Source organism: Arachis hypogaea, chromosome 10 (genome assembly GCF_003086295.3).
Source record: "Arachis hypogaea cultivar Tifrunner chromosome 10, arahy.Tifrunner.gnm2.J5K5, whole genome shotgun sequence".
Lineage (NCBI taxonomy): Eukaryota > Viridiplantae > Streptophyta > Magnoliopsida > Fabales > Fabaceae > Arachis > Arachis hypogaea.
Genome location: NC_092045.1, coordinates 94,067,098 through 94,139,186, shown reverse-complemented (window position 1 = coordinate 94,139,186; position 72,089 = coordinate 94,067,098). Strand labels below are relative to the sequence as shown.

General features: G+C 38.3%; 2 protein-coding genes, 2 long non-coding RNA genes and 2 pseudogenes across 4 annotated transcripts; 2 read left to right on the top strand and 4 right to left on the bottom strand.

Annotated features, from left to right (window-relative positions):
* Window positions 1–34,348: 34,348 nt before the first annotated feature.
* Window positions 34,349–35,669, top strand: LOC112715970 (3-ketoacyl-CoA synthase 4). The gene has a single exon (XM_072205123.1). The coding sequence runs from the start codon at window positions 34,431–34,433 to the stop codon at window positions 35,343–35,345; it is 915 nt and encodes a 304-aa protein (XP_072061224.1). The 5' UTR covers window positions 34,349–34,430; the 3' UTR covers window positions 35,346–35,669.
* Window positions 35,670–42,468: 6,799 nt separating this feature from the next.
* Window positions 42,469–43,861, bottom strand: LOC112717750 (3-ketoacyl-CoA synthase 4-like; annotated as a pseudogene).
* A 10,873-nt stretch (window positions 43,862–54,734) lies between these two features.
* On the bottom strand, window positions 54,735–55,363 carry LOC112717749 (uncharacterized). Its single transcript, XR_011866780.1, has 3 exons — window positions 55,248–55,363; window positions 55,074–55,129; window positions 54,735–55,000 (listed from the first exon to the last, which is right to left on the bottom strand). It is a non-coding gene; the product is annotated as an uncharacterized lncRNA (long non-coding RNA).
* Window positions 55,364–56,337: 974 nt separating this feature from the next.
* On the bottom strand, window positions 56,338–57,351 carry LOC140172951 (uncharacterized; annotated as a pseudogene).
* Window positions 57,352–57,917: 566 nt separating this feature from the next.
* Window positions 57,918–58,749, top strand: LOC140175870 (uncharacterized). Its single transcript, XR_011866779.1, has 3 exons — window positions 57,918–58,075; window positions 58,222–58,349; window positions 58,564–58,749. It is a non-coding gene; the product is annotated as an uncharacterized lncRNA (long non-coding RNA).
* Window positions 58,750–60,074: 1,325 nt separating this feature from the next.
* Window positions 60,075–63,459, bottom strand: LOC112718304 (probable ribosome biogenesis protein RLP24). The gene is made up of 5 exons (XM_072204028.1): window positions 63,345–63,459; window positions 62,750–62,861; window positions 62,514–62,650; window positions 62,338–62,420; window positions 60,075–60,139 (listed from the first exon to the last, which is right to left on the bottom strand). The coding sequence occupies exons 1-5, from the start codon at window positions 63,425–63,427 to the stop codon at window positions 60,075–60,077; spliced, it is 480 nt and encodes a 159-aa protein (XP_072060129.1). The 5' UTR covers window positions 63,428–63,459.
* Window positions 63,460–72,089: the final 8,630 nt, after the last annotated feature.

The window sequence follows — 72,089 nt, the reverse complement described above, 5'->3', positions numbered from 1 at the left end:
ACCCAATCCTGGCGTTCAGATGCCTGGGGAGAATCAGACACCTGAGAATGCTGACAGTAATCCCTCTAACAAGGCTTCTTCAACCACTTCTGTAAGGAATAAACCTGCAGCATCTAAGGTTGAAGAATATAAAGCCAAGATGCCTTATCCTCAAAAACTCCGCCAAGCGGAACAGGATAAGCAATTTGCCCGCTTTGCAGACTATCTAAGGACTCTTGAAATAAAGATTCCGTTTGCAGAGGCACTTGAGCAAATACCTTCTTATGCTAAGTTCATGAAAGAAATCTTAAGTCATAAGAAGGATTGGAGAGAAACTGAAAAAGTATTTCTCACTGAAGAATGCAGTGCAGTCATTTTAAAGAGCTTACCAGAAAAGCTTCAAGATCCAGGAAGCTTTATGATACCATGCACATTAGAAGGTGCCTGCACCAAGACAGCCCTATGTGATCTTGGAGCAAGCATCAATTTAATACCTGCATCCACTATCAGAAAGCTTGGGTTGACTGGAGAAGTCAAACCAACCCGGATATGCCTCCAACTTGCTGATGGCTCCATTAAATACCCATCAGGCATAATTGAGGACATGATTGTCAAGGTTGGGCCATTTGCCTTTCCAACTGACTTTGTGGTGCTGGAAATGGAGGAGCACAAGAGTGCAACTCTCATTCTAGGAAGACCCTTCCTAGCAACTGGACGAACTCTCATTGATGTACAAAAAGGGGAAGTCACCTTAAGAGTCAATGAGGATGAGTTCAAGTTGAATGCTGTAAAAGCTATGCAGCATCCAGATACACCAGATGACTGCATGGGCGCTGACATTATTGACTCCTTGGTAGAAGAGATCAATATGGCTGAAAGCCTAGAATCAGAGCTTGAGGACATCTTCAAAGATGCTCAGCCTGATCAGGAAGAACTAGAGGAGGCAAAGGAATTTTCGAAAATTCCTCAGGAGGAGGATAAGCCTCCCAAGCCTGAACTCAAACCGCTACCACCATCCCTGAAATATGCATTTCTGGGAGAGGGTGACACTTTTCCAGTGATTATAAGCTCTGCTTTAAATTCACAGGAAGAGGAAGCACTGATTCAAGTGCTAAGGACACACAAGACAGCTCTTGGGTGGTCCATAAGTGATCTTAAGGGTATTAGCCCAGCTAGATGCATGCACAAGATCCTATTGGAGGATAATGCCAAACCAGTGGTCCAACCACAGAGGAGGCTAAATCCTGCCATGAAGGAGGTGGTGCAGAAAGAGGTCACTAAATTACTGGAGGCTGGGATTATTTATCCGATTTCTGATAGCCCCTGGGTGAGCCCTGTCCAAGTTGTTCCCAAAAAGGGGGGCATGACAGTGGTTCATAATGAAAAGAATGAACTGGTTCCTACAAGGACAGTCACAGGGTGGCGCATGTGTATTGACTACAGAAGGCTCAATACAGCCACCAGAAAGGATCATTTTCCTTTACCATTCATAGACCAAATGCTAGAAAGACTAGCTGGCCATGATTATTACTGCTTTTTGGATGGCTATTTAGGCTACAACCAAATTGCAGTAGATCCTCAGGACCAAGAGAAAATAGCATTCACTTGCCCTTCTGGCGTGTTTGCCTACAGGAGAATGCCTTTTGGTCTGTGCAATGCACCTGCAACCTTTCAGAGGTGCATGCTCTCTATCTTTTTAGATATGGTAGAGAAATTTCTGGAAGTCTTCATGGAGGACTTTTCAGTATATGGAGACTCATTTAGCTCCTGTCTTAATCACCTAGCACTTGTCCTGAAAAGATGCCAAGAGACTAACCTGGTTTTAAACTGGGAAAAATGTCACTTTATGGTGACTGAAGGGATTGTCCTTGGACACAAAATTTCAAGCAAGGGAATAGAGGTGGATAAGGCAAAGGTAGAGGTAATTGAAAAATTACCACCACCTGCCAATGTTAAGGTAATCAGAAGCTTTCTGGGGCATGCATGATTCTACAGAAGGTTTATAAAGGATTTTTCAAAAATTGCAAAACCTCTGAGTAACCTGTTAGCTGCTGACACACCATTTGTGTTTGACACACAGTGTCTGCAGGCATTTGAGACCCTAAAAGCTAAGCTGGTCACAGCACCAGTCATCTCTGCACCAGATTGGACATTGCCATTTGAACTAATGTGTGATGCCAGTGACCATGCCATTGGTGCAGTGTTGGGACAGAGGCATAACAAGCTTCTGCACGTCATTTACTATGCCAGCCGTGTTCTAAATGACGCATAGAAGAACTACACAACCACAGAAAAAGAGTTACTTGCAGTGGTCTATGCCATTGACAAGTTTAGATCCTATCTAGTGGGATCCAAAGTGGTTGTGTACACTGACCATGCTGCTCTTAAATATCTACTCACAAAGCAGGATTCAAAACCCAGGCTCATCAGATGGGTGTTGCTTCTGCAAGAGTTTGATATAGAAATAAGAGACAGAAAAGGGACAGAGAACCAAGTAGCTGATCATCTGTCCCGAATAGAACCAGTAGCTGGGGCGTCCCTCCCTTCTACTGAGATTTCTGAGACTTTCCCAGATGAGCAACTATTTTCCATTCAGGAAGCTCCATGGTTTGCAGATATTGCAAATTTTAAAGCTGTGAGGTTCATTCCCAAAGAGTACAGCTACGTGCAGAGAAAAAAATTAATTTCAGATGCCAAGTACTACCTCTGGGATGAACCATATCTCTTTAAGAGATGTGCTGGCGGAGTGGTGGACGAAATTGTGATCCATATTCTCTTCAAGTTGTTTGTCTTTGTATGAAATCATTATTATGGCACTGGTTGAATTCACAACTCCGTTCAACTAACCAGCAAGTGTACTGGGTCGTCCAAGTAATAAACCTTACGTGAGTAAGGGTCGAATCCACAGAGATTGTTGGTATGAAGCAAGCTATGGTCACCTTGCAAATCTCAGTCAGGCAGATTAAAATTGTTTATGGGTTTTCGAAAAATGCAAGTTAAGGAATTAAACAATAAAAGGGATAGAACACTTATGCAGATTCATTGGTGGGAATTTCAGATAAGCGGATGGAGATGCTGTAGAGCTCTCGGACGCCTGCCCTCCTACTGCTTCTACTCAATCCTTCTTACTCCTTTCCATGGCAAGCTTTGTATAGGGGTTCACCATCAACTGTGGCTACTTTCTTCCTCTCGGGGAAATACCCTGTGCGGCTGTCACTCGCACAGCTAACCAGTCTGGAGGCATCACCCATGGCTAATGGCTACATCCCATCCTCGCAGTGAAAACTAATGCACGCACTCTGTCACAGTACTGCTAATCACCGGTTGGTTCCCGCTCCTACTGGAATAGAATCCCTCTTTTGCGTCTGTCACTAACGCCCAGCAGGTTAAAGTTTGAAGCATGTCACAGTCATTCATTATCGGAATCCTACTCGGAATACCACAGACAAGGTGAGACTTTCTGGATTCCCAGGATCCTACTCGGAATACCACAGACAAGGTGAGACTTTCCGGATCCTCATAAATGCCGCCATCTATCTAGCTTATACCACGAAGATTCTGTTGGGGAATCTAAGAGATACGCATTCAAGCTCTGTTGCATGTAGAACGGAAGTGGTTGTCAATCACGCGCGTTCATAAGTGAGAATGATAATGAGGGTAATCTGACTCATAACATTCATCATGTTCTTGGGTACGAATGAATATCTTGGAATAAGAATAAGATAGAGATTTGAATAAAAGATAATAGAATTTCATTAATACTTGAGGTACAGCAGAGCTCCACACCCTTAATCTATGGTGTGCAGAAACTCCACCGTTGAAAATACATAAGCAAAGAGTTCAGGCATGGCCGAATGGCCAGCCCTCTCTAACGTGATCAATGATCCCCTAAGATAAAGAATAAAACAAAACTGAGATCAAAGATGTCTAATACAATAGATAAATGTCCTATATATACTAGACTAGCTACTAGGGTTTACATGAGTAAGTAATTGATGCATAAATCCACTTCCGGGGCCCACTTGGTGTATGCTTGGGCTGAGCTTGATCATTCCACGAGCTAAGGCATTTCTTGGCGTCAAACTCCAGGTTATGACGTGTTTTGGGCGTTCAACTCCGGATCATGACGTTTTTCTGGCGTTTAACTCCAGACAGCAGCGTGTACTTGGCGTTCAACGCCAAGTTACGTCGTCATTCTTCGAATAAAGTATGGACTATTATATATTGCTGGAAAGCCCTGGATGTCTACTTTCCAACGCCGTTGAGAGCGCGCCAATTGGAGTTCTGTAGCTCCAGAAAATCCATTTCGAGTGCAGGGAGGTCAGAATCCAACAGCATCAGTAGTCCTTTTGTCAGCCTTCTTCAGAGTTTTGCTCAAATCCCTCAATTTCAGTCAGAATTTACCTGAAATCACAGAAAAACACACAAACTCATAGTAAAGTCCAGAAATGTGAATTTAACATAAAAACTAATGAAAACATCCCTAAAAGTAGCTCAAACTTACTAAAAACTATATAAAAATAATGCCAAAAAGCGTATAAATTATCCGCTCATCACAACACCAAACTTAAATTGTTGCTTGTCCCCAAGCAACTGAAAATCAAATAGGATAAAAGAAGAGAATATACTATAAAGTCCAAAATATCAATGAATATTAACTTAATTACATGAGCGGGACTTGTAGCTTTTTGCTTCTGAACAGTTTTGGCATCTCACTTTTTCCTTTGTAGTTTAGAGTGATTGGCTTCTCTAGGAACTTAGAATTTCAGATAGTGTTATTGACTTTCCTAGTTAGGCATGTTGATTCTTGAACACAGCTACTTATGAGTCTTGGCTGTGGCCCTAAGCATTTTGTCTTCCAGTATTACCACCGGATACACAAATGCCACAGACACATAACTGGGTGAACCTTTTCAGATTGTGACTTAGCATTGCTAAAGTCCCCAGTTAGTGGTGTCCAGAGCTCTTAAGCACACTCTTTAGCTTTGGATCACAACTTTAACCATTCAGTCTCAAGCTTTTTACTTGGACCTTCATGACACAAGCACATGGTTAGGGACAGCTTTGATTTAGCCGCTTAGGCCTGGATTTTAATTTCCTTGGGCCCTCCTATCCATTAATGCTCAAAGCCTTGGATCCTTGCTTTAAAATTTTCGCCACTTTTTTTTTTCACTGCTTTTTCTTGCTTCAAGAATCAATTTCATGATGTTTTTCAGATCATCAATAACATTTCTCTTTGTTCATCATTCTTTCAAGCACCAACAATTTTAACACTCATAAACAACAAGATCAAAAATATGCACTGTTCATTCATTCATTCAGAAAACAAAAATTATTGCCACCACATCAATATAATTAAATTAAATTCACTAATAATTTCGAAAATTATGTACTTCTTGTTCTTTTGAATTAAAACATTTTTCTTTTAAGAGAGGTGAAAGACTAATGGATTTTATTCATAGCTTTAAGGCATGGTTACACACTAATGATCATGAAGTAGAGACACAAAAACATAGATAAACATAATACTTAAAAACCAAAAACAGAAAGAAAATAAAGAACAAGGAATGAATCCACCTCTAGTGGCGTCTTCTTCTTGAAGGACCAATGATGTTCTTCAACTCTTCTATGTCCCTTCCTTGCCTTTGTTGCTCCTCCCTCATTGCTCTTTGATTTTCTCTTATTTCTTGGAGAGTGAGGGCGTGTTCATGGTGTTCCACCCTTAATTGTTCAACATTATGGCTCAAGTCTTCCAAAGAGGTACTAAGTTGCTCCCAATAGTTGTTGGGAGGAAAGTGCATTCCTTGAGGCATTTGTTGATGATGAGTTTCCTCATGTTCTTCTTGGGGTCGTGAGGAACTTCTCTTGTTTGCTCTATCCTCTTCTTTGTGATGGGCTTGTCTTCTTCAATGGAGACATCTCCATCTATGATAACTCCGGCTGAGTAGCACAAATGGCATATGAGGTGGGGGAAGGCTAGCCGTGCCATGTATGAAGGCTTGTCAGCTATTTTGTAGAGTTCATTAGAGATGACTTCGTGAACCTCTACTTCCTCTCCAATCATGATGCTATGAATCATGATGGCCCGATCCACAGTAACTTCAGATCGGTTACTTGTAGGGATGATGGATCTTTGGATGAACTCCAACCATCCTCTAGCTACAGGCTTGAGGTCCAGTCTTCTTAGTTGGACTGGTTTGCCTTTGGAGTCTACTCTCCATTGGGCGCCTTCCACACAAATGTCCGCAAGGACTTGGTCCAACCTTTGATTAAAGTTGACCCTTCTTGTGTAGGGGCGTTCATCACCTTGCATCATGGGTAAATGAAACGCCAACCTCACATTTTCCGGACTGAAATCTAAGTATTTCCCCCGAACCATTGTGAGATAGTTCTTTGGATTCAGGTTCATACTTTGATCATGGTTCCTAGTGATCCATGCATTAGCATAGAACTCTTGGACCATCAATATTCCGACTTGTTGCATGGGGTTGGTTATGACTTCCCACCCTCTTCTTTGAATTTCATGTCGGATTTCCGGATACTCATTCTTTTTGAGCTTGAAAGGGACCTCGGGGATCACCTTCTTCTTTGCCACAACATCATAGAAGTGGTCTTGGTGGCTCTTGGAGATGAATCTCTCCTTCTCCCATGACTCGGAAGTGGAAGCTTTTACCTTCCCTTTTCCTTTTCTTGAGGAAACTCCGGTCTTGGGTGCCATTGATGGTGAATGAAAAATAAAAAGCTTAGGCTTTTTACCACACCAAACTTAAAATTTGCTCGTCCTCGAGCAAAAAAGAAAAGAAGAGTAGTAGAAGAAGAAGAGAATGTTGGTAGAGAAGGAGAGGAGGGGGTTCGGCTATATGAGAGAAGAAGGGGTTTTTGTTGTGAAAATGAAGAAGAAAAGAGAGGTATTTATAGGGAGGGGGGAGGGTGAGGTTTCGGCCATTTTGGGTGGGAAAGGGTGGGAAAATGAATTTGAATTTTATGAGGGTAGGTGGGGTTTATGGGGAAGAGGAGGTTGATGTGAATGGTGCATGGGGAAATTGGGAAGAGGAATTGAGGTGATTGGTGAAGGTTTTTGGGAAGTGTGACATTGAAAATGAGATTTGGATTAGGAGAGTGTGATTAGGATTAAAAGAAAAGGTAGGTGGGGATCCTGTGGGGTCCACAGATCCTAAGGTGAAAAGAAATACCATTCCTTCACCCTATAGGCGTGTAAATTGCCTTCATGCATCATTCTGGCGTTCAAACGCCCATTGGTGCATGTTCTGGGCGTTAAACGCCCATGTGATGCTTGTTTCTGGCGTTGAACGCCAGTTTCAAGCTTGTTTCTGGCGTTCAGCGCCAGATTGTCCTCTGTGTGCGCATCCTGGCGTTAAACGCCAGGTTGTTGCTTGTTTTGGGCGTTCAGCGCCAGAAAGATGCTCTGTTCTGGCGTTGAACGCCAGCCAGATGCATCTTACTGGCATTGAACGCCAGTCTGCGCTGCCCCAGGGTGAAAAAAAAATTTTTCTTCTGTTTTTGACTCTGTTTTTAATTTTTTTGATTTTTTTGTGACTCCTCATGATCATGTACCTAATTCAACACAAAAATAACACCAAAACAAAATAAAATAAAATTAGATAAATAAAATTGGGTTGCCTCCCAACAAGCGCTTCTTTAATGTCAATAGCTTGACAGTGGCTCTCATGGAGCCACAAGATGATCAAGTCAATTTAGTGTGTTGTCTCCACACCAAACTTAGAGTTTGGTTGTGGCCTCACAACACCAAACTTAGAGTTTGACTGTGTGGGTTCTTCTTGACTCTGAACTGAGAGAAGTTCTTCATGCTTACTCTCTTTTGTCACAGAGGGATGACCATGTGCTTGAAACACAAGGTATTCCCCGTTCAATTGAAGGACTAACTCTCCTCTGTTGACATCTATCACAGCTTCTGCTGTGGCTAGGAAAGGTCTTCCTAGGATGATGCATTCATCATCTTCCTTCCTAGTATCTAGGATTATGAAATCAGCAGGGATGTAAAAGCCTTCAACTTTTACTAGAACGTCCTCCACTATTCCATAAGCTTGTCTTACTGACTTATCTGCCAATTGTAATGAGAATAAGGCAGGTTGTACCTCAATGTTTCCCAGCTTCTCCATTACAGAGAGTGGCATAAGGTTTATTCCTGACCCAAGATCACATAGAGCTTTTTCAAAGCTCATGGTGCCAATGGTGCAAGGTATTAAGAACTTGCCAGGATCTTGTTTCTTTTGAGGTAGAGTTTCCTGAATCCAAGTATCTAAGTCACTAATGAGCAAGGGAGGTTCACTTTCCCAAGTCTCATTACCAAATAGCTTGGCATTCAGCTTCATGATAGCTCCTAAATATTGAGCAACTTGCTCTCCAGTCACATCTTCATCCTCTTCAGAGGATGAATAATAGTCAGAGCTCATGAATGGCAGAAGGAGATTTAATGGAATCTCTATGGTCTCTGTATGAGCCTCAGATTCCTCAGAATCCTTAGTAGGAAACTCCTTCTTGCTTGAGGAACGTCCCAGGAGGTCTTTCTCACTAGGATTTTCGTCCTCCTCCTCCTTGATGCATTCGGCCATGTTGACTAAGTCAATGGCTTTGCACTCTCCTTTTGGATTCTCTTCTGTATTACTTGGGAGAATACTGGGAGGAGTTTCAATAACTTTCTTACTCAGCTGGCCTACTTGTGCCTCCAAATTTCTAATGGAGGATCCTGTTTCATTCATGAAACTGAAAGTGGCTTTTGACAGATCAGAGACTATATTAGCTAAATTAGAATTATTTTGTTCAGAGTTCTCTGTCTGTTGCTGAGAAGATGATGGATATGGCTTGCTATTGCCTAGCCTATTGCGTCCACCATTGTTAAAGCCTTGTTGAGGCTTTTGTTGATCCTTCCAGGAGAAATTTGGATGATTTCTCCATGATGGGTTATAAGTGTTTCCATAAGGTTCACCCAGATAATTAACCTCTGCCATGGCAGGGTTCTCATGATCATAAGCTTCTTCAGAAGCTGCCTCTCTAGTACTGTTGGATGCATGTTGCAATCCATTCAGATTTTGAGAGATCATGTTGACCTGTTGAGTCAACACTTTGTTCTGAGCCAGTATGGCATTCAGAGCATCAATTTCAAGAACTCCTTTCTTCTGAGGTACCCCATTATTCACGGAATTCCTTTCAGAGGTATACATGAACTGGTTGTTTGCAACCATGTCAATGAGTTCTTGTGCCTCTTCAGGCGTTTTCTTCAGGTGAATAGATCCACCTGCAGAATGGTCCAGTGACATTTTCGAAAATTCAGAGAGACCATAATAGAATATATCTAATAGGGTCCATTCTGAAAACATGTCAGATGGACATCTCTTGGTCAGCTGCTTGTATCTTTCCCAAGCTTCATAGAGGGATTCACCATCTTTTTGTTTGAAGGTTTGAACATCCACTCTCAGCTTGCTCAGCTTTTGAGGAGGAAAGAATTTATCCAAGAAGGCAGTGACCAGCTTATCCCAGGAGTCCAGGCTATCCTTAGGTTGTGAATCCAACCATATTCTAGCTCTGTCTCTTACAGCAAAAGGGAAAAGCATGAGTCTGTAGACTTCAGGATTAACTCCATTCGTCTTTACAGTATCACAAACTTGCAAGAACTCAGTTAAAAACTGATAGGGATCTTCAGATGGAAGCCCATAAAACTTGCAGTTTTGTTGCATTAATGCAACTAGTTGAGGCTTAAGCTCAAAGTTATTGGCTCCAATGGCAGGAATGGAGATGCTTCTTCCATCAAACTTGGATGTTGGCTTTGTGAAGTCACCAAGCATTCTCCTTGCATTATTATCATTATTATTTGCGGCTGCCATGTCCTTCTCCTGTTCGAAAATTTCTGAAAGGTTATTTCTGGATTGTTGTAATTTAGCTTCTCTTAATTTTCTCTTCAGAGTCCTTTCAGGTTCTGGATCAGCTTCAACAAGAGTGCCTTTATCCTTGTTCCTGCTCATAAGAAAGAGAAGAAAACAAGAAAAGAAAAAGGAATCCTCTATGTCACGGTATAGAGATTCCCTTATGTTAGTAGAAGAAGAAAGAGGTAGAAGAATGAAGAAGGAAATTCGGATTTGGGGATGAAGAGAGGTGAAGAGAAGTGTTAGTAATTAATTAATTAAATAGAATAAGAAAAGAGAGGGAGAGGATTTTCGAAAATAATTTTTTTGAAAAAGAGGTTAGTGATTTTCGAAAATTAAAGACAAAATATAATTAAAATTAAAATTTAAAACAAAAAGAATTTTTGAAAAAGAGAGGGAGAATTTTCGAAAATTAGAGAGGGAAAAGTAGTTAGGTGGTTTTGAAAAAGATAAGAAACAAACAAAGAGTTAGTTAGTTGATTGAAAAAGATTTGAAATCAAAATTTGAAAAAGATAAGAAGATAAGAAGTTAGATAAGATATTTTGAAATCAGATTTTGAAAAAGATAAAGTTTTTGAAAAAGATAAGATAAAAAGATAAAAAGATATATTTGAAAAAGATATTTTGAAAAAGATTTAATTTTAAAATTACTTAACTAACAAGAAACTACAAGATAAGATTCTAGAACTTAAAGATTGAACCTTTCTTAACGAGAAAGTAACAAACTTCAAATTTTTGAACCAATCGCATTAATTGTTAGCTTAATTTTCGAAAATTTTGATAAAAGATAAGAAAAAGATTTTTGAAAATATTTTGAAAAATAATTTTGAAATTTTCGAAAATTATAAAAAAAATGAAAAAGATATGATTTTTGAAAAAGATTTTGAAAAGATAAGATTTTTTTAAAATTGAAATTTTGACTTGACTTGTAAGAAACAACTAATTTTGAAAATTTTTGACCAAGTCAATCCCAAAATTTCGAAATTTTGGAGGGAAATAAGGAAAAGATATTTTTGAAATCAAATTTTGAATGAAAAACACAAAAATGACCCAAAGCATGAAAATTTTGGATCAAGACACAAGATGCATGCAAGAATGCTATGAATGTCAAGATGAACACCAAGAACACTTTGAAGATCATGATGAACATCAAGAACATAATTTTGAAAAATTTTTGATGCAAAGAAAGCATGCAAGACACCAAACTTAGAAATCTTTAATGCATGGAAAATATGAATGCAAAAATGCACATGAAAAACAAGAAAAGACACAAAATAAGAAATCATCAAGATCAAACAAGAAGACTTGTCAAGAACAACTTGAAGATCATGAAGAACACTATGAATGCATGGGATTTTCGAAAAAATGCAAGAAAAATTTTAAAAGCATGCAATTGACACCAAACTTAAAAATTAACACAAGACTCAAACAAGAAACACAAAATATTTTTGATTTTTATGATTTTCTAATTTTTTTGTATTTTTATTTTATTTTTTTTTTCGAAAAACATTTTTGGAAAAAAAACGGAAAATAAAAGAAAAATGTTGAAAAAGATTTTTGAAAAGAAAATTACCTAATCTGAGCAACAAGATGAACCGTCAGTTGTCCATACTCGAACAATCCCCGGCAGCGGCGCCAAAAACTTGGTGGACGAAATTGTGATCCATATTCTCTTCAAGTTGTTTGTCTTTGTATGAAATCATTATTATGGCACTGGTTGAATTCACAACTCCGTTCAACTAACCAGCAAGTGTACTGGGTCGTCCAAGTAATAAACCTTACGTGAGTAAGGGTCGAATCCACAGAGATTGTTGGTATGAAGCAAGCTATGGTCACCTTGCAAATCTCAGTCAGGCAGATTAAAATTGTTTATGGGTTTTCGAAAAATGCAAGTTAAGGAATTAAACAATAAAAGGGATAGAACACTTATGCAGATTCATTGGTGGGAATTTCAGATAAGCGGATGGAGATGTTGTAGAGCTCTCGGACGCCTGCCCTCCTACTGCTTCTACTCAATCCTTCTTACTCCTTTCCATGGCAAGCTTTGTATAGGGGTTCACCATCAACTGTGGCTACTTTTTTCCTCTCGGGGAAATACCCTGTGCGGCTGTCACTCGCACAGCTAACCAGTCTGGAGGCATCACCCATGGCTAATGGCTACATCCCATCCTCGCAGTGAAAACTAATGCACGCACTCTGTCACAGTACTGCTAATCACCGGTTGGTTCCCGCTCCTACTGGAATAGAATCCCTCTTTTGCGTCTGTCACTAACGCCCAGCAGGTTAAAGTTTGAAGCATGTCACAGTCATTCATTACCGGAATCCTACTCGGAATACCACAGACAAGGTGAGACTTTCCGGATTCCCAGGATCCTACTCGGAATACCACAGACAAGGTGAGACTTTCCGGATCCTCATAAATGCCGCCATCTATCTAGCTTATACCACGAAGATTCTGTTGGGGAATCTAAGAGATACGCATTCAAGCTCTGTTGCATGTAGAACGGAAGTGGTTGTCAATCACGCGCGTTCATAAGTGAGAATGATAATGAGGGTAATCTGACTCATAACATTCATCATGTTCTTGGGTATGAATGAATATCTTGGAATAAGAATAAGATAGAGATTTGAATAAAAGATAATAGAATTTCATTAATACTTGAGGTACAGCAGAGCTCCACACCCTTAATCTATGGTATGCAGAAACTCCACCGTTGAAAATACATAAGCAAAGAGTTCAGGCATGGCCGAATGGCCAGCCCTCTCTAACGTGATCAATGATCCCCTAAGATGAAGAATAAAACAAAACTGAGATCAAAGATGTCTAATACAATAGATAAATGTCCTATATATACTAGACTAGCTACTAGGGTTTACATGAGTAAGTAATTGATGCATAAATCCACTTCCGGGGCCCACTTGGTGTATGCTTGGGCTGAGCTTGATCATTCCACGAGCTAAGGCATTTCTTGGCGTCAAACTCCAGGTTATGACGTGTTTTGGGCGTTCAACTCCGGATCATGACGTTTTTCTGGCGTTTAACTCCAGACAGCAGCGTGTACTTGGCGTTCAACGCCAAGTTACGTCGTCATTCTTCGAATAAAGTATGGACTATTATATATTGCTGGAAAGCCCTGGATGTCTACTTTCCAACGCCGTTGAGAGCGCGCCAATTGGAGTTCTGTAGCTCCAGAAAATCCATTTCGAGTGCAGGGAGGTCAGAATCCAACAGCATCAGTAGTCCTTTTGTCAGCCTTCTTCAGAGTTTTGCTCAAATCCCTCAATTTCAGTCAGAATTTACCTGAAATCACAGAAAAACACACAAACTCATGGTAAAGTCCAGAAATGTGAATTTAACATAAAAACTAATGAAAACATCCCTAAAAGTAGCTCAAACTTACTAAAAACTATATAAAAACAATGCCAAAAAGCGTATAAATTATCCGCTCATCACGGAGTGATCCGCAGATGTATACCCAGAGAAGAAGCACAAAGGATCCTATGGCACTGCCATGGATCACAGTATGGAGGACATTTTGGAAGTGAGCGAACAGCCACTAAAGTCCTCTAATGTGGCTTCTACTGGCCTACTCTCTATAAAGATTCCCGAGAGTTTGTGCGTAACTGTGACAGTTGCCAAAGAGCTGGTAACCTGCCTCATGGATATGCCATGCCTCAACAAGGGATATTAGAGATAGAACTGTTTGATGTATGGGGAATTGACTTCATGGGGCCATTCCCACCATCATACTCAAACACTTACATTCTGGTGGCAGTGGACTATGTATCTAAGTGGGTAGAAGCAATTGCTACACCCACTAATGATACAAAGACCGTACTAAAATTCCTCCAGAAAAACATTTTCAGCAGGTTTGGTGTTCCCAGAGTGCTAATCAGTGACGGGGGCACTCATTTCTGCAATAAACAGCTACACCTTGCTATGGTTAGATATGGAATTAGCCACAAAGTGGCAACTCCGTATCATCCACAGACAAATGGGCAAGCTGAGGTCTCTAACAGAGAGCTAAAAAGAATCCTAGAACGGACTGTGATAGCCCGAAGAAAGGATTGGGCAAAGAGCTTGGATGATGCTCTGTGGGCATACAGAACAGCATTCAAGACTCCTATAGGAACCTCCCCATACCAACTGGTGTATGGGAAGGCCTGTCATTTGCCTGTGGAACTGGAACATAAAGCCTACTGGGCAACCAGATTCCTAAACATGGATGCACAGTTAGCTGGTGAAAAAAGACTGCTCCAGCTAAATGAGCTAGAGGAGTTCAGACTCAATGCCTTTGAAAATGCAAAAATCTATAAGGAAAAGGCAAAGAAATGGCATGACAAGAAGTTGTCAACCAGAGTCTTTGAGCCAGGACAAAAAGTTCTGCTCTTCAACTCTAGGCTCAGACTGTTTCCAGGAAAACTCAAATCCCGATGGAGGGGTCCGTATGTGATTACAGGAGTGTCACCATATGGATATATTGAGCTTCAGGATATTGATTCTGACAAAAAGTTCATTGTTAATGGACAGAGAATCAAACATTATCTTGAAGGGAATTTTGAGCAGGAATGCTCAAAACTGAGACTTGAGTGATTCTCAGTGAAAGTCCAGCTAAAGACAGTAAAGAAGCGCTTGCTGGGAGGCAACCCAGTCATTAGGAGGTTATATGATTAGTTCTTACAGAGGCAAATATCAAAAATGAAGGAATTCACAGAGTTACAGAAGGATTCAGCTCAAAAAGCAGAGAAAATGAGCTTACTGGCGAAAAAACGCCAGTAAGGGGCATTTTGGGCGTTTAACGCCAGGAATGGTGCCATTTTGGGCGTTAAACGCCAGAATGGGCACCATTCTGGGCGTTTAACGCCAGGTGTGCAGCATCCTGGGCGTTCAGAAAAACGCCCAGTGATAAAGGTTTTCTGGCGTTTAACGCCAGCCAGGGCACCTGGCTGGGCGTTAAACGCCCAAAAGGGGTGCCAATTGGGCGTTAAACGCCAGAATGAGTGCCATTCTGGGCGTTTAACGCCAGAAAGGTGGGGGGACCACAATTTTGTTTTCAACTCAGATTTTTTCAAACTTTCCTTTTCTTTCCCATATTTTTCCACAAAAACACATTTCAATCTCTCATCATTCACTTTCAAATTTTCAAAATCATTCTTCAAATCATCCAAATCATTCCCAAATTTTATTCAAAAACTCACCCTTCTTTCATTTTCTTTCCATATCCCCTCAAATCTCTTTTCAAATTTTTCTTTTTTTCGAAAATCTCTCCCCCCACTCTATAAATAAACATTTTCTCACCCCTCATTCCCCACACCATTCAAATTTCCTCTTCCTCTCTCTCTCTCTTCTCTTCTTTCTTTTCTTTTTGCTTGAGGACAAGCAAACCTCTAAGTTTGGTGTGCTTTTCCGTGATCACTAAGCCAAGATTCATCAAGATCATGGCTCCTAAGGGAAAACAAACCAATTTAAGAGGAAAGAAAGAGACTAATCCAAAGAATCTTTGGAATCAAGAGAAGTTCTTAACCAAAGAACATGAAGACCATTATCACAAAATAATGGGTCTGAGGTCAGTGATCCCGGAAGTTAAATTTGATCTGAAAGAAGATGAATATCCGGAGATCCAAGAGCAAATTCGAAACAGAGGTTGGGAAGTTCTGACCAATCCTGAATTAAAGGTTGGAAGGAACATGGTTCAGGAATTCTACTCAAATCTGTGGTTAACAGATAAGCAGAGAATAACTGGAATTGCTTACCATACCTACAGAACCATGGTCAGAGGGCAAGTTATGTACTTCCATCTGGACAAAATAAGAGAAATCTTCAAACTACCTCAACTGCAAGATGATCCTGATTCCTTCAATAGGAGGATGGTGAGAGTAGATAAAGGGTTGGATCAAGTTCTAGAGGACATATGCCTCCCTGGGACTAAGTGGATAACCAATTCAAAGGGTGTCCCAAACCAACTCAAGAGGGGAGACCTCAAGCCAATTGCAAGAGGTTGGCTAGACTTTATTGGGCGTTCCATATTGCCCACTAGCAACCGTTCTGAGGTCACCATCAAGAGAGCAGTGATGATTCATTGCATTATGCTTGGAAAAGAAGTGGAGGTCCATCATGTGATTGCTTGTGAGATCTACACAATTGCAAATAAGAATTCCACTGAAGCCAAATTGGCTTACCCAAGCTTGATCTCCTTGCTCTGTAAAGAGGCTGGGGTGAAGATGGGAGTAGATGAGTTCATACCCATTGAACACCCAATTACCAAGAAGTCAATGGAAGGAGCAAGAGAAGCAGGGGCGTGAACTCCAAGAATTGAAACGCCAAAAGTTCTCCTCTCAAGCTGAGGGAGCATCCACTTCTCAAAATCAAGGTTGTTGAGTCCTAACTCTGTGAAAACCTCTATCATTAGGAGCCTATGTTTGCGTTTTTTTTTCCCTTTGTTTTGTTTTTATTTTTCGTTTTTCTAGTCTCAGTTTATATCTATTTTTGAGTCTTGTTTTAATTCATAATTAATAAAATTGGAATTTTATGCCTTAAAGATATGAATGTCCTATGAATTCATCATCTCTCTTAAATGAAAAATGCTTTAATCACAAAAGAACAAGAAGTACAGGATTTCGAAATTTATCATTGAAACTAGTTGAATTAGTTTGATGTGGTGACAATACTTTTTGCTTTCTGAATGAATGCTTGAACAGTGCATATGTCTCTTGAATTTGTTGTTTTGAGAATGTTAAAATTGTTGGCTCTTGAAAGAATGAGGAAAAAGAGAACTGTTATTGAGGATCTAAAATCATTAGACTGATTCTTGAAGCAAGAAAAAGCAGTGAAAAAAAAAATATTTCCGAAAAAAAAGGGGGAGAAACAAAAAGAAAAAGAAAGAAATAAAGTTGTGATCCAAGGCAACAAGAGTGTGCTTAAGAACCCTGGACACCTCTAATTGGGGACTTTAGCAAAGCTGAGTCACAATCTGAAAGGGTTCACCCAATTATGTGTCTGTGGCATGTATGTATCCGGTGGTAATACTGGAAGACAGAGTGCTTTGGGCCACAGCCAAGACTCATACACTAGCTATGTTCAAGAATCATTATGCTCAACTAAGAGAATCAATAACACTATCTGAGTTCTGAGTTCTTATAGATGCCAATCATTCTGAACTTCAAGGGATGGAGTGAGATGCCAAAACTGTTCGGAGGCAAAAAGCTACTAGTCCCGCTCATCTAATTGGAGCTATGTTTCCTTGATATTTTGGAGTCTATAGTATATTCTCTTCTTTTTATCCTATTTTGATTTTCAGTTGCTTGGGGACAAGCAACAATTTAAGTTTGGTGTTGTGATGAGCGGATAATTTGTATGCTTTTTGGCATTGTTTTTAGTATGTTTTTAGTATAATCTAGTTAGTTTTTAGTATATTTTTATTAGTTTTTAGCTAAAATTCACTTTTCTGGACTTTACTATGAGTTTGTGTGTTTTTCTGTGATTTCAGGTATTTTCTGGCTGAAATTAAGGGTCCTGAGCAAAAATCTGATTCCGAGACCAAAAAGGACTGCAGATGCTGTTGGATTCTGACCTCCCTGCATTCGAAGCGGATTTTCTGGAGCTACAGAAGCCCAATTGGCGCGCTCTCAACGGCATTGGAAAGTAGACATCCTGGGCTTTCCAGCAATATGTGATAGTCCATACTTTGCCCAAGATTTGATAGCCCAAACCGGCGTGGCAAATCAGCCTCAGAAATTCCAGCGTTAAACGCCGGAACTGGCATAAAACTTGGAGTTAAACGCCCAAACTGGCATGAAAGCTGGCGTTTAACTCCAGAAAAGGTCTCTACACGAAAATGCTTCATTGCTCAGCCCAAGCACACACCAAGTGGACCCAGAAGTGGATTTTTACGTCATTTACTCATTTCTGTACACCCTAGGCTACTAGTTTACTATTAATAGGATCTTTTGACATTACCTCATGACCTTATGACACTTTACACGTTTTCTTTGTGTACTTTCCACGGCATGAGTCTCTAAACCCCATGGTTGGGGGTGAGGAGCTCTGCTGTGTCTTGATGGATTAATGCAATTACTACTGTTTCTCATTCAATCATGCTTGCTTCCATTCCAAGATAATACTTGTTCTTAATCCAGATGAATGTGATGATCCGTGACAATCATCATCATTCTCAACTATGAACACGTTTCTGACAACCACCTCCGTTCTACCTTAGATTAAGTAGTTATCTCTTGGGTTCTTTAACCGGAATCTTCGTGGTATAAGCAAGAATTGATGGCGGCATTCAAGAGAATCCGGAAGGTCTAAACCTTGTCTGTGGTATTCTGAGTAGGATTCAATGATTGAATGACTGTGACGTGCTTCAAACTCCTGAAGGCGGGGCGTTAGTGACAGACGCAAAAGAATCAATGGATTCTATTCCGGCCTGATTGAGAACCGACAGATGAATTCCGCTATGCTGTGACAGAGCATATGCAATCGCTTTCACTGAGAGGATGGGAGGTAGCCATTGACAACGGTGAAACCCTACATATAGCTTGCCATGGAAGGAGACTTGCGTGTTTGAAGAAGAAGACAGTAGGAAAGCAGAGATTCAGAAGATGGAGCATCTCCAAACCTCAACCTATTCTCCATTACTGCAAAACAAGTAATCATTTCATGTTCTTTTGCTTTTCACAATCAATCCTGATAATTTCTGATATCCTGACTAAGATTTACAAGATAACCATAGCTTGCTTCAAGCCGACAATCTCTGTGGGATCGACCCTTGCTCACGCAAGGTATTACTTGGACGACCCAGTACACTTGCTGGTTAGTTGTGCGGGATTGCAAAAGTGTGATTGCAATTTCGTGCACCAAGTTTTTGGCGCCGTTGCCGGGGATTGTTGAGTTTGGACAACTGACGGCTTATCTTGTTGCTTAGATTAGGACTGTTTTATTTTTGTTGGTTTAGAGTCTTTTAGTTGAGTCTAGTTTCATATTCTAAGTTTGGTGTCAATTGCATGCTTTTGTTTTTCTTTTAATTTTCGATTTTTGCATGTTCTTAGTCCCTTTTTGATTTATAAAAATTCTAAGTTTGGTGTCCTCTTTGTGTTTTTCCCTTAAAAATTTTCGAAAACTGTGTGTTTGATTTTCTAAAAATTTTAAGTTTGGTGTCTTTTTGTGTTTTTCTCTTTCCTCTTTTCAAAATCAAATCTTTTTCATAAAATTTTTTTTTTATCATATCTTTCTATTTTCAAAATCTTTTTAATTAACTCATTGATTCAGTTTTCAATTTGCTTTGATCTTATTTTCTTTTTGATTTTCGAATTTTTATTTTATTTTATTTTATTCTATTTTTTTTCATAAATTCAAAAAAAAACACAAAATTTATCTCCTCGCAATCATTATCATTTCCCTTTTGTCCATTATGGACTTAAGTGGGATTAATCAGTCCAAAAGGACTCCGGGGTCATATGCTAACCCCATTACACCTGCATATGGGAGTAGCATCTGTACACCTCCCATCAAAGCAAGCAGCTTTGAACTAAATCCTCAACTCATTATCATAGTGCAGCAAAATTGCCAGTATTCCGGTCTTCCACAGGAAGAACCTACTGAGTTTCTGGCACAGTTTTTACAAATTACTGACACAGTACATGATAAAGAGGTACATCAGGATGTCTACAGACTATTATTGTTTCCATTTGCTGTAAAAGATCAAGCAAAAAGGTGGTTGAATAACCAACCTACAGCAAGCATAAAGACATGGAAACAGTTGTCAGACAAATTCCTGAATCATTTTTACCCTCCTAAGAGGATGACACAGTTAAGGCTGGACATCCAAGGCTTTAAACAAGAGGATAATGAATCCCTTTATAATGCCTGGGAGAGGTATAGAGGTATGCTAAGGAAATGTCCCTCTGAAATGTTTTCAGAGTGGGTACAGTTAGACATTTTCTACTATGGGCTTACAGAAAAAGCTCAGATGTCTTTAGACCACTCAACTGGTGGATCTATACACATGAGGAAGACAATTGAAGAAGCTCAAGAGCTTATAGACACTGTTGCTAGAAACCAATATTTGTACTCTAGCAATGAGTTCTCTCCAAAAAAGGAAGTCATGGCTGTAGTCACTGACCCTAGTCCTCAAGAACAGATAATTGAGCTTAATCAACAATTGCTCCTGATGACAGAACAGTTAGCAGACTTTAAAGAGATGCTCTATGAAACTAAAGTTGCTAACAAGAGCATAGAACTGCAGTTGAATCAAGCAAAACAGCAATTATCTAAACAGATAACAGAGGAATGTCAAGCAGTTCAATTGAGGAGTGGGAAGACCCTGAATAACATTGCTCAAAAAAGTAAAAAGCCAAACAAGGAACAATTGACAGAGGGCAACCAAACCACTGTTCAAAATCCCTCTGAGGACAGTAAGAGCCCAGAGAGGAATGTCATTGGCGTTCAAACGCCAGAAAGGGAAGGAAAGCTGGCGTTAAACGCCCATTCCTTGCCCAGTTCTGGCGTTCAAACGCCAGAAAAGGGGGAAAAGTTGGCGTTAAACGCCCAATTTCCACCCAATCCTGGCGTTCAGACGCCTGGGGAGAATCAGACACCTGAGAGTGCTGACAGTAATCCCTCTAACAAGGCTTCTTCAACCACTTCTGTAAGGAATAAACCTGCAGCATCTAAGGTTGAAGAATATAAAGCCAAGATGCCTTATCCTCAAAAACTCCGCCAAGCGGAACAGGATAAGCAATTTGCCCGCTTTGCAGACTATCTAAGGACTCTTGAAATAAAGATTCCGTTTGCAGAGGCACTTGAGCAAATACCTTCTTATGCTAAGTTCATGAAAGAAATCTTAAGTCATAAGAAGGATTGGAGAGAAACTGAAAAAGTATTTCTCACTGAAGAATGCAGTGCAGTCATTCTGAAAAGCTTACCAGAAAAGCTTCAAGATCCAGGAAGCTTTATGATACCATGCACATTAGAAGGTGCTTGCACCAAGACAGCCCTATGTGATCTTGGAGCAAGCATCAACCTAATACCTGCATCCACTATCAGAAAGCTTGGGTTGACTGGAGAAGTCAAACCAACCAGGATATGTCTCCAACTTGCTGATGGCTCAATTAAATACCCATCAGGCATAATTGAGGACATGATTGTCAAGGTTGGGCCATTTGCCTTTCCCACTGACTTTGTAGTGCTGGAAATGGAGGAGCACAAGAGTGCAACTCTCATTCTAGGAAGACCCTTCCTAGCAACTGGACGAACTCTCATTGATGTACAAAAAGGGGAAGTAACCTTGAGGGTCAATGAGGATGAGTTCAAGTTGAATGCTGTAAAAGCCATGCAGCATCCAGACACACCAAATGACTGTATGGGCACTGACATTATTGATTCTCTGGTAGAAGAGATCAATATGGCTGAGAGCCTAGAATCAGAGCTTGAGGACATCTTCAAAGATGCTCAGCCTGATCAGGAAGAACTAGAGGAGGCAAAGGAATTTTCGAAAATTCCTCAGGAGGAGGATAAGCCTCCCAAGCCTGAACTCAAACCACTACCACCATCCCTGAAATATGCATTTCTGGGAGAGAGTGACACTTTTCCAGTGATTATAAGCTCTGCTTTAAATTCACAGGAAGAGGAAGCACTAATTCAAGTGCTAAGGACACACAAGACAGCTCTTGGGTGGTCCATAAGTGATCTTAAGGGCATTAGCCCAGCTAGATGCATGCACAAGATCCTATTGGAGGATAATGCCAAACCAGTGGTCCAACCACAGAGGAGGCTAAATCCTGCCATGAAGGAGGTGGTGCAGAAAGAGGTCACTAAATTACTAGAGGCTGGGATTATTTATCCTATTTCTGATAGCCCCTGGGTGAGCCCTGTCCAAGTTGTTCCCAAAAAGGGGGGCATGACAGTGGTTTATAATGAAAAGAATGAACTGGTTCCTACAAGGACAGTCACAGGGTGGCGCATGTGTATTGACTACAGAAGGCTCAATACAGCCACCAGAAAGGATCATTTTCCTTTACCATTCATAGACCAAATGCTAGAAAGACTAGCTGGCCATGATTATTACTGCTTTTTGGATGGCTATTCAGGCTACAACCAAATTGCAGTAGATCCTCAGGACCAAGAGAAAACAGCATTCACTTGCCCTTCTGGCGTGTTTGCCTACAGGAGAATGCCTTTTGGTCTGTGCAATGCACCTGCAACCTTTCAGAGGTGCATGCTCTCTATCTTTTCAGATATGGTAGAGAAATTTCTGGAAGTCTTCATGGATGACTTTTCAGTATATGGAGACTCATTTAGCTCCTGTCTTAATCACCTAGCACTTGTCCTGAAAAGGTGCCAAGAGACTAACCTGGTTTTAAACTGGGAGAAATGTCACTTTATGGTGACTGAAGGAATTGTCCTTGGACACAAAATTTCAAGCAAGGGAATAGAGGTGGATAAGGCAAAGGTAGAGGTAATTGAAAAATTACCACCACCTGCCAATGTTAAGGCAATCAGAAGCTTTCTGGGGCATGCAGGATTCTACAGAAGGTTTATAAAGGATTTTTTGAAAATTGCAAAACCTCTGAGTAACCTGTTAGCTGCTGACACACCATTTGTGTTTGACACACAGTGTCTGCAGGCATTTGAGACCCTGAAAGCTAAGCTGGTCACAGCACCAGTCATCTCTGCACCAGATTGGACATTGCCATTTGAACTAATGTGTGATGCCAGTGACCATGTCATTGGTGTAGTGTTGGGACAGAGGCATAACAAGCTTCTGCACGTCATTTACTATGCCAGCCGTGTTCTAAATGACGCACAGAAGAACTACACAACCACAGAAAAAGAGTTACTTGCAGTGGTCTATGCCATTGACAAGTTTAGATCCTATCTAGTGGGATCCAAAGTGGTTGTGTACACTGACCATGCTGCTCTTAAATATCTACTCACAAAGCAGGATTCAAAACCCAGGCTCATCAGATGGGTGTTGCTTCTGCAAGAGTTTGATATAGAAATAAGAGACAGAAAAGGGACAGAGAACCAAGTAGCTGATCATCTGTCCCGAATAGAACCAGTAGCTGGGGCGTCCCTCCCTTCTACTGAGATTTCTGAGACTTTCCTAGATGAGCAACTATTTGCCATTCAGGAAGCTCCATGGTTTGCAGATATTGCAAATTTTAAAGCTGTGAGGTTCATTCCCAAAGAGTACAGCTACGTGCAGAGAAAGAAATTAATTTCAGATGCCAAGTACTACCTCTGGGATGAACCATATCTCTTTAAGAGATGTGCTGACGGAGTGATCCGCAGATGTATACCCAGAGAAGAAGCACAAAGGATCCTATGGCACTGCCATGGATCACAGTATGGAGGACATTTTGGAAGTGAGCTAACAGCCACTAAAGTCCTCCAATGTGGCTTCTACTGGCCTACTCTCTATAAAGATTCCCGAGAGTTTGTGCGTAACTGTGACAGTTGCCAAAGAGCTGGTAACCTGCCTCATGGATATGCCATGCCTCAACAAGGGATATTAGAGATAGAACTGTTTGATGTATGGGGAATTGACTTCATGGGGCCATTCCCACCATCATACTCAAACACTTACATTCTGGTGGCAGTGGACTATGTATCTAAGTGGGTAGAAGCAATTGCTACACCCACTAATGATACAAGGACCGTACTGAAATTCCTCCAGAAAAACATTTTCAGCAGGTTTGGCGTTCCCAGAGTGCTAATCAGTGACGGGGGCACTCATTTCTGCAATAAACAGCTACACCTTGCTATGGTTAGATATGGAATTAGCCACAAAGTGGCAACTCCGTATCATCCACAGACAAATGGGCAAGCTGAAGTCTCTAACAGAGAACTAAAAAGAATCCTAGAACGGACTGTGATAGCCCGAAGAAAGGATTGGGCAAAGAGCTTGGATGATGCTCTGTGGGCATACAGAACAGCATTCAAGACTCCTATAGGAACCTCCCCATACCAACTGGTGTATGGGAAGGCCTGTCATTTGCCTGTGGAACTGGAACATAAAGCCTACTGGGCAACCAGATTCCTAAACATGGATGCACAGTTAGCTGGTGAAAAAAGACTGCTCCAGCTAAATGAGCTAGAGGAGTTCAGACTCAATGCCTTTGAAAATGCAAAAATCTATAAGGAAAAGGCAAAGAAATGGCATGACAAGAAGTTGTCAACCAGAGTCTTTGAGCCAGGACAAAAAGTTCTGCTCTTCAACTCTAGGCTCAGACTGTTTCCAGGAAAACTTAAATCCCGATGGAAGGGTCCGTATGTGATTACAGGAGTGTCACCATATGAATATGTTGAGCTTCAGGATATTGATTCTGACAAAAAGTTCATTGTTAATGGACAGAGAATCAAACATTATCTTGAAGGGAATTTTGAGCAGGAATGCTCAAAACTGAGACTTGAGTGATTCTCAGTGAAAGTCCAGCTAAAGACAGTAAAGAAGCACTTGCTGGGAGGCAACCCAGTCATTAGGAGGTTATATGATTAGTTCTTACAGAGGCAAATATCAAAAATGAAGAAATTCACAGAGTTACAGAAGGATTCAGCTCAAAAAGCAGAGAAAATGAGCTTACTGGCGAAAAAACGCCAGTAAGGGGCATTTTGGGCGTTAAACGCCAGAATGGGTACCATTCTGGGCGTTTAACGCCAGGAATGGTGCCATTTTGGGCGTTAAACGCCAGAATGGGCACCATTCTGGGCGTTTAACGCCAGGTGTGCAGCATCCTGGGTGTTCAGAAAAACGCCCAGTGATAAAGGTTTTCTGGCGTTTAACGCCATCCAGGGCACCTGGCTGGGCGTTAAACGCCCAAAAGGGGTGCCAATTGGGCGTGAAACGCCAGAATGAGAGCCATTCTGGGCGTTTAACGCCAGAAAGGTGGGGGGACCACAATTTTGTTTTCAACTCAGATTTTTTCAAACTTTCCTTTTCTTTCCCATATTTTTCCACAAAAACACATTTCAATCTCTCATCATTCACTTTCAAATTTTCAAAATCATTCTTCAAATCTTCCAAATCATTCCCAAATTTTTCAAAAACTCACCCTTCTTTCAATTTCTTTCCATATCCCCTCAAATCTCTTTTCAAATTTTTCTTTTTTTCGAAAATCTCTTCCCCCCCCCCCACTCTATAAATAAACGTTTTCTCACCCCTCATTCCCCACACCATTCGAATTTCCTCTTCCTCTCTCTCTCTCTTCTCTTCTTTCTTTTCTTTTTGCTTGAGGACAAGCAAACCTCTAAGTTTGGTGTGCTTTTCCGTGATCACTAAGCCAAGATTCATCAAGATCATGGCTCCTAAGGGAAAACAAACCAATTTAAGAGGAAAAAAAGAGACTAATCCAAAGAATCTTTGGAATCAAGAGAAGTTCTTAACCAAAGAACATGAAGACCATTATCACAAAATAATGGGTCTGAGGTCAGTGATCCCGGAAGTTAAATTTGATCTGAAAGAAGATGAATATCCGGAGATCCAAGAGCAAATTCGAAACAGTGGTTGGGAAGTTCTGACCAATCCTGAAATAAAGGTTGGAAGGAACATGGTTCAGGAATTCTACTCAAATCTGTGGTTAACAGATAAGCAGAGAATGACTAGAACTGCTTACCATACCTACAGAACCATGGTCAGAGGGCAAGTTATGTACTTCCATCTGGACAAAATAAGAGAAATCTTCAAACTACCTCAACTGCAAGATGATCCTGATTCCTTCAATAGGAGGATGGTGAGAGTAGATAAAGGGTTGGATCAAGTTCTAGAGGACATATGCCTCCCTGGGACTAAGTGGATAACCAATTCAAAGGGTGTCCCAAACCAACTCAAGAGGGGAGACCTCAAGCCAATTGCAAGAGGTTGGTTAGACTTTATTGGGCATTCCATATTGCCCACTAGCAACCGTTCTGAGGTCACCATCAAGAGAGCAGTGATGATTCATTGCATTATGCTCGGAAAAGAAGTGGAGGTCCATCATGTGATTGCTTGTGAGATCTACACAATTGCAAATAAGAATTCCACTGTAACCAAATTGGCTTATCCAAGCCTGATCTCCTTGCTCTGTAAAGAGGCTGGGGTGAAGATGGAAGCGGATGAATTCATACCCATTGAACGGCCAATCACCAAGAAGTCAATGGAAGGAGCAAGAGAAGCAGGGGCGTGAACTCCAAGAATTGAAACGCCAAAAGTTCTCCTCTCAAGCTGAGGGAGCATCCACTTCTCAAAATCAAGGTTGTTGAGTCCTAACTCTGTGAAAACCTCTATCACTAGGAGCCTATGTTTGCGTTTTTTTTCCTTTGTTTTGTTTTTATTTTTCGTTTTTCTAGTCTCAGTTTATATCTATTTTTGAGTCTTGTTTTAATTCATAATTAATAAAATTGAAATTTTATGCCTTAAAGATATGAATGTCCTATGAATCCATCACCTCTCTTAAATGAAAAATGCTTTAATCACAAAAGAACAAGAAGTACAGGATTTCGAAATTTATCATTGAAACTAGTTGAATTAGTTTGATGTGGTGACAATACTTTTTGCTTTCTGAATGAATGCTTGAATAGTGCATATGTCCCTTGAATTTGTTGTTTTGAGAATGTTAAAATTGTTGGCTCTTGAAAGAATGAGGAAAAAGAGAACTGTTATTGAGGATCTAAAATCATTAGACTGATTCTTGAAGCAAGAAAAAGCAGTGAAAAATATATATATATATATATATATATATATATATATATATATATATTTCCGAAAAAAAAGGGGGAAGAAACAAAAAGAAAAAGAAAGAAATAAAGTTGTGATCCAAGGCAACAAGAGTGTGCTTAAGAACCCTGGACACCTCTAATTGGGGACTTTAGCAAAGCTGAGTCACAATCTGAAAGGGTTCACCCAATTATGTGTCTGTGGCATGTATGTATCCGGTGGTAATACTGGAAGACAGAGTGCTTTGGGCCACAGCCAAGACTCATACACTAGCTATGTTCAAGAATCATTATGCTCAACTAAGAGAATCAATAACACTATCTGAGTTCTGAGTTCTTATAGATGCCAATCATTCTGAACTTCAAGGGATAGAGTGAGATGCCAAAACTGTTCGGAGGCAAAAAGCTACTAGTCCCGCTCATCTAATTGGAGCTATGTTTCCTTGATATTTTGGAGTCTATAGTATATTCTCTTCTTTTTATCCTATTTTGATTTTCAGTTGCTTGGGGACAAGCAACAATTTAAGTTTGGTGTTGTGATGAGCGGATAATTTGTATGCTTTTTGGCATTGTTTTTAGTATGTTTTTAGTATAATCTAGTTAGTTTTTAGTATATTTTTATTAGTTTTTAGCTAAAATTCACTTTTCTGGACTTTACTATGAGTTTGTGTATTTTTCTGTGATTTCAGGTATTTTCTGGCTGAAATTAAGGGTCCTGAGCAAAAATCTGATTCCGAGACCAAAAAGGACTGCAGATGCTGTTGGATTCTGACCTCCCTGCATTCGAAGCGGATTTTCTGGAGCTACAGAAGCCCAATTGGCGCGCTCTCAACGGCATTAGAAAGTAGACATCCTGGGCTTTCCAGCAATATATGATAGTCCATACTTTGCCCAAGATTTGATGGCCCAAACCGGCGTGGCAAATCAGCCTCAGAAATTCCAGCGTTAAACGCCGGAACTGGCATAAAACTTGGAGTTAAACGCCCAAACTGGCATGAAAGCTGGCGTTTAACTCCAGAAAAGGTCTCTACACGAAAATGCTTCATTGCTCAGCCCAAGCACACACCAAGTGGACCCAGAAGTGGATTTTTACGTCATTTACTCATTTCTGTACACCCTAGGCTACTAGTTTACTATTAATAGGATCTTTTGACATTACCTCATGACCTTATGACACTTTACACGTTTTCTTTGTGTACCTTCCACAGCATGAGTCTCTAAACCCCATGGTTGGGGGTGAGGAGCTCTGCTGTGTCTTGATGGATTAATGCAATTACTACTGTTTCTCATTCAATCATGCTTGCTTCCATTCCAAGATAATACTTGTTCTTAATCCGGATGAATGTGATGATCCGTGACAATCATCATCATTCTCAACTATGAACGCGTGCCTGACAACCACCTCCGTTCTACCTTAGATTAAGTAGTTATCTCTTGGGTTCTTTAACCGGAATCTTCGTGGTATAAGCAAGAATTGATGGCGGCATTCAAGAGAATCCGGAAGGTCTAAACTTTGTCTGTGGTATTCTGAGTAGGATTCAATGATTGAATGACTGTGACGTGCTTCAAACTCCTGAAGGCGGGGCGTTAGTGACAGACGCAAAAGAATCACAGGATTCTATTCCGGCCTGATTGAGAACCGACAGATGAATTCCGCTATGCTGTGACAGAGCATATGCAATCGCTTTCACTGAGAGGATGGGAGGTAGCCATTGACAACGGTGAAACCCTACATATAGCTTGCCATGGAAGGAGACTTGCGTGTTTGAAGAAGAAGACAGTAGGAAAGCAGAGATTCAGAAGATGGAGCATCTCCAAACCTCAACCTATTCTCCATTACTGCAAAACAAGTAATCATTTCATGTTCTTTTGCTTTTCACAATCAATCCTGATAATTTCTGATATCCTGACTAAGATTTACAAGATAACCATAGCTTGCTTCAAGCCGACAATCTCTGTGGGATCGACCCTTGCTCACGCAAGGTATTACTTGGACGACCCAGTACACTTGCTGGTTAGTTGTGCGGGATTGCAATACGCATGATTTGGAACTCGCTGTGGTTGTGTTTACCTTGAAGGTGTGGAGGCATTATCACTATGGGGTTAAGTTCCAAGTTCTCTCTGATCATAAGAGCTTGAAGTACCTATTTGATCAGAAAGAGCTTAATATGAGGCAAAGGAGGTGGATGGAATTATTGAAGGACTACAACTTTGAGTTAAATTACCATCCGGGAAAGGCGAACGTAGTGGCGGATGCGTTAAGTCGGAAGTCATTATATGCGGCTTGGATGATACTTCAAGAGGAGAAGTTGCTCAATGGATTTGAGAGTCTGAAAATCGGTGCTCGAGAAGTATCCGGAACCTTGTGTTTGAGCCGATTAGAAATCTCAAGTGACTTTAAGTCCGAACTCCTAAAGACTCATCAAAATGATGAAGCATTATGGAAGGTGTTACCGGCTATTGAGCAAGGAAAACAGTGGAGAGTGTCAGGATATCTTAAAGGAGGCACACAAAAGTGGATTCTCCATTCACCCGGGAAGTACTAAGATGTACCATGATTTAAAGGCGATGTTTTGGTGGCCGGGTATGAAGAATGATGTGGCGGAATATGTTTCAAGGTGCTTAACTTGTCAAAAGGTAAAGATTGAACATCAAAAACCTGCCGGGATGTTGCAACCTTTAGAGATTCCACAATGAAAGTGGGAAAGTATTGCAATGGACTTTGTGTCGGGATTGCCAAGGACTAGGGATGGTTTTGATGCTATTTGGGTGATTGTGGACCGACTGACGAAGTCAGCTCACTTTTTATCCATTTGTATGACTTACACCCTTGAGGAGCTAGCACGGTTATACATAAAGGAGATTCTGAGAGTTCATGGTGTACCTGCTACTATAATCTCTGATAGAGATCCTCGTTTCACTTCAAGATTTTGAGGTACATTTCAGAAAGCTTTTGTAACCCGATTAAGCTTAAGCATCGCTTACCATCCTTAAACAGATGGTCAATCCGAGAGGACGATCCAAACACTAGAGGATATGTTGAGAGCTTGTGTTTTGGACCAACCGGCGAGTTGGGATCGGTATATGCCATTAGTAGAGTTTGCATACAATAATAGTTATCATGCGAGCATTGGAATGGCTCCGTATGAGGCCTTGTATGGGAGAAAATGTCAATCTCCGCTATGTTGGTATGAAGCTGGAGAGAAAAGCTTGTTGGGGCCGGAAATGATAGCTGAGACTACTGAACAAGTCAAGAAAATCCGAGATAGGATGCTTACGGCGCAGAGTCGTCAAAAGAGTTATGCCGATCAGAGGCGAAAGCCCTTAGAATTTGAGGAAGGAGACCATGTCTTCCTTAAGGTTACTCCGACCACGGAAGCAGGTAGGGCGATTAAAACAAAGAAGTTGAATCCTCGATACATTGGTCCATTTCAGATCCTGGAGAGAATTGGACCAGTGGCGTATCGAATGGCTCTACCACCACACCTTTCGAACCTGCACGACGTGTTTCACGTGTCGCAACTTCGGAAGTACACTCCTGATGCTAGCCATGTGTTAGAACCTGAGTCGGTTCAGTTAAGGGAAGATTTGACGCTTCTAGTGGCTCCAGTCAGAATTGATGATACTAGTATCAAACGGTTGCGTGGAAAAGAGGTTTCATTAGTCAAAGTGGCATGGAGTCGAGGCGGTGTTGAGGAACACACTTGGAAACTTGAGTCGAAGATGCGAACGAATTATCTGCACTTATTCTCAGGTATTTGCATTTGAATTTTGTGGGCAAAATTCCCAATTAGGTGGGTAGAATGTAAAACCCGGTTAATTAACGGCTAATTAACCCATAAATGAGAATTTATTCTAGAAAGCCCAAAATGTGATTTTTGTGGCTAAATGTGATAGAGGAGATTGAAACGAGAATTTTGGTACCAATTTTATAGAATTCGGACCAAGATTGGACCGAACGGGGCGAATCGGGCCAACCGGACCCAAAGTGGGCCCTTGGCCCAACATAACTAAACCAAAACCCTAGTTTTCAGCACTCTCTCTCCTCATTAGCCACACACACACGCTGAAAAAGAGAGAAAATGGGGGAAGAACACTCTCTCAAACTTCTATCTCTCACTTGATCTTCAAACCACGATAACTTTTGATCTAGAGCTCCGATTGCCGCTCCATTTATGGCCACGCGTTCACCGCGATTAGCTCTACAAAACTCATACAATTAATCTTGAGGTAAGCCATGTTTTGCTCTTCGAATTTCCAGCTTTGATTTCGAGTTTCATGAGCAAAAATGTTGAGATTTTGAGCTCTTTGATGTTATAGGACCCAACTCTCTTGAAGGAGAAGATTAATCTTATTTCCTTGGACCTTGGGTGTGGTAAGATTCTCAACCCTAGTATAATTTGTAGTTCTATGATGTTTGGGTATTGAGATGTTGTATATGGGTATGATGATTGTGGCTTAGGTTGTGTATATGTGAATGTTGGAGCTTGATTGGTGACTTTGAAAAGCTTGAAAAGGATTTGGTGGTGAAAAATCTGTTCTTGGAGGTGTTGAGGCCTTAAGAGCTTGAGGAAAAGTGGTTTGGAAGTGCTCCGGTTGAGCTTGAGAAATCGGCTAAGGTATGATCTCGGTTTCCCGTATCTAATATGTAATGTGGTAGGAAATACTTAGGCTAGAGGCCCTAAGATAGACATTGAATTGTTGATGTTGTTGGATGGTTGAAATATATGATGTGGTCATATATGTGATGATGATTATTGATGCCTTGATGGTATGATGTATGAGAAATATGCATGTTGTGATATATGCTCGATGATTGGTTATGGTTGAATTGTGGGTTGAGCCATGTTGATGTTGAGTATGATATTGATTGTGTACAATGATGATTTATTGGAATTGGTGTTGTTGAAAATTGGCATGAGGAAGAGTATATGATATGTCAATGTGTTTGGGTTTGAACCACTTGGGTAAAGTGGGTTAAAATGATGGGATAGTGATTTTGTAAATTGTGGTAAAGTGTCAATGTGTGAGTTGAGGAGGCTTGATGTTGAATTTGATATATTTTGATTGATTTCAAAGAAAAGGGATGAAATTGGCATGTTTTGATTGATTTTGAAAAGAGTTGAAAATGGCTTATTTTGAAAATGGCACTTTGTGGTTTTGTATGAAAAAAATGGTTTTTGGGCATACTTTGACGGGACATAACTTGGAATACAGATCTCCATTTTATGCCAAATCTATTTAGAAATGAAATTGGATCCGGGATGTCCATGCAGTTCGAAGAACGAGTGAAAAACGATTTAAAATGAGAAAGTTATGTCCGTCGGAAGATTGGGGGTTGAATCGGTGAATTCTGCAGCTTTTAACTTAGAAAAATTTTAGCAGAATAATCCCCCGCGCGTAGATGCACTTGGCACGTACGCACCGTTCTTCTAGAAAGCGCCATCCATGTGTGCACGTGGTGTGCGCGGGCGCGCCGATGTGCTGCACACAATGCTCAGCCATTTTCCAGAGGGTTGTACCTGAACTGTGCCAGTTTTGTGCCTAGGACACGAGAGTACCCACGCGTACGCGTGGTTGACGCGTGCGCATCGATTGGCTAATTTTCAATCCACGCGTTAGCGTGCATGACGCATACGCGTCGATGAGTTTTGTGGCCATCCACGCGTGCGCGTGGAGTGCGCGTATGCGTGGCCCTGTTTTTATCCCAAAGTTGATTTTTGAGTTTTAAAAGCCAAATCTCATGCTTCTAAGCCTCTGATCTCACCATTTATGTCTTAAATCATTATGATATGCCTAGCAATAGGAAGAGGAGCTAGGGGATGTGCTAACTTGCGAGTGAAGCAAGGGAAAAATGAATGATCAATGAGGATCAAAGATGATTATGTGAGAGGCGGAGGGTGGTGGTGGAAGTGCTTGTTATGCCATGGGCCGAAAGACCGTAATTGTTAATGAAACGGCTGGTTATGGATTTAACCGTGAGCCGGGTGGCTGGTTATGGATTTAACCATGGGCCGGATGGCTGGATTATTGCCGTGTTACGGCGGAGCCATGATTATGGCTAAGAATAAATGCATATATGCTGTTGAATGAATTGTGAATGTTGCACTTCCATTATCGGATATGAGAGTTTTAATAATGAGAATTTAAAACTAAAATTTAGCTCTTTTAATATTTTTAAAAAAAGAAAATTTAGAGAATTAAAATTTTTTGGGACAGAAATTAAAATTTTAATATATTTTTTTAAATATTTACTTTTAATTTTATAAATTCTAAATTTATTTTTTAATTTTAATATTTATCTTAAATTAAATATAATATTGAGACATAACTCAATTCAATATATTAACATTAAATATAATATAAAAATTTAATTTTATCTCTATTTATCAGTCTCTGACTTTCTGTATTTCAATTTCAGTCTATCAATCTGATTCTCCTTTTTATACGCAACCTTATAGATTTATTGTAATAGTGTGAATTAATTTTATAATTTTCTTTAATAAAAAATAAAATAAATAGTTGTGAATAATTATTATAGTAATTAATTAACTATTTAGCATTCATAGGTAACCTTTAATTGCTTTATTTATTAACACTGTAAATTATTTTATATTAATAAAAAAATTAAACCTAAAACTTTAAAGGGTATATGAATGAACTTGTGAATCAGTACAATGCTTTAGGAACTTCCAAGGACCCACCTTATAGTTGAAGGGCTACTAAAGCAAATAAAAAGGGATATAAAGAAGAGATGAAGAACAAATTAGACACAACAGGTTGAAGCATCCTGAAAAAAAGTGATGCCTTTTGCTTACCTTGTAAAATCATATCAAACAAGTCTTATGTATATGTGTGTCTTTCTATCTATTGAATACATATGAGGTGTTTATTTTGATTTATGTTAGATGATTGCTACAAAAAGTTTGTCTAACTTACTAAAAAGGATTAAAAATTAATATTTAATTTTAAAAATATAAAAATAAATAATTATTAAATATTCAAAAATTGTCATAAAAAATAAATTAGACAAAAGTTAGACACCATAGAATTCACCTTTATATTATTTGCACTCATTTTTGTTAATTTTATAAAGTACGAGACTTAATTCTATATGACTGTGTTTAGTTTTGAGAATTGGATAAGATAAGATATTGAAAATAGGTGTTTGCTACGGTACGATGATAAATTAATACGTACCGATATGTTTAAAATGTGGACAAATAACAATAAAACAAGTTGAATTTATTTTCCACGTCAGCATTTAATTTTTTTTAAATATATAATATATCACCACTTTTGCTAAAACACCATTTTAATTAAATAAAAATAAAAAATAAATTTTATTTAATTTTAATAAAAAGACTTAAACATCCTTCCTTTATTTGATTAGACAAAAATACCCTTTGAATACCCCTATCTTAACAGCTTCTCCCCTTAACCCTAGCTTCTCCATCACCGCCGCAAGGACTGCCGCCGTCCGTCGCTCTCAGGCACTACCAACATCGTCTGGTCGTCCGTGCTTCTTCCTCCTTTAAGAATCGCAGCTTCTTCTTCCTCAACCTCGGCGCGTCAGTTTCTGGTATTCATCTGCTCCATCGCCCTCCTACCGCCGTCCGTCGGGCACTCAGTCACCATCGTCTTCGTCGGGTCGTCGCAGATTCTTCCAACCCACCACCGTCTTCTGAGTTGTGTTCGTCGCCTGACCTCTTTCTCCGTCACGATTCTGCCCCCCTCTTCTCACACTGCTCAGTAGAAAAATCCATCTCCATTCAAGTTTCCTTCCTTCGAGTTCAGAGAGCAGAAGCTCAACCAAGAAAAAAACCTTAGACTTCGACGGTCAGTATGTACCCGAAGCCATGCATCATATCCCTCCAACTCCTTCCATGGCTGCTGCAAGAGAAGAAGCTGAGAATGTTATGTTTGGTGCTTTGGATAATCTCTTTGCTAATACAAAGATTAAGCCTAAGGATATTGGTGTTCTTGTTGTGAATTGCAGTTTGTTTAACCCAACTCCTTCACTTTCTGCAATGATTGTGAACAAGTACAAGCTTAGGGGTAACATTAGAAGCTTCAATTTAGGTGGTATGGGTTGTAGTGCAGGAGTTATAGCCATTGATCTTGCTAAGGACATGCTTCAAGTTCATAGGAACACTTATGCTGTTGTTATTAGCACTGAGAACATTACTCAGAATTGGTACTTTGGGAACAAGAAATCTATGCTGATCCCAAATTGTTTGTTCCGTGTTGGTGGTTCTGCTATTTTGTTGTCCAACAAAGGCTCTGTTAAGAGAAGAGCAAAGTACAAGCTTGTTCATGTTGTGAGGACTCATAAGGGTACTGATGATAAAGCTTTCAGGTGTGTGTATCAAGAACAAGATGATGATGGCAAAACTGGTGTTTCTCTCTCAAAGGATCTTATGGCTATTGCTGGTGGGGCTTTGAAGACTAACATCACAACTTTGGGGCCTCTTGTTCTTCCAATAAGTGAACAGCTTCTGTTCTTTGCTACTTTGGTTGTTAATAAGCTTCTGAATGCAAAAGTGAAGCCTTATATACCTGATTTCAAGCTTGCATTTGATCATTTCTGCATTCATGCTGATGGGAGAGCTGTGATTGATGAGCTTGAGAAGAATCTTCAGCTTCTGCCTATGCATGTTAAGGCTTCTAGAATGACACTTCACAAATTTGGGAACACTTCTTCAAGCTCTATTTGGTATGAGCTGGCATACACTGAAGCCAAGGGAAGAATGAGAAAGGGGAATAGGGTGTAGCAGGTTGCATTTGGAAGTGGATTTAAGTGTAACAGGACAGTGTGGCACGCACTTAGGCATGTCAAGGCTTCACCCTAGTCTCCTTGGGAAGATTGCATTCATAGGTATCCAGTGCAGGTTGTTACATAGCTTTAATTTCTGCTACTCTCTCTGGTACACATAGCATAAGCCAATAATCAATTCTATTCAAGGAGATAATAGATAATGTCTCAGCTGTTCAATCATCACTTTAGAAGCCTATTTTTGTTGTTATTTTTAATTATTCTAATGCTTCTGTTTTAGTTACTTAATCCTTAAATTAATATTTATGGTTCTCATGTTAAAGAGTAGTGTTTTATTTTTACATGTTGGTTACAACTTTTGTGGGACTTGGTTTCTAAAAAGGGATACTTTTAGTACTTAAAAGTTGTACATTTTGCAGATAACAAGGAAAAAGATTTTCCACATGAACAGTATTGCCAATTCATAGAGGGTGGCATCAAAATCTATTTTTTCCAATTAAGCTAAGCATTGTCAAAAGTGCAAGTGATAGTAACAAAAAAAGTTACAAATTTAACTCGGATAGATCATAGATGCATTATAGTCTCTAGATACTGTACGCAACAGCACATGGCCAGCCTTTGCAAACCATTCCTCTCTTTCTTTCTCTTTCCATCCTTTTTTTTTATTATTTTAACATTTTAGTATTTTATTTTATTAGAATAAGTGAAATTATTTTGTTATTATCAATTATATTTCTCTTTAGACAACAAAAAGTATTGGTATTTTTTTTATATGAAAAAAATATTGGTATTTTTGTTGAAAATGGGTGATAAAAGCTATATGACCCAATTTCTCTTTCAGTTAGTTGTACATATTCTTCATGTTAATTATATTTTTGTATTCTTTTATGTAAAAGCTATATGGACTTGGGTTTTTTCACAGTGAATAAAATGAGATTTTGACCCTGCATGCAATGTTCTAATGTTACAGTGAACCTAATCCATCATTGAAGGACAGAGTGTCTTTAGACTCATTAGCTAATTCTGTTGAGCAATTGACCTAAATAGTCCAATCTCTTGTTCAACGTTTGAAAAATAATGTCAGCTCTCCCTCTATGGTGTTTAATGTCTTTGGTTCCAATTCTAAGACTCTTAACCAACAAAGTAGTGCGTCGAATAATTCATTGTTGCTATGCTGTATTGAGAAGGCCAAGACAGATCTGTCCATTGCTAAAAAAAGAACAAATTCACTTGCTCCAATTAATATTCCTGGATTAGAGCTACCTCGTGTGAGTACTAAGTAATAAGTAGTTTATTATTATTATTATTATTATTATTATTATTATTATTATTATTATTATTATTATTATTATTATTATTATTATTATTATTATTATTATTATTATTATGATTATTATTATTATTATTATTTTCACTAATAACAATTTTTTTTATATATTTAGTGGGTGCAAGTCTATTTTAGACCAACAGCTTCAATGGGTTTGAACGAAACTGAACTTGCAATTGCAGCATACTTGTATGGTAATCATTTGATGGATAAGTAAGTAAGCTCAATTAGAATTTTATTTGTTAACGGTGTTGTTGATTTGTTTAGCTATTTTTATTTATGTTAAATTATCTTTGGCAGCTACAAGGAGGATAAAGTAATTTTAGAGTTTACAGCTCACAGAGATGTATTCAGGAGCTTGATGCCAGAAAAGCCAATCGTTTCTCTTGTGCTAGACTTAGTTGCAGATATGATGAGCATAGAGTTGACCAGAGAAACTGGTTATTGGTTTTTACCCACAACTTTTGCGGTAAGTATATAGGAGTGTATACTAAAATAATATTGGTAGTTGTTATTTGTATTGCGCATATAAACTAGTGGCTGAAATAATGTAGCTGTCAGAGAAGACAAAATTGGATCCTAAAAGTCTGCCGCTTTGTATCACATATGTTTATTTGGGCAAAGTTGACTGCTTAAAAAGAGTAAGTTTATATCATTTTAAATTCATATTAGCAAATATTGGCATAAAATAATTTTAATAACTAAAATGACTTTCTCTTGATTAGGTCTTTATCCCTGTATCTGAAACTACTGACGAAGGTCATGAACACTGGTACCTCGTAGTGATTGATCGTGTTAAAGGACAAATCATTTTGCTAGACCCATTACCCATTGAGAAACAGCTCAAGCGAAAGAGGACAACCTTGAAATTAGTAACTATATTTTCCTTTTTTTTGTTAATTATCTACATATATGACTAAAAAAACAAACTCTAACATAGACATAAACAGGCCATTTATTTGGACGAGGTATTGGAAGATCGTTCATTCTATGACTTTGAGACCACTCTAAATCTGATTTCTTCACAATTTGAATTTGAAGAGCCGGAAGGCCTTCCGACCCTCGAAGCTGGATCGTAAGATCGTATAATTAGTAGTTATTGATATGAAATTTATGCAATTATATAATACTCTAATATAGCTTCCTCGATATGTAGGAGTGACGCGGCTGTGTGGGTTGCCAGTTGGATGATAACTTATTTTGAAGATGATTATTTTAACATAAAGGTAATGTTATGCACTAATCTTTTCCTTCGTTCTTTCTTTTATATTTAAGTAGTTAAGCCTAATGTGTAATTATTCAAATTTTATTAGGTGGATGATGGGGTTCGCATGAAGATTGTAGTCTCACTCGTGTTAAAGATTCATAATACGATCAGCTATACGGTCAAAAATAATGCCATTGAAAATCTTAATAAGCTGAATGATAATCACCATCATAACGATTATGAATTTCCTCAAGATTAGATTTGCAACATAGGATATTTATTATTATTTTTTTTTTATTATTTTCTTGTGGGCATATGAGCCGTCTAGTGACATACGACATTATATTTTGTTTACGTTTGTGTTGGTATTTGTTTGCCAGATTATTTAATGTCTCCATTTGACTATGTATGAATTTATACTCTTTTGGAGATTGAAATTTAGTTCTTTTATACTCTTTTGGCTTTTGTGTTATTGAATGAAAGAGGAAGGTCCAATGCATGCCCTATGTTATCAGGAGTGGCTAAAGCTTCATCTGTAGAAATGTAAATATGAAAGAGTTAAAATGTAATCCAAACTCCTTTCCTATAGATGATTTTATGTGAATATCACAAAAAATTAAGTGTAGAATATACCTAAATCTTTTGAGGTTTCTGTCTTCTTTTTAATTGGAGAAGGTGGGTCTTCACTGTAAAATTACAGATCAAGAACAGAAACTGGACTTTGTTGTTCTGAATTAACTGTTATCATGACCGTAGCACTTTCCTTGCTTAGCTCCTTTGTAGCAGTCTGATCAATGAAAGAATATTAAACCCAGTATGTTATGCTTATGGGCAACCATTGTATAATGGGAGGAAGAAATACTTACATTTTTGATTCATGTGAGTCACCTGTTGAATGGAAATGCTGTTGTTGCTTTCAGAATGATCAGCTTGGGTGCCCTCTATGTCACGGTGAGAATCCATACTTCTGTTGCTGTCAACATTGGAGGAAATAACACCAACTTGATGCTTAAAGTTCCTCTTTTAACACCGGATCTTGCTGAAGCCTTCATTTTTTTGCTGCAAGGTACAAACTTTTTTCTTAGGAGTGGAACTTAGGGACAATGACTCTGATGATTGCTTGTGTTGTCTTTTTTTACTTTTGGACTCTGATGCTTGGTTTGTAGGTGAACGCTTCTCAAAACCGAACTTATTTTGTACTCTTGGGCTTCTAGTCTCTGCTGTATGGCTGGAGTTATTGATGTCCTGTCCATTGATGACCTGAGGGACTTTTGAGGCTTGCATTAATTTTGAAGTTTTCTTCATTTTACTCTTATCTGCAGAATGGAAGCGTTGACTAAAAGGATTCGTTAAACTGGTTCCTTTTGCTGTTTGACTTTCAATATAATCAAGCAATCTTCCATCTTTGGGATCATTGGTAGAAAACTTGATGCAGCCTGATTTGCCATTAGTCATTTCTTTGGTAGCGACATTGAATTTTCTTGAGATTTGTGCTGGCTTCATGATGATAATTGGAAACTTTCTACCTCGGGGTGAACTTGAAATATCATCAGTGACAAATGTTGGGTTGGTCTGTTGTCTTGGGGTCTGTAGTTTCGAGCTTTCACTCAGACCTCTGTCAGAAGGGTAATTTGTTTCCTGGTCTCTTGTAATATCTAGTGAATCTTTGTATCTCTGCATTACTTCCAGAATCTGCTTAAGGGCTCTGAGATCCTTTCCTGAATTTTTAAACTGAAGATCTGCAATCCTTTTCTCAATTTCACCATATACAGAGTGGGAGGGTTTTGAAGCTGTTGTCAAAGTCTCACTTCCCTTGGAAACTTGTAAATCAGAATCTTGGCTTGCATCAGGTTGCCTCCATGGGATTGGTTCAAGTGAAAATCATGAATTTTCGATTAAGGCATTGTCCCTTCTAGAAGTCCCAAAGCACTGGTTTCTTGTTATGGGGGAAACTGGACTTTGGTGTTGGTTATATCCATCACTCATGCAAGACATCTGCGAAGAAGTATCACAAGCTTGTGTGCAATATGGGAGTTCTTCCAGTCCCATTAACTTTGTTACAACACTCGATGCTCTCTTAGGAGTTTCTGGTTCTTACTGCTGCTGCCTAAATATAACTGTATATAAATTTAAGTTGAGCATAAACAGGGAGCACTTTTATTTATCACAGAAATATGGGTGTCTATTGCTCAAAAGCTTTAAAATATTTGTGAAAAATCCCAAATCTTATATTTGATATATTATTGTTATTATTTGTAGAATCATGTATCACTTGGGAATGTATAAATTCTTCTAGGCTTTATAAGAACTTCAAGTGTTCAACACTTATAGGCAAACAAATCATTGAAAACCCAGAAACAGGAGAAACTTTTTTTTGATGCATATGTTTGTAGTTTTTATGCTTCAGCTTCATATGTTGTGATTGTGTTGGTGAAAGTGCATATTTTTAGATTTTGTTTTGCATTTGCTTTGATTACTATACACATTATTGATTTATTTAATTGCATTGGCAGCTGTCTCACTTGAAAATTCGAACCCAAAAACCAAGAGCATTGCTGAAGTTAGTTTCATGTGGGAGATGTATCTCTTCAAAATCTCCAAGATAGTTTTGAAAATCACTCAGAGGATCCATCCCACTGCCATTGTAATTTGTATTTGCCTGTATTTAGGCCAGTTCTTTTCCTCCTCGTGTTATAGGGTCCAATTTCATAAGGCCAATCCTTATTTTCATTTAGTCTAATAGAAAGCATATAGTTATATATCTAATGAAGAAAAATTAGGAATGTAGTTAATGTAGTTATTCCATTTTAGCGATAATATGTTGTATATTTTTCCTTCCAGGCATAAATTTGATGAGAAATTTAAATTTAGATTCAATTCAAAATTTTATTAACTACTGTGGCAGTATCTTTTATTGGAGCTCTATTAACTAGTCTCAATTATTGCTTTGGTTGTTCTGTTGAACAGAAAATGTAAGCAAGAACTTGTCTTATTTCAAGACAAATCTGTGAGTTCAGTCTTGTGTCTTGAACCCATTTTTGTTAATTTGGTTTTATATCATATTGAGTAATGATAGAGGACTATAAAAGCGTGCATATAAACAGTGGAGTTAGATGACTCAAAATTACCCACTGAGTTTTTTTCAGAATCTATACTCCCCTTTTACAATATTTAACATGACTCAGAATTAGATGAACAAAATTAAAGAGTTACATTTATTACATAAATCAAAAACCAGGATTAAAAGGGATTAAGAATAGACTGTAATAAAATGCGAGTCAATCAGAAAATGGTTTGGACAAACTTTGCAGATTGAGCTCTTGCTTTTAGAGTATTCTTCTTTGATCTCGCCTCCTGTATCTTACTCTCCAGAAGCTACAGGCAATTAACAAAGCAAAAATGGGATAAACTTACATTACTAGTTATAACAAAAAATTTCTGCACTATAATTAAAATAGTCCAACCATTTTCAACAGCTTATAAGATTCTGGGAAGATGCAATTTCTTACAAAAACAAAGTTACTGGCACACTATAAATTTTGGTTTCCAAGCATACCAAAAACAAAGCTGTTGCTCTTTTTCTTTAAAAAAAAACAAACAAAACATAAAAAAACTGGAAGGGCAGAACAAAGTTTGTTTCTAAGTATAAGCATAGTCCAGAAGGAAATAAGAATTAATTTCAGCACAAGAAGATATCCCAGAACTTGTTACCTCAGGTACATAATGCATCAACATATTTTCAATGCCGGATTTCAAAGTCACCGAAGAGCTTGGGCACCCACTACATGCTCCTTGCATCTTAAGTTTTACTATTCCAGTATCCCTAGATAAAAACCACAATAAATAAATTAACTTGGTACAAATATAATTCTATAGTGCCTGTAGTTGGACGCTCTTCCTAAAAGTTTCATCCATGTGCTTCAAAACCAAAATAACAAACTATTAAGAACTTACGGATTAAATCCTCGATATTCAATGTCTCCACCATCATCTTGAACAGTCGGCCGAATACGAGTCTCCAACAATTCCTTGATCATTGCAACAGTTTCAGAATCATCATGTACAAAACACATGCATACTACCATTAGTTTAGGCCTCTCAAATATTGTTGAGTACATACTCATATGTACTCCAAGGTTAAAACATTTTCATACTACAAGGTACTTAGATTAGTTAGATACAAGTATAGAGTATGTTAAGGAAAAAACCATCTGAACTGATTAGGTGGGGCACAAGGTAGTGAATGCCAATTTAGTGGGGAAATGGTGCCTTTACATCAAACCCAAGAAGAACAAAAAGAAAAAAAGAAAGGTACAGGAACAGAGACAGGTTTTCTTCCAGTTGGCACAACAAAAAAAATTACCAGAAGGAAAAACGATGCCTAACTTAGCAAAATGTTTGATGACTACAGTGATTAACCAAACTTAGTAGCATCTCATACATGATAGCAAGGCTTAGCTTAATTGGAAAAAAGCTAGAATGCATCTATGATCTATCTGAGTTAAATTTGTAACTTTCTTTGTTACTATCACTTGCACTTTTGACAATGCTTAACTTAATTGGAAAAAAGAGATTTTGATGCCACCCTCTATGAATTGGCAGTACTGTTCATGTGAAAAATCTTTTTCCTTGTTATCTGCAAAATGTACAGCTTTTAAGTACTAAAAGTATCCCTTTTTAGAAACCAAGTCCCACAAAAGTTGTAACCAACATGTAAAAATAAAACACTACTCTTTAACATGAGAACCATAAATATTAATTTAAGGATTAAGTAACTAAAACAGAAGCATTAGAATAATTAAAAATAACAACAAAAATAGGCTTTTAAAGTGATGATTAAACAGCTGAGACATTATCTATTATCTCCTTGAATAGGATTGATTATTGGCTTTTGCTATGTGTACCAGAGATAGTAGCAGAAATTAAAGCTATGTAACAACCTGCACTGGATACCTATGAATGCAATCTTCCCAAGGAGACTTGGGTGAAGCCTTGACATGCCTAAGTGCCTGCCACACTGCCCTGTTACACTTAAATCCACTTCCAAATGCAACCTGCCACACCCTATTCCCCTTCCTCATTCTTCCCTTAGCTTCAGTGTATGCCAGCTCATACCAAATAGAGCTTGAAGAAGTGTTTCCAAATATGTGAAGTGTCATTCTAGAAGCCTCAACATGCATATGCAGAAGCTGAATCTTCTCAAGCTCATCAATCACAGCTCTCCCATCAGCATGAATGCAGAAATGATCAAATGCAAGCTTGGAATCAGGTATATAAGGCTTCACTTTTGCATTCAGAAGCTTCTTAACAACCAAAGTAGCAAAGAACAGAAGCTGTTCACTTATTGGAAGAACAAGAGGCCCCAAAGTTTGTGATGTTAGTCTTCAAAGCCCCACCAGCAATAGCCATAAGATCCTTTGAGAGAGAAACACCAGTTTTGCCATCATCATCTTGTTCTTGATACACACACCTGAAAGCTTTATCATCAGCACCCTTATGAGTCCTCACAACATGAACAAGCTTGTACTTTGCTCTTCTCTTAACAGAGCCTTTGTTGGACAACAAAACAGTAAAACCACCAACACGGAACAAACAATTTGGGATCAGCATAGATTTCTTGTTCCCAAAGTACCAATTCTGAGTAATGTTCTCAGTGCTAACAACAACAGCATAAGTGTTCCTATGAACTTGAAGCATGTCCTTAGCAAGATCAATGGCTATAACTCCTGCACTACAAACCCATACCACCCAAATTGAAGCTTCTAATGTTACCCCTAAGCTTGTACTTGTTCACAATCATTGCAGAAAGTGAAGGAGTTGGGTTAAACAAACTGCAATTCACAACAAGAACACCAATATCCTTAGGCTTAATCTTTGTATTAGCAAAGAGATTATCTAAAGCACCAAACATAACATTCTCAGCTTCTTCTCTTGCAGTAGCCATGGAAGGAGTTGGAGGGATATGATGCATGGCTTCGGGTACATATTGACCGTCGAAGTTTAAGGTTTTTTCTTGGTTGAGCTTCTGCTCTCTGAACTCGAAGGAAGGAAACTGGAATGGAGATGGATTTTTCTACTGAGCAGTCTGAGAAGAGGGGGGCAGAATCGTGACGGAGACAGAGGCCAGGCGACGAACACAACTCAAAAGACGGTGGTGGGTTGGAAGAATCTGCGATGACCAGACGAAGACGATGGTGACTGAGCGCCCGACGGATGGCGGCAGGAGCGCGATGGAGCAGATGAATACCATGAATTGACGCCCCGAGGTTGAGGAAGAAGAAGCTGCGATTCTTGAAGGAGGAAGAAGCACGGACGACCAGACGACGATGGTAGTGCCTGAGAGCGACAGACGGCGGTAGTCCTTGCGGCGGTGGTGGAGAAGCTAGGGTTTAGGGGAGAAGCTGTTAAGATAGGGGCATTCAAAGGGTATTTTTGTCTAATCAAATAAAGGAAGGATGTTTAAGTCTTTTTATTAAAATTAAATAAAATTTATTTTTATTTTTATTTAATTAAAATGGTGTTTTAGTAAAAGTGGTGATATATTATATATTTAAAAAAGAAAAAATTAAATGCTGACGTGGAAAATTAAATTTCACTTGTTTTATTGTTATTTGTCCACATTTTAAACGCATTGGTACATATTAATTTATCATCGTACCGTAGTAAACATCTTGAAAATAAAATATAAAAGACAAAAACACAAAAATTAGTATTTTTATATTTTATTTTATAATAAATTAAAATAAATTATAAAAGTCTAATTTATTTTTATTTTTTTATTCAAAACATCTAGAAAGAAAAATATAATAATAATAAATTTAATTATAAAAAATTAATAAAATAATAAAATAAAATAAAATATAATAAAATATATTTTTTTGTTAGTATTTCTGTATTATTTTTATTAGAATAAATATAAAATATATTAATTTAATATCTTTAAACATAATATTTTTATTTAATTATATTTCTTCTATTGAATATAATTTTGTATTTCTGTATCTGTATCTTAATATCCAAATATACAAACAAACGCAACCTGTATAACGACATAGATTATATAACGAGTATAAGAACAAAATAATTTAACAAGTGCTTGTTCATCCATTCCTCTAATTGCACTTTCATTCTAATTAAGAACAATGATCACATCTTTTTCTATTTGCAATGAAACAGTGATAATGAATATATATCATCATTAATTGGCATACCCATCACACATGATGGCCAAATTTGCTATTATTTTGCTATTATTTTGTTTGCCTCAAAATGTTTATAGAAAGATATAATCAAATATCTTTCATTAATATTCGTCTTTTTGATATGTTCCTTATAAATATACTTTGGTTTAATTGCGATTCGATGAATCATGACGGTTTATTTGCCCATTTGTTGAAATAAATGTTTGAAATTTAAATTTTTTTTATGTATATAACAATTTATTAATCGGTGACAAATTTTGAAATAAAATTTAGATTGACAGCGAATTAATTCTTAATCAATAGAACTAGAAAATACAGTAAACAACTAAAAAACAAAAAAATGATAAGTTCTTTATTTTTTAATAGATAATCTTGGTTTAGTTAAGTGTCATATTACTCTTAATGACTTAATGAGATAATAATCAGCACTAAATTTCTTTGAACTTTTCATTCATAATTTTTTGGTTAATTTATTTTAGTTATTAAATACTTTTTATTTTTTTTAAAAATAACAAATTATAGACATTTTAAAGCGAATGAAAGAATGACCATCTATACTATCTGGTTCGTCTGAATACTGGGGAGGCCGAGTTTAAGCGCTTCCGGGTTAGTCATCAACCGAAAGGAAGAGCTTTACGTCGGCCAAGATCAAACACCGCGGCGGGAATATCTGCAAAAGATACTCCGATGCTCAAGTTAGTGATAATATTAAGAGAGAGAGAGTAGTTAAGTGAGAGTGAATAAGTGAATGTGAAAACTGGTAGTGGAACCTGATCCTCAGCCGAGAATATTAGTTCGGCTTTATAGGGATTGTTTTACCGTTTCCTATGGATAAGTCTTAGTTTGTAGGTTGGTTATGATATTCTGTTTTGGTGATTAGGTTTTGTTGAGCACGTGTCTTATTATTCGAATGGGTGAGGCCGAGCTTATCTGCTCACGTTCCGAGCTTGGTTGACGTGATGCCAGCCTCAGAAATTTGCGTGCCGAGTACTTTGGGTGACCGAGGATATGGGTGACGTATCATAGCCCCCAAGCTTACCTTGGTTTAGACAGGACTAAGGCGAGCTTGTACACCCTGGATGGCGAAGTCCTCGGTCGCTATATTTGTTGTGTATGTTCCTTACAGCCCCCGAGCTCGTCTTAGTTTTGGCACGTTGTTTTTTGAAACTGTCTGTAGCATTTAATGCCTGCGTTGTTCTTCGTGCATTAATGAATGATTGATTTGATTGTGCTGCGAGTTTCAAGGAGTCCCTGACTGTTTGATTTGCTGATTGTTGATCGTGGGTTTTCTGATGGTTTGGATCAAAGGGTAACGTTTCATATGTAACTGCTTTTTCACTATGTAATAAACGTGCTTGCTTTCCCTAGTTTTTTTGTGTTAGGTACTTTTGCGTTTTGGAGAAATGAGCAAGAAAGGTGAGTGATAATTCATGTCTTCATTTCTTCCTTCTTCCTTTCTTAATTTTGGTTCTCTGTACCTTGTTTTATGGAAGATAAAAAGCCTGATGTGGGTGAGGGGGATTTGTATGGTTGGGTTGATTCTAGGGTTAAGGAGTATGTGTCTCAGATTAGTGATAAGGAGTCCGTTGACGTGCTGGGTTCGAATGTTTGGGTTAGGAGCGGTAGTGATATAAGGATATAAATACTTCCTTGTGATGTTGGTGACCGGGTTTTCCATTGCCGTGATGACTGGGCTTACTTCTATATGTACAGTTGTTTGTTTACTGAGTTGGGAGTTAGGGTTCCTTTTACTGACTTTGAGTGTGGTGTGCTTTACTGGTTAAACTGTGCTCCTAGTCAACTTCACCCGAATTCCTAGAGGTTTGTAAGGGCCTTTGAGGTGTTGATGAAATTCCTTGAGCAGCCGCCCTCTCTTCGGTTGTTCTTCTCTTTGTTCCAGGCTAAAGGGGTTAACCGAGGTCTTTGGGTTAATCTTAGTAGTTATCCTCGTCGTGCTATTTTCGGTCTTTACAAGTCTTCTTTTAAGGATTTTAAAACCATGTATGTTAAGGTGAGGAGTGTGCCCGAGGAGTTTCCTTTCTATCTGAATGAGTATCTTGTTGAGAAGTTCCCTCTATCTTGGTGTTCCAAATCTATGCAAGCTCTAGATGTAGATGATAGGTCGGTTGATGATCAACTTATGATGGAGTTTCTGTTTGAGAAGTTGGGCCCAAAGGGATTATTATCTGTGTCCGAGTTGTTAAAATGGGATTCTGATAGATTGGCTGTTCTGAAATATCTAGGTAAATTAGTTTGTTTTTTATTTGTTGTTGTCTTGTCCTTGTTTGTTCTTATTCTGTTGGCCTTTCGTACAGGTGACAAGGCACCGACAATTACTACTGCTAGATTGAAGGCATTCTTTAGTCAGCGGAAGAAGGCTGAAAAAGAGAGCTCGACTACTAATATCGATAAGGGTCTTGTGATTCAGCACGAACCTTCCCTTAAGGTTAAACGGAAGAGGGGTCATGCGAAGGAGAAAATTGCTGAGGCTTTTCTGGAGAAAGGAGAGTCTTCTATGGAGCTTCAAAGGGTGGAGTCGGCTTATGAGTCTCAAAAAAGGTTGCATGGTTATTCGGAGGATGTGTATAGTCGGTCTTTATGGGGTAAACTATACCCTTTTTCTGTCATGGCAGACGAGCTTTGCTGCTTCCCTGATGATATGAAGATGATTGAGGGTGACGAACATGTAGGAGTGAGCCATTTTTTGCAGGTAAAGGTTGTACATTGTCTAGTATACGTGTGGTATTATATTGTTTTGATGTTCTTGTTTTTGTTTTAGGTAATTGGTGCACGTATTGTAACTGTTGGTCGTGCTCAAGAGCTAGTTTTTGAAAAAGAAAGTAAATCTGCTCTAGACGTTGCCGAGCTGTCCTCAGATGTGGAGGAAAAGGAGAAGACTATTATGGAGTTGTCCTCCTCTATGAGGTTGAAAGAGTTGGAACTTGCTAAGGAGAGGCGCCTTTAACTCTCTTCTGTAGAGGAGGTGAAGACTGTTAAGGCTGAAAATGATCGCTTGGGGTCGAGGGTGAAGGAGTTGCAGACTGAGGTTTATGAGGCCTATGCGCAGGGCTTTGAGCGTGCTGTCTCTCAAGTACGGGTGTTGTTTCCTGGGGCAGATGCGGATATGCTTGACGCAAATAAAGTGGTTGTGAATGGGCAGCTTGTGGACGACGAGGCTGTTGTTTCATGTGATAGCGGGGAGTCTAGTATTGGTGATAAGGCAGATTAGGCCTTTAGTTTGTGTTTTATTTTGTAAGCTTTGTGTGTGGCCCTTAGGCTTTTAGAACTTTGTATTTAACTTGTTTGTCTTTTGGATAATTCCGAGTATCATTCTCGGTTGCGATGTTTTGGTTTCCGAGCATAAAGCTTGGTTTGATAATGACTGCTTTAGCCTTTTATGGGATATGATATTTTGGTAAAGATAGTAATAATGTTTTGCCATGCCAAGTGGTGTGTTCGTATTGAGTATGGTCTTTGATATGCTATTTCACATATGATGACTTTGTCAATAATGACTGTTTTGTGGTATTTTTGGTTGTTTGTATTTGTCCGAGTGTTATGCTTGGCGTAGGTATGTTAGTTTCCGAGTATGAAGCTCGGATAATGTTGTTAACTGAAATGCATTCTAATTGTTATGGTAAAAATATTTTGTATACGACGTAGATTACTTTTGTATAGTGGTTCGTGGCGTCCGGCCTCGTTAAAACCCTCTTCGAGTAAAACCCATGTGTTTTGGGAGAAAACCTTCGGAGGGGAAAAAGAGTACCATCATTCACGATTTTACAGACTATATCATGACTGATATTCCCTTAGGGAGGAGACATTCCATGTTCCTGGAAGTTGGTCTCCTTTGAGGGTTTCTAGTTTGTAAGTCCCCTTTCCGAGGTTTTGAAGAACTCGGAAAGGTCCCTCCCAATTTGCTGCTAATTTGCCATGTGCCGGAGGTTTTCGAGTTTCTTCTGTTCGTCTGAATACGAGGTCTCCATTGCTGAAAGAGTTGTGAACTAATCTTTTGTTGTGTCTTCGCTCTATGTATTGCTTTTTGGCTTGCTGCTTTATGGTTGAAATATCTCTTTCTTCTTCCACAAGGTCCAGCTCGGCTGTCCGAGCTTGCAAATTATCCGATTGATCATAGAGCTCGGTCCTTAATGTTGGGACGCTGACCTCTAATGGAATAAGTGCTTCTGCGCCATATACCAGCTTGAAAGGGGTTTCTCCTGTGGCAGATTGAATGATGGTATTATAACTCCATAGGATTTCTGGATTGAGGTCGGCCCATTCTCTTTTAGCCTCGCCGAGCTTTTTCTTTAGTCCCTGCAGGATAATTCTGTTAGTTGATTCAACTTGTCCGTTAGTTTGCGGGTGCTCTACTGAGCTAAAATGATGTTTGATGTTAAAGTTTGTTAGAAAGGTGGCAAGCTTATGGTCGGTAAATTATCTCCCGTTATCCGAGATTATCTTTCTTGGGATGCCATATCTACATATAATATTTTTCCATAAGAAGGATCGCACTTTCTCCGCTGTTATATGTGCTAATGGTTGTGCTTCAATCCACTTAGAGAAATAGTCTATTGATACTAAAAGGAACTTTACCTGGCCTAACGCTTTCAGAAAAGGTCCGAGGATATCTAATCCCCACCTATCGAAAGACCAGCTTACCTCTATGGTGTGGAGCTCCTCGGCTGGGATCTCTAAGAGGGTGGCGTGCTTTTGATAATTATCACATGCCTTGACCTTCGAAATACAGTCCCTTTTTATCGTCGGCCAATAGTATCCTGTTTGCAATATCTTTGCCGCCAATGCTCGGCCACCGATGTGGTTTCCACAAACCCCTTCGTGCGTTTCTGCCATAACATCCTCGGCTTCCTCCTTGCTGATGCATTTGAGGAGTGGTTAGGAGTGTCCTCACCTGTATAGGGTATTTTCGATTACTGTATAGAAACTTGCCCTTCTTCGGAAGAGCGGCAAGTTCGGCTCCTCGTTTGGTATGGCACCTGTGTTGATGTAATTGAGAAAGGGTGTTCTCCAGTCTGGTACCTGCATTATGCTTAAAATTGTGTCTTGCTCGAAACTTGGCTTTTCAAGTGTTAGCTGGGTCAGTGTCGATGTGTTTTCGGTTTGCCTTGTTGTGGCTAACTTGGATAACACGTCAGCCCTGGTGTTTTGTTCTCGGTTTACATGAATAATGTCAAATTTGTTAAAATTTGAAATGAGATCCTTTCTTATGAGCCAATATTTCTCTAACAAAGGATCTTTTACCTGGAATTCGCCCTTTATTTGATGCACCACTAATGAAGAGTCGCAGTAAACTGTTATTCGGGGTATTTGTAGTTGTAGGGCGAGCTTTAGTCCAGCGAGTAGGGCCTCATACTCCGCCTGATTGTTGCTCACGTTGAAGCAGAACTGTAGTGACTACTCGGCCACCACTTTGTCTCCTTCCTTCAGCAATATCCCTGCTCCACTTGCTAGTTGCTGGACTTCTTTTACTGTCTTTGGGCTTGTCATGTTCAGCACGGCTTTGCATTTCTCTGGGTTGGCTTCTATGCCTTGCGAGGTTAGCATGAAACTAAGGAACCTCCCTCCTTGGACTCCAAAAGCGCATTTGTCCGGATTAAGTCTCATATTGTATGCTCGGGGTTGTTTGAATATTTCTATCAAGTCATCACAGTGTGACCCTTGTGCCGGTGTCTTTGCTACCATATCATCTACATAGACCTCCATATTCCGGCCTATCTGCTGTTGGAATACTTTGTCCATTAATCTTTGATATGTCGCACCTGCATTCTTTAAGCCAAAAGGCATTACCTTGTAACAAAAATTTCTATGTTCTGTTATAAAAGCTGTTTTGCTTTGGTCCTCTGGGTGCATCAGAATCTGGTTATAACCAGAGTATGCATCCATAAAACTCAAGGCTTTGAAACCAGAAGCGTTATCAACTAATTTATCAATGCAAGGTAATGTATATGCATCTTTAGGGAAAGCTTTGTTTAAGTTTGTAAAGTCGATGCACATGCGCCATTTACCTGAGTTCTTCCTTACCATTACCACGTTGGACAACCACGTGGTGAAGCGAATCTCTCTGATGAAACCTACGTTGAGGAGCTTCTTTGTTTCTTTGAGTGCTGCTTGTTTTTTCTCCTCTCCAAGGTTCCTTTTTTTCTGTGCCACTGGTTGGATTATTTTTTTGATTGCTAACTTGTGGCAGATGACCTTTGGGCTTATTCCGGGCATGTCATCTGGTGTCCATGCGAATAGGTCGGTGTTCTGGTGCAGTATGTGTATAAGTCTTGCTCGGTCGTCCCCTTCTAATGCTTCTCCAATGTATGTGTATTGTTTGTCATCTGCCGTTAGTGTTATTTGTTGAAGGTTGTCCATTGGCCGAGGTCTTTCGCCGAGGTCTTCTCTCGGGTTGAGGTCGGCTAGTATTGCTGTGTCGGCAGAAGTGTGGATTGCTTGAACCTGGGGCCGAGCTTCTTATTTTGTTTGGGTTAGCTTTAGGCTAGCATTGTAGCACTGCCGAGCTTCTTGATGATCGACGTACACTGTAGCTATCTTGTTTTCCTGCATTGAAAACTTGACACACAAGTGTAATGTGGACACCACTGCTTTGAATATATTCAGGACAGGTCTCCCAATTATAATATTGTAAGGGATATAACAGTCTACTATTAGATATTGAATATCCATTGACTTTGACATAGGGATTTTTCCCATTGTGGTCTTTAGCCATATGTGTCCCATGATGGGGACTCTCTATCCGGAGAACCCAATTAGCTCTCCCGAGGAGGGCTGTATCAGTTTTTTCGATAATTTCATTTTTATAAAGGTAGAATAAAATAAAACATCAGCACTACTACCTGGGTCCAGCAATATTTTTCTTACCAACAGTTCTCCGACCTGGATGGAAATTACCACGGGGTCGTCGAGGTTAGGCTTGCCGATCTGAAGTCTGCTTGGTTGAAGGATATTGTGACGTCTGGGTCTTTGTCCTTCTTTGGCTGTATGGTTCCTTCGATTGCTAGCATCGCCATGTAGCTTCGCTTTCTGACCGAGCTTGTTACACCTCTGCCTGCGAATCCTCCTGATATGTGGCTAATGATTTCCCTTGGTGGATCAGGAGTTGTCCGTTCTTTTTTGTTGTTGTCCGCCGTTGGTTGTTTGTTCTCTTCTTTATCCGAGTTCTCTCTTCTGCTCCTCCGGCTCTCGACATATTTGTCCAAGAGCCCTTGGCGTGCCAGCCTTTCTAGGAGTTCCTTTGCGATAATGCAGTCGTCGGTGGTGTGGCCGAATTTCTGGTGGAAGGCGTAATGCTTTGTCCTATCCACGAACCTTTGGTCCTGGTAGTTTCCTGCTCGAGTTGGTGGCTTTATGATTTTGGTGTTGAGGATTTCTCTGATGATGTTTTCTCTCTTGGTATTGAATCTGGTGTATGTGTTGTACTTCAGTGTGAGCTTGGAATGCTTCTTAGTGTCTCTGCTGCCTGGTGATCTGAAAGTTCTTTTCTCATCTCACTGGTGTGGTTGTTTGTCCGATTTTTGGGCCTCACATAGCTCTTCGATCTCCATTTGACCTGCCGCCCTTTCCTGGAACTCTTCTAGAGTCTTAGGCTTTGTTATAGCAATGGTCTCTCGGAATTTGCCGGGCCTGAGGCCAGCCTTGAGAGCATGTAGGTGGACGGCCGGGTCCAGGTCCTGGATCTCCATAGTGGCGTCCGTGAATCTGGTCATGTAGTTCTTCAAGCTCTCGTGCTAACCTTGTTTGATGGTGCCGAGGTAATCTGATCCATGTACGTATATCCTCGATGCAGCAAAATAATCAATGAATGACCTGGCTAGGTCTTCAAAGGAGGAAATTGAACCTGCAGAAAGTTTAGAAAACCAGAGCAATGCGGCACCATCAAGGTATGTGGGGAGTGCTCGGCAGAGGACAGGCTCATTGTTAGGACCATTGAAGAACATCATCGATTGGAACTTCTTCACGTGGGCTCGGGGATCTCCGAACCCCTTATATGGTTCTAGTGCAATGAGCAGCGTAAAGTTCTTTGGCATTTGGTAGTTTGTGATCTCTTCGGAGAAGGGGTTGTCGAGGGTGAGCTTTTCCTTCGGCGGAATGATGTTTAAAGGATCCGTCGCAACTTGGGCCGAGCCTTTGGAGCTTTCTCTATTGTTCTGGGTTGATAGCTTGGCTATCCTTCATACTTCCGCCTGAAGTTCGGCAATTCGGGCCAGGAGGTCATCTTGTGAGAGTTGTGGATTTTCCCTGTCAGCCATGTTCAAGGATTGGGAATCCTACAAAACAGAGTAGAGGACTAAACAAAGGGAAAAGTGGGGTTAGATGTATTCGGCCCCACGGTGGGCACCAAGTGATTCGTCTGAACACTGGGGAGGCCGAGCTTAAGCGCTTCCGAGTTAGTCGTCAACCGAGAGGAAGAGCTTTACGTCAGCCAAGATCAAACACCGCGGCGGAAATACCTGTAAAAGATACTCCAATGCTCAAGTTAGTGATAATATTAAGAGAGAGAGTAGTTAAGTGAGAGTGAATAAGTGAATGTGAAAACTGGTAGTGGAACCTGATCCTCAGCCGAGAATATGAGTTCGGCTTTATAGGGATTGTTTTACCGTTTCCTGTGGATAAGTCCTAGTTTGTAGGTTGGTTATGATATTCTGTTTTGGTGATTAGGTTTTGTTGAGCACGTGTCTGATTATTTGAATGGGTGAGGCCGAGCGTATCTGCTCACATTCCAAGCTTGGTTGACGTGACGCCAGCCTCAGAAATTTGCGTGCCGAGTACTCCGGACGACCGAGGATATGGGTGACGTATCACTACCCTTATTATCACTTCATTTTATTTAATTAACAATTCCCACAAAGTTTCCTAAGTATTATATATATATTCTAGCAAACACATGTTATCGAAAAGGTATAATATAAATTTCATCATCATGGACCATTTGTTGTTTTAACTTTATATACCTATGGATGCTAACTTATATATAAATGGGTCACAGTTAGAAGTTAGAAGAACAGGGAAGGAACCATAATAAAATTGAGTGCTGGAGAAGGAAGTAGTTGCTTTTGGAAGTGGTCCTATAATATAAGGTTGAGTGCACTTATAATTACATCGGGGTTAAAAGTCAAAGATATTAGGCATGCATGTGTTGCTGTCCATGCTCTTTTTTCTGATAGCCCCTGTTTGAAAAGCCAATAGAGCAAAAACATAATTATTTAAAAATAATGCAGGACAAACAATCAAACAGTAATAATGTTTGTTACAACAATTTCAACCACAAAATTAATGGACTATCAAACAAGTTTAGTTATCACATTCCATGCAAGATAATATAATTCCATTAGAGTTCAATCTAACAACAAAGTTGCATTTTCATCCACAACTTAAATATATAGTTTTATGGATGTCAGTTTAGTGAACACTGAATACTATAGATATAAAGTTTACATCATATCTTGCGGTTGAATTATTTGACAACTGAAGTGACCGAAAAAAACAGCTTAAAAAAAGCTTACCTGAAGTTACAAAATTAGTATAATTATTTTTATCCCCTTCGTGATTATCCTTGGTACTTTTTCCAGATGCTGAAGATTTGCGACTTACATCTTTAGCTGGTTGAGAACCAGATGATGTGTCCGGCCATAAGTTGCCACTTTGAGAGCATGTCATCTCCCCCAACAGTAGCACGAGCAGCAATATTTACTGCATTTGTCCTCATCTTGTCATCCTCTTCCTTGTTCACCTGCAGCTTACTAAATATTAATGAAAAGATTTTCCATGTAGACAATGGAGAAATATAAGAATGGGATAAAAAAACCTTTAATGATTTATTACAACCCTCGTCCATGTCCTTGTCACCATCAGCTCCAGCATTACCATCAACCTCCACGCATTCTTTCCTCCACACACTAGAAACTCAGTTTGAATAAGTTTATATGCAAACCTACTGTTATGAAAATTGAAATATTGGTAGAATCTCACCAGTGACAAGCATCTCTCCACATAATTGCTCACACCCTTCAAACCATACTTAAACACTGACAATAATAACACAAAACAACTGTCTGTAAGACCTGGTGTGGCTAGTTTGTATTCAGATAAGCTCAAAAGAAAAAATTAAAATATATGGAGATAACATATGAAAAGGACACTTACTAATCTCAAACAATTTTTTTTGGAGTGGAGTTTTCTGCAAAATCAGCCTTTCCTCTTCTTCTTGCACAGCTCTTCGAGTTGCTTCTGAAACCCGACTGTCCTCCTTGTGACCTGAAAATAACCGCTCTTCCTCTTCTTGTAAAAGATGCAAAAACTGGCCTTAGATTTTGAAATGAGAGTAGACATCCCTTATTATTGAGCTATCAAGCTTAGTTCAACATAACAGAGAAGTTTACCCTCAAATCGACTCCACTAACAACAGTGACATCATTAAGCAGGTCAATGCTTTGTTCAACGGATCCCCCAGAGATCTTTTTTGCTTCTTACTAGAGGATATGAGCAAAAGATGCATGCATTAAAATGAGTTAGATCTTAGAAAAGAAAGAACAATTCTAAGAGTGAAGCATGTTGCAGCCAAATAAGACAGATCACCTTAGAGGAGCAGGAGGTGAGGAACCAAGTGCTTCAAGTTTCTTCTGGCCAACAGAAGGCTTTTTCACAGGTGCCCTCACAGTATTTCCAGAAGTGTTTGATGGCACATGGGTGCTTAACTGATCAAACACAGAATAGAGTGGGGGCAAAGAGTCAGAGTTATGCATGAAGTTTGAATATATCATTAAATAGTGGGTGAGCACAAAATGATAATTTGCATTTTTCTGAAAAAGTGAAATTGGAAAAACAAATTTGAAGTTCATATTATGCCCCAATAGCAGATTGTTTCAAAAAATTAAAGGTAAAAAGTGCAGGACATGAAAGGTAAAATAAGCATGCTTTTCATTATATGCTTGTTATTCTTCACTGCAACTTAAATACATAAATAGCATGAGAGGCATCTCAATAAATGCATAGGGTAAAATAATCAAAATGTTTCAAAGCACTACTCATAGTATGGAATTAATGAAAATAACCAAGTTTGTAGCATACTAATCCAAACTAAAAGCATTGTGGTCTATGCCACCAAAAATAACAAAAAACCCTCAATAAACTACCAAGAATAAAAAAAATAAAAGAGGAAAGAGACATAAAAACAAATGCTTGTTTCTTAAAACTGAATTACAACAAGTTATAAGGACAGAAAATAAATCATAAGTTATAGACAAGTTAACTCTTGAATATGCATCTATAAAAGAACAAATATTTTGTATATATACATCTAATGTAAACATCGGTACTGTACGACAGGTGCATACCATGTATCAAAACAATCACATTTGAAAAATATTTGATCCACAATACTTTAGCCACTATATTAGACAAAATCAAGTACATCACTTGCAAACTTACTGAGACAATAGGATCTAGTTGGGTCATTCTAGAAAGGGAAGCAGAATTGAGTGATGTCAAGCCAGTAGATGTTGTAGGTGCCATTCTTGTGGATACTGGAAGGCCCCTTGAGAACTCATCCTTTACAGTTTCTTAATTGGCAGTTGCCTGTTCGATTTGTGCAGAATTATCTAAAGGCACACAGTCCATGAATTTTAGAAATATTCTGCCTATGTTGCTGTTCAGTGGGAATTTCGCTAGGTTCCTTTTTGACATAAGAACCAGATGACAAGAAGCCTGAATTTTGATCTTTGTTTGATGGTGGTTGCCATGCATTTGAAGTTTGCTGGGATGCCGGATTGTTTAATAGAGCAACAGAGCCACCTGGCAGCCTCTTGGGATCATTCAGAGAATTTTGCTGTTCAAGTTTTGGCATACCAATGAAGCCTTGTGTTGCCCCACCTAAGTGATTGGGACCAGTGATTTGATGTGGAATTTGACTCATATGTGACTCATGTGGTGGTGGTCTGATAGATGAAGCAGACTACTAGCTGGCACTAAAAAAGGCCTATAATTACCACCACCACTGCGGCTGCGACTGCTTATTAAGCCTGTATACATGAACAGATGATCTTTCTGCTTCTTGACTAACAGTGATGGAATTGGAAGATGACAACTGGCTCGGTTGCAAACCCTGAGTTTCCATTGTAGCATCCAATTCCTGAGATTTTCTAGCATTGTTCTCCATAGTTTGGACAGCTGAAGAAGTCATAAAAGATTGGTCTGCAGCTGCATTCATACTTATCTGATGAAGCTGAGCTAAAGCATGGGGATCATTTAATTATCTTGCACCTAAGCCAACAGTGGGCATCCGAATAGGTTGATGCTGCCCCACAGGTCCTTGGTTGGGTCTCGTCTATAATAGTAGAAAAGAACAATGAATCTTAACATGATGGTGACGGCTTAAACTGCTTGGTGACGGCTTATGATGCATTTTATATATTTAACAAAAAGATCTCTTGCGAGTGTTGCATGCCTCCTTTATGTGGTTTTCTCCTTAAAGATATTGTAACGGCTGATATGGGTCATGCATTGGCTGCAGAGGGAGGATTCTGTACTGGAAGTACAAGAGTTATAGATCCCCAAGTATGGCATTTCATATGTGATTATCCACTGCAAATTATGTGTTGGATTTATAGATTTACTAAGGAAAGAAAAATAAGAATTTGTTGATGTAGAAATCAAGAATTTATTTTTTCTTCATAATTTTTTCGTTCACCACATTTTATATCTTTCTTTTTTCTTCAATACAATAGTGAACCGAAACAGTTGCATTTTCTTCTTGATGCTGGAAATAATTCTTATACATTTTCTAAATACTATGACTTGCATGTTTGCAATCTTGCCAGTGATTGAGTAAGAGCGATTGAGTAGCTCTGGCTATGTCTTTTCTGCTTCTTTGCCTCCATATATTGCAAGTGCTGCAATTACAGCTATTAACATTCTGGAGGAAAATCCCGAGCTGTTATCAAAGCTTAAGAACAACATATCTGTGCTATGAAAAGGTGAGCTTTGGTCTCATTGCTAATTTCTTGAATTGTAATGTTAGTGTCTACAGTTTAATTGCTTTTATTTCTCGCCCAATCAATCAAGGATTGCATTTAATTGTTTGGTTAAGCACTCTGATTTTGAGATACATCGGATACTGCAGAATTGTCAAAAGTACCAGGTTTGAAAATTACAAGTAATAAGGAGTCACCAATTGTTTATTTGAGATTAGAGAAGTCAACAGGTTCGCAGAAAGATGACTAATGTCTACTTGAAAAAATTGCTCAGCGGGTAAGTATTTTTTTTCCTTGACAATTGTTTGTTCCTTGTTGTTGTGACGGAATGACTTACAATATATATTTTACCAAAGTTAACTTAGTGCATGACGTCCCAAGATAATAGAATGGCATAGATCTCTCGGTACATAATGCATTAAGTTTATGTTGTTGCATCATAGTATTGTGCTTGTTTTTGTTTGTGCTTATGAATGTTTTTGTATTCGTAGGTTTTGGAGGAAGATTCTGTATTTGTGGTGGTCTCTCACAGATCATCATTGGACAAGTGCCGTTTACCTGTGGGAATAAGATTGTTTGTTTCTGCAGGGCATTCAGAATACGATCTTCGGAGGGCATCTGAATCATTGAAAAGGGTTTCAGCACAAGTCCTAGGTGGTCATAATTGAAAGCTATACATATATGATTTGGATCCTCTAAAGTTTGAATTTCACTTTAGAGGGTAAAGTGTGATATTTCTATCATTGAATAATTTCTCTTTCATATTTATTCTTGGTCCCACATATGAAATAAATGGTGAGAGATCACACTTTACTCTCTAAAATGAAATTCAAACTTTAGAGGATCCAAATCCATACATACACACACACACCTATCTTCTTCTGCTTGTTTTGTATGTACCATAACTGTACCAAAATTTCAATTTTTTTCCATGTTTAGTTAATCAATTTTGAAATCCAGGGCAGATAAAGAAAGTTGTGTAGTTGATAATTCTTGTAACATTTGATGCTAGTTTTGTGTGTTGGTTGCTTACTGAGTTTTACATGTAGAATAGAATAAGGGTTTTGTTTATTTTTATTTATTTTCTAGTGGGTTGGTGAAGATGCCTATTAACTACAATTCCTTAATTGTATCTTATTTGATTTTTTGCGCGCTCTCAAGTGTATTGCTTTGCATGCTAGATGCCACCAAGAACCAATATTACGCTTTACATTATTCATCACGTGGCTGTTAAATTTGAGGTTAGGGTTTCTAATTAGTTTAAAATGTTTTGTTTTTATACTCGAAGAATTTATAACTATCTAAATTTAGCTTGATAGTCTATGTAAGTGTGTAGTGTTTGATGGAGTGTATGTAAATAACCCAAAAAAAGGTTACAATTCAATATGGAAAGTCCGAAAAATATGGTTGTGTAATAAATGGAAGTCAAATGCTAGCTTTTTTAATTAAAAAAAGTCCTCTAATTTTGCATGTATTACCGGATAAAATCGGATTGGTTTTACAGTTTTAGTCCAAATCCAACCCTAAATTTTTTACCGGACCAATTTTCTAGACTATGACCCTAAACCCACAGAAATTTTATCTTTTTTAGGTCATAATAAGATCGGGTTAATACCTGGTCTAAATCATACCTACATAATATCAAGCCAAGACCATAAACTACATAAACAATTAAACATTGTTGAACACACAAAGCAAGAAGTAAGCAGTACAAATTCTTTGCATACAGATATGCTCCACATATAAGGAGAATTCATGTTAGGCAACATATTAAGTTGTTTCTTCTTGACAGTCTCAGAGAATCATCATCCAAAGACTCCAAATGTGTCACCAACATATCCTCCATGCTCAAAACTGTTGTTTCAAAATTCATACCATTTACATTACTGATTGACAACAAATTAATCAACTTACAATTTTGGCCTTACAACCTCTATTAATCCAAATCCAGCCACAAACATCAAACAAATGAAACACACACACACAGAGCGCAGTATTGACATTACTCCTCCATCGCATCGTTGTCCTCTGATTGCCATTGGGAAACAGAGATTTTAATCTTTTGTGGTAGGAGTGTTCATAAAAAAACTAAAATGTGGTTAACCGGTTAAAAAACCATAACCATATTTTGGTTAACCAGTTTAATTAAACAATTTTAAAAATCATATCCATATTTTTTAAAATTGGTTAACCAAAACCAAATTTAAAAAACCTAACCGATTAACCAAAACCAAAATCAAATTAAAATCAAAACCTAATTTCAAAACCAAATTACATACTCTCGCTCTCTCTCTCCCTCCTTTCTCTTCTTCTTCTCTCTCTCTCTCTCTCTCTCTCCCCTCTTTCTCTCCTCCTATCTCTCTTTTTTCCTTCTCTCCCTCATCTCTCTCTCTCTCTCTCTCTCTCATTTTCCTTTTTCTCCTCTCTTTTTATCTCTCCCCCTCTTTTCTCTCTTTCTCTCTATTCTCTCTCCCCTTCTCTCTCTTATTTTTCTCCTATTTTTCTCCCCTATCCCTCTCTCTCCCCCTTCTTTCCCCCCTCTCTCTCCCTTCTTTCTCACTCATTTTTCTTTTTATCTCCTCTCCCCTTCTCTCTCTCTCTCTCTCTCTCTCTCTCTCTCTCCCTCTCTCTCTCTCTCTCTCCTTCCCTTCCATCATCTCTTCCTCTCTCTCCCCTATCTCTCTCTTTTCCTTTCTTCCTCTCTTTCTTTCTCCCGTCTCCCTCTTCTCTCTCTCTCCCCTCCCTCTCTCTCTCTCTCTCTCCACTTTGTCTTTCTTTCTCTGTCCCTTGTCTCTCTATCCTTCTCTCCCTCTCTCTCTTTCCCTCTTTCTCTCTCTCCTTCTCTCCATCTCTCTCTTTCTCTTATCTCTCTGTCTCTCTCTCCTTCTCTCTGCTCTCTCACTAACTCTCTCTCTCTCCTTGCCCTCTTTCTCCCCCCTTCACTCCCTTCCTCTCTCTCCTCCCCTTCCTCTCTCTAATCATCTCTCCCCTTTTTCTATCTCTCCTCCTCTCTCTCTCTCCCCTCCTATCTCTCTCTCCTCTCCTTCTCTCTCTCATTTCTCCTCTCTTTTCCCTTTTCTCTATCTTTCTCCCTCTCTCCTTTCCCTCCCCTCTCTTTCTCTCTCTTTTTTATTTTCTCTCTTTCTCTCTCTCGTTCCTCTCTCTTTCCTTTTCTTCTTTCTCTTTCTCCTCTTTCTTTTCTTACTCTCTCTTTTCTCTTTCTCTCTCAACCTTCTCTCAATCTCTATCCCTCTTCCATCTCTTTTCTCCTCTTCTCTCTAAAGCAAGAGAGAAGAGAGAGGAAAAGAAGATAGAGGAGGAGAAAGAAAAAAGAGAGATAATAAGAGAGAAGAATGATAGTAGAGAGAGAAGAAGAGAGTGAAAGAGGACAAAGAGAGAGAGAGAGGAAAGAGAAAGAGAGCATGGGGAGAGAGAAAGAAAGGGGAGGGGAGAAAGAGGGAAGGGGGAGAGAGATAGATAGAGAGGAGGGGGGGAGAGAGAAAAGAAAGCGAGGAGGGGGAGAGAGAAAAATGGGAGAGAGAGAGAGAGAGAGAGAGAGAAAAAGAGAAAGAGAAAGAGAATGAAGACAAGAGGAGAGAGAGAATAGGGGGAGAGAGAGAAATAGGAGAGAGAGAGAGGGGGAGAAAGAGGGGAAGGGGAGAAAGAGAGAGAGAAAGAAAAGAGAAGAGGAGATGGAGAGAAAAGGAGAGAGATAGAAAGAAGGAGATAAGAAAAAGTTACTCATATCATTTAGAAAAAAAATTATTTATATTAGAAAAAATTATTTATAGAAAATACTGAAAAGAAATAAGAAAGAAAAAGGAACGAAAGCAATGGAAGGGTTTTTATTATTTACAAATGTTACTTGTATTATTTAAAAAGAAAAAAGTTTTTAGATTAAAAAAATTCAATTAAAAAAAAAGGTTTATAAATTTGGATTTTTGTATGTAAAAATATTAATTTTTGTGTAAAAATTTATTTTTACATGTAAAAACTAATTTTATAGTATAAAAACTAATTTTTTAGTATAAAAACCGATTTTCTGGTGTAAAAACGAGTTATTTTTTAAAAATTGGTTTTTACTTTAATAACCGGTTTTAAATTTCACTAACCGGTTAATAACCGATTTCATCATGTAAAACTAATTTAATTAATTAACCAATACTATATTTTTAGTTAACCAAAAAATTGATTTGATTTTTGGATTAACCAAACCATGAACACCCTATTTTGTGATAATGTAAGAGATGGGTCCTTCTGAAGGGCCAAAGGAGCTTTGACCATACTGATGCCCTGCTCCAACTCCTTTACTGCCTCCTCCTGTATCTTTTCTTTCTTGCCCTTCATTCTATTAAAAACTTGACAAAATGTCAGCAAATAACAAAATGGGAGGGCATTGTAAGGCTTCCTCATACATATAAAAGTGGAACTGATGAATCACCTATTCTTATGGTGCCTCTCCTCCCTGATGACCCTGATCTTTTCAATCTTTGGAATGGCCTTGAGGATGTTTTCCGCAAGATTCCTGTCATATCTCTCTAGCCTATTTGGCTTTCTCTCAAACTCAAAGGTTGAATCCTAAAGCAATATATGATAGTCATGAGGCTTTTTCAAACCATAATTATGAAGGACACAGACACATAGGCCAAAAGAAAGGAAATATAAAGTTTCATTTACCTGAGTCATATCCTTTCCATGCACCCGCCTATACGCCTTGGTCCATTTTACTTTCCGAGGATTCCTCTTCATTTTGAAGTTCTTGTGGCATTTAGATCTACAAATCGAAAAATTTGCAAGAGAAGTTTGTCATAAATCTGGCACCATATAGGGCATGTAAAGCGGGGCTATAAGCCTATAACCAACCATACATAACTCTTGAGCATTTCATGAGTTTTGAATATAGATGTACTTAGCCCACCAGTTACTTTATGAAAATGAATTAACAATACTCAATGGAGTTCACAGGTGATCGAAGAACGAATTCAAATATCATAACAAGTACTTGTAAATCTAAGCTAAGATGGAATTATGAAGCTTATAAAACATAGTTAATAAAGGCCTTACTTTCATATCAAGCATTTGCCATCAACTTATACAACAAGATCAATACATAGATATCCACATAATACTAGTTCTCCAGTAGCATCTATACATATGGAGCAATATGCAGATAACTAGAAATTGAAAGTTCACTTAATAATTTTCAGATGTTATATGATTAGTTCATTACCGATAAGATAAATGAGAGATCCATAGGGAAGAACAGAGGTTCACCTTTGCATCATTACGAACAAACTGGATTCCATGTCCAGGGTACACGGTTGAAGAACAAAACCAGCACTTTTCTAATCTCATTGTGCCTCTTAAACTAAAAGCAACACTTCCTAAAAAGGCAAAAACAGCATAAAAATTAAGGATCACAAATCATCAGTATCAACTATAATACTGCTCTAGAATTTCAGTAAGACCAAAAAACAATTCAATTTTTTTTTTGAATTTTGAATTTTAGTTGAGAAGATAAAAAGTGACCTTTCACAAGAGATTATATTTTACTTTTTTAAATAAAAATTTAAAATTTAAAAAATTCAAATTTAATTCAAAAAATATATCCAAAATTTAAAATAATAATTATTAGAATTTAAAAAATGATTAAAAATTAACTTTTAATCAATATTAGTCAATTTTAATATTTAAATTTATAAATTAAAATTTTATAATTTATAATTTAATACATAAATAAATTTTAAAAAATAACTAATATTAATTGAAAAAATTTTATTATCTAATAATATTTTAATAATAATAATAAATTAATAATATAACCAGCCCATTTATACATATTTAAAATTAATTTCAATAAACATAATCTTATTTTAAAAACTCTTTTTTAAATTTTTTTATTAAAAAATACAAAGATTTTTTTTAAATTTTACCAAACTAAACCACCAGATAAGCCAAGAGTCACTGTTATATTCAAATATAATTGATAAATATTTTTTTAAAAAAAATTAATGTTCTGAAAATCGGTTTGGATTGGCCGATCGAATTGGTTGAACGGTAAACCGCTACAAAATATGAATCGGACAAATGTTAAAACCGTCGATTTCAAAAATCGCAATTAAATCGTCAAATTAGTCGGAAATCGGTCGGTCAAATCGAACCGTGACACGGTCATTTTTTTTAATAAGGAACCAAACGTGTCGTTTTCAGGCTGCTGCACCCTAACTCACTCACTGCCCCTAACCAAACTCCATCGTCCCGTCCAGAATCCAGATCCAGAACGCCTCTCTCACACTCGGTCCAGGGCTCTTCTCATCGAGCTCCTGGTCGTCCCTCACCTCCATCCAGCCACCGCCTGCTCTCTCACTTTCCCTCCATCGCGCAGCAGCCATCGCAACTTTCCTTCCCTTCCATCGCGCAGCCACCGGTTTTTATGAGACGGCATCATTTTTGCGTTTTGTTTAAAAAAGAAGAGCCAGGTTCTCGTCCTGAGTGACCTGAAGCCCTTTACCCCCTCTCAAGCCCCATTCTTGATTCCTCATTCTCATACATACTCTCAATATTTCTCCCCAAAACACAACCCTAGCCTCCATCGCACCGCCGTTGGTCGCACTATTGCCGCCTGGTTCATCGTGGCCATTGAATGGCTCTGCTCACTACTACTATGCTGTGTTTACTGCTATGCTATGTTGTACTCTGGTTTGTGTCTTCTTGGCTGATGTGCTGTATTTTTTTGCTCTCTGTTGTTCACTGCTGAGCATTCTTGTGTTTAATTAAGTCAATTAAAACTATGCTTTAGGCTTAATTGTGCTTAGATTGTTAAGTTAGTTAATTCAACATATGTTCTGTTGTGCTGTTGTTGTGCTGATGTTTTGTGTTTTGTGATTTCTTTGCACAGTGATGTGCTGCTGGAAATTGAATTGTTGTTATTTTGTGTGTTTGTGTTTATTTTACTGTTTTGTGATGTAATTATGTTTAGATGGTGATTGTCTTCATGATTGTTTATTTCAGTTATGTAGAATTTTGTGATTTCTTTGCATAAGATTGAATTGCTTCTGTTTTGTGTTTGTGTTTACTGTTTTGAGACTTAATTATACCTAGATCAGGGACGGACTTAGAGGGGGCAAGTAGTGGCCTTGACCCCCCAAAATTTTAAGAAATTATATTTATATATGAGATATATGTTTAAAAAATAAAAAAATATTATGTAATTTAATAATTTTATATGTATTATTTTTTACTATGTGATGAATTTATGTCTTAATTATTTAATTCACTAATATTTTTTACTTAACTAATTTAATATCATACATTCATGTCTTTGTACCTTTGATATTAGTTTTTATATAATAATCTCTATATTTATTTTTTATATTAATATATTTAACATTTATATTATTATATTAATAATGACTTACATAATTATATTTTGGTAATCGCATCTAAATTTACGTTGTTAAAAGAAAATTTTTTATAAAGATATTTTATATCTTGTATTTTATAAGGGTATTGTGTCTTTCAAATAATTAATAATTTATAATTTATTTTCAAATTTTTTAAAATTTTTGAAAGAATTAATTTTAATTAATAAGATATGTGATAATTTTTAACTAAATATGCTATAAATTATTAGTATTTTATAATTTTATAATGTATTATTAATATTGTTATATTTCTTTTATGTAATTATCATATTAAAAATAAAATTGTGAAAAAAAATTATAATTATATATATATATATATATATATATATATATATTGATAAATCTTTTAAAAAGCTAACTCTAATAACGATATGTTAATTATCTTTGTGGAAAGAAAGAAAATATCTAAATTTCGGCCCCTCCATATTAAAATTTCTGGATCCGTCCCTGCCTAGATGGTGACTATCTTCATGATTTATTGATTTTAGTTATGTATTATTTTGTGTTTTTTTGCATAGTGATGTGATGCTAGAGACTGGATTACTGCTATTTTGTTTGTGTTTTACTATTTTTGTGACTTAGTTATGCTTATATGGTGACTGTCTTTATGATTTATTGATTTTATTTATATAGTATTTTGTGATTCTTTGCTTAGTGATTGATGAGCGGATAATTTATACGCTTTTTGACATTGTTTTTAGGTAGTTTTTAGTAGGATCTAGCTACTTTTAGGGATGTTTTCATTAGTTTTTATGATAAATTCATATTTCTGGACTTTATTATGAATTTGTATATTTTTCTGTGATTTCAAGTATTTTCTGGCTAAAATTGAGGGACCTGAGCGAAACTCTGATAAAAGGCTGTCAAAAGGACTGCTGATGCTGTTGGATTCTGACCTCTCTACACTCGAAATAGATTTTCTGGAGCTACAGAACTTCAAATGGTGTGCTCTCAATGACTTTGGAAAGTAGACATCTAGAGCTTTCCAGAAATATATAATAGTCTATACTTTATTCGAGATTAGACGACGTAAACTGGTGCTCAACGCCAGTTCCATGCTACATTCTGGAGTCAAACGCCAGAAACACGTCACGAACTAGAGTTGAACACCAAAAGCACGTTACAACTTGGTGTTCAACTCCAAAAGAAGCCTCTGCACGTGTAAAGCTCAAGCTTAGCCCAAGCACACACCAAGTGGGCCCCGGAAGTGGATTTCTGCATCAATTACTTACTTCTGTAAACCCTAGTAGCTAGTCTAGTATAAATAGAACTTTTTACAATTGTACTAGGGGTTCTTCTCCCTATTTTCGAATTCATATTACATTTTGGGGGCTGGCCATTGATGAGCAGATAATTTGTACGCTTTTTGGCATTGTTTTTAGTATGTTTTTAGTATGATCTAGTTAGTTTTTAGTATATTTTTATTAGTTTTTAGTTAAAATTCACTTTTTTGGACTTTACTATGAGTTTGTGTGTTTTTCTGTGATTTCAGGTATTTTCTGGCTGAAATTGAGGGACCTGAGCAAAAATCTGATTCAGAGACTAAAAAGGACTGCAGATGCTGTTGGATTCTGACCTCCCTGCACTCGAAGTAGATTTTCTGGAGCTACAGAAGCCCAATTGGCGCGCTCTCAACGGTGTTGGAAGTAGACATCCTGGGCTTTCCAGCAATATATGATAGTCCGTACTTTGCCCAAGATTTGATGGCCCAAACCGGCGTTCAAAGTCACCTTCAGAATTCCCAGCGTTAAACGCCGGAACTGGCACAAGGATGGGAGTTAAACGCCCAAACTGGCACCAAAGCTGGCGTTTAACTCCAAGAAGAGTCTCTACACGAAAATGCTTCAATGCTCAGCCCAAGCACACACCAAGTGGGCCCGGAAGTAGATTTTTATGTCATTTACTCATCTCTGTAAACCCTAGGCTACTAGTTCTCTATATATAGGACCTTTTACTATTGTATTTGGAATCTTCTGATCTTTGGAATCTTTTGATCTTTAGATCTTTTGATCACTTTGGGAGGCTGGCCATTCGGCCATGCCTAGACCTTGTTCTTATGTATTTTCAACGGTGGAGTTTCTACACACCATAGATTAAGGTGTGGAGCTCTGCTGTACCTCGAGTATTAATGCAATTACTATTGTTCTTCTATTCAATTCCGCTTGTTCTTGTTCTAAGATATCACTTGTTCTTCAACTTGATGAATGTGATGATCCGTGACACTCATCATCATTCTCACCTATGAACGTGTGCCTGACAACCACCTCCGTTCTACCTTAGATTGGGTGGATATCTCTTGGATTCTTTAACCGGAATCTTCGTGGTATAAGCTAGAACTGATGGCGGCATTCAAGAGAATCCGGAAGGTCTAAACCTTGTCTGTGGTATTCTGAGTAGGATTCAATGATTGAATGACTGTGACGAGCTTCAAACTCCTGAGGGCGGGGCGTTAGTGACAGACGCAAAAGAATCACTGGATTCTATTCCGGCCTGATTGAGAACCGACAGATGGATAGTCGTGCCGTGACAGGGTGCGTTGAACATTTCCACTGAGAGGATGGGAGGTAGCCACTGACAACGGTGAAACCCTTGCATACAGCTTGCCATGGAAAGGAGTAAGAAGGATTGGATGAAGACAGTAGGAAAGCAGAGAGACGGAAGGGACAAGCATCTTCATACGCTTATCTGAAATTCCCACCAATGAATTACATAAGTATCTCTATCTTTATCTTTATGTTTTATTCATCATTCATAACCATTTGAGTTTGCCTGACTAAGATTTATAAGGTGACCATAGCTTGCTTCATACCAACAATCTCTGTGGGATCGACCCTTACTCGCGTAAGGTTTATTACTTGGACGACCCAGTACACTTGCTGGTTAGTTGTGCGAAGTTGTGTTTATGCCATGGTATTGAATACCAAGTTTTTGGATTGATCACCGGGGATTATTTGTGTTGTGAAAAGTATTGATCACAATTTCGTCCACCAGCCATTCAGCCATGCCTGGACCATCACTTATGTATTTTCAACGGTGGAGTTTCTACACACCATAGATTAAGGGTGTAGAGCTCTGCTGTACCTCGAGTTTTAATGCAATTACTACTATTTTCTATTCAATTCAGTTTATTCATGTTCTAAGATATTCGTTGCACTTCACCATGACGAATGTGATGATCCGTGACACTCATCATCATTCTCACCTATGAACGCGTGACTGACAACCACTTCCATTCTACCTTAGACCGAACGCATATCTCTTAGATTCCTTAATCAGAATCTTCGTGGTATAAGCTAGAATTGATGGCGGCATTCATGAGAGTCCGGAAAGTCTAAACCTTGTCTGTGGTATTTTGAGTAGGATTCAGGGATTGAATGACTGTGACAAGCTTCAAACTCGCGATTGTTGGGCGTGATGACAAATGCAAAAGAATCAATGGATTCTATTTCGGCATGATCGAGAACTGACAGATGATTAGCCGTGCTGTGACAGAGCATTTGGGACCTTTTTCACTGAGAGGATGGGATGTAGCCATTGACAACGGTGATGCCCTACATACAGCTTGCCATGGAAAGGAGTAAGAAGGATTGGATGAAGGTAGTAGGAAAACAGAGATTCAGAAGGAGCACAGCATCTTCATACGCCTATCTGAAATTACCATCAATGATTTACATAAGTATTTCTATCTTTATTTTCTGTTTATTTATTATTATTATTATTCGAAAACTCCATAACCATATATTATCCGCCTAACTGAGAATTTCAAGATGACCATAGCTTGCTTCATACCAACAATCTCCGTGGGATCGACCCTTACTCACGTAAGGTTTATTACTTGGACGACCCAGTGCACTTGCTGGTTAGTTGTGCGAGGTTGTGAAGAAAGTGCTGAGTTATAAACGCGCTCACCAAGTTGAATGCCATTATTAGAGATCACAATTTCGTGCATCAAGTTTTTGGCGCCGTTACCGGGGATTGTTCGAGTTTGGACAACTGACGGTTCATCTTGTTGCTCAGATTAGGTAATTTTCTTTTCAAAAATCTTTTTCAAAAAAAAATTTTATCCCTATTTTCAAAAAAATATAATAAATAAATTATTCTATGACTTCAAAATTTTTAAGACTGGATTCTAGAGTTTCATGTAACAAGTTGAAGCCTGGCTGGCTGTAAAGCCATATCCAAATTCTTTTGGATTAAGGCTTCCACTTGTCAACATAAAAGGCATGTATATGGAGTTCGATGAAGTATCAGCTGTTGCATGCCTGATTTATATCCTAAAGCTGGCTGGCCATTAAGCCATGTCCAACCCTTGGATTAGAGCTTTAGGCTTACATTGAAAGATTCTTAGAATTCTTATTAAAAATTTTGAGTTTCTTATTTTCTTTTTCCTATATGTTTTTCGAAAAAAATAAAAGAAAATACAAAAAATTTAATAAAATCATAAAATAAAAAAATTTTAAATTATTTTTGTGTTTCTTGTTTGAGTCTTTAGTCAAATTTTAAGTTTGGTGTCAATTGCATATTCATCTTGTTCTTGCATTTTTCGAAAATTCATGCATTCATAGTGTTCTTCACGATCTTCAAGTTGTTCTTGGTAAGTCTTCTTGTTTGATCTTGATGTTTTCTTGTTTTGTGTCTTTTATTGTTTTTCATGTGCATTTTTACATTCATAGTGTCTAAGCATTAAAGATTTCTAAGTTTGGTGTCTTACATGTTTTCTTTGCATCCAACTTTTTTTCAAAAATATGTTCTTGATGTTCATCATGATCTTCAAAGTGTTCTTGGTGTTCATCTTGACATTGATAGTGTTCTTGCATGTATCATGTGTTTTGATCCAAAAATTTCATGTTTTGGGTCATATTTGTGTTTTTCTCTCTCATCATTAAAAATTCAAAAATAAAAAAATATCTTTTTCTTATTTTACTCCTAATTTTTGAAAATTTGAGTTGACTTAGTCAAAAAATTTTAAAACTTAGCTATTTCTCATAAGTCAAGTCAAATTTTCAAATTTAAAAATCTTATCTTTTCAAAACTTTTTCAAAAATCAAATCTTTTTCATTTTTCTTACTTTTTTTCGAAAATTTTTTAATTTGAATTTTAAAATTTTTTTCTTATCTCTATTTCAAAATTTCAAAAACTTTACTAACAATTAATGTGATTGATTCAAAAATTTGAAGTTTGTTACTTTCTTGTTAAGAAAGGTTCAATCTTTAAATTCTAGAATCATATCTTTTAGTTTCTTGTTAGTCAAGTAAGTAATTTTAATTTTAAAACAAAATTAAATCTTTTCCAACCATATCTTTTTAATCATATCTTTTTATCATATCTTTTTAAATTTTATCTTTTTCAAAAAATTTGATTTTAAAAATGTCTTTTCCAACTTCTTATCTTTTCAAAATTGATTTTCAAATCTTTTTCAACTAACACTTCTCTTCATCTCAAGAATTTGAACCTATCTTCACCCTTGTGTTTGGATTCTTAACTCTTCTCCTTCTTCTATTCCTTTCTTCTTCTACTAACATAAAGGAATCTCTATACTGTGACATAGAGGATTCCTCTTCCTCTTCTGTTCTCTTCTTTCTCATATGAGCAGGAACAAGGAAAAAGGCATTCTTGTTGAAGCTGATCCTGAACCTGAAAGGACTCTGAAGAGGAAACTAAGAGAAGCTAAATTACAACAATCCAGAGACAACCTTACTGAAATTTTTGAACAAGAAAAGGATATGGCAGCCAAACCCAACAACAATAATGCAAGGAGGATGCTTGGTGATTATACTACACCTACTTCCAAGTTTGATGGAAGAAGCATCTCAATTCCTGCCATTGGAGCAAACAATTTTGAGCTGAAACCTCAACTAGTTGCTCTAATGCAACAAAACTGCAAGTTTCATGGACTTCCATCAGAAGATCCCTACCAGTTTTTAACTGAGTTCTTGCAGATCTATGAGACTGTTAAGACTAATGGAGTAGATCCAGAAGTCTACAGGCTCATGCTTTTCCCTTTTGCTATAAGAGATAGAGCTAGAACATGGTTAGACTCACAACCTAAGGATAGCCTGGACTCTTGGGATAAGCTGGTCATGGCCTTCTTGGTTAAATTCTTTCCTCCTCAAAAGCTGAGCAAGCTTAGAGTGGATGTTCAAACCTTCAAGCAAAAAGATGGTGAATCCCTCTATGAAGCTTGAAAAAGATACAAGCAGATGACCAAAAAGTGTCTTTCTGACATGCTTTCAGAGTGAACCATGTTAGATATATTCTATTATGGTCTGTCTGAGTTCTCTAAGATGTCACTGGACCATTCTGCAGCTGGATCCATTCACCTAAAGAAAAACGCCTGCAGAAGCTCATGAACTTATTGAAATGGTTGCAAATAACCAATTCATGTACACTTCTGAGAGGAATTCCGTGAATAATGGGACGCCTCAGAAGAAGGGAGTTCTTGAAATTGATGCTCTGAATGCCATATTGGCTCAGAACAAAATGTTGACTCAGCAAGTCAACATGATTTCTCAAAGTCTGAATGGATGGAAAAATGCATCCAACAGCACTAAAGAGGCATCTTCTAAAGAAGACGCTTATGATCCTGAAAACCC

Bases quoted from the DNA above. Each gene is read 5' to 3' on its own strand.
- LOC112715970 (XM_072205123.1), top strand. From the start codon at position 34,431: ATGCATCATATCCCTCCAACTCCTTCCATGGCTGCTGCAAGAGAAGAA.
- LOC112718304 (XM_072204028.1), bottom strand. From the start codon at position 63,427: ATGAGATTAGAAAAGTGCTGGTTTTGTTCTTCAACCGTGTACCCTGGA. The intron at 62,862-63,344 runs GAACCTCTGTTC...TTCTCTTGCAAA, and splicing joins GTTCGTAATGATGCAAAGGT to TTTTTCGATTTGTAGATCTA. The intron at 62,421-62,513 runs GTGATTCATCAG...AGTTTTTAATAG, and splicing joins GAGAGGCACCATAAGAATAG to AATGAAGGGCAAGAAAGAAA.